The sequence below is a fragment of the Poecilia mexicana genome, unplaced genomic scaffold (assembly GCF_051168715.1).
Source record: "Poecilia mexicana isolate PSO_F unplaced genomic scaffold, ASM5116871v1 scaffold_10, whole genome shotgun sequence".
Taxonomy (NCBI): domain Eukaryota; kingdom Metazoa; phylum Chordata; class Actinopteri; order Cyprinodontiformes; family Poeciliidae; genus Poecilia; species Poecilia mexicana.
In genome coordinates, this window is record NW_028263379.1 from 24,630,866 (window position 1) to 24,701,396 (window position 70,531).

Here is a 70,531-nt window from a genome sequence, read left to right on the forward strand (position 1 = left end):
TTGCCACAGAAATGTTTGATTGATTCTTTATTCATCAGATTTGTTGCTGATTCATTTCTCAGCACTGTTTGCTAACTAATAATCATTGACATTTGTCAGAGGTTGATGGTTAACTGACACTAAGATCATCACTTATAATCTCGAAATCACTAATCTGTCTGAGGAACAGAAGCTTCACATATGAATCACTCAAGCAAAGTGCAAAGCAATCACTTGATAAATGATCTAAAGTACAAATGAAGTCTTCCTCTGTGCACTTTCAGAGCAACCTAATTGTCCCTTGACTTGAGAAAGAGACACAGTTTGAAAGGGTGTGATTGAAAACAGCTGAAGTGTACCAGTTGAGAGGAAAGCACCTGATTTGTCAAACCAGCCTGGTCTCTGCTTTCATTTTCGCTACTCTGTCCCAGGCAGACAGGCAGACACAGCCACATATTAAAAACGAGGAGGAGAAGGTAGTATGCTTCTCTTTTCCACCAGTGTTGAATAGCTTACAGGTACACTATAATAGTGATTAGATAAAGATCACATTTACTTTTAGCAGCAGCAGAATAAAACCAACTGATTCATGCTGATGCCATTTTGAGTCACCTCTTGTTTCACATCTTCTGTTCTGAGTGAAGTTAAAGTCTGCATGATGTAAGTTCAGGACACCCCCCCCCCCCCACACACACACACACACACACAAGAGGGATTCAACTAAATCACAAAAATATTACTAACACCTTATATAAAATGGTTTGGTGTGTTTTCGGCCTGTACGGAAGAACCAAATCTGGTTACATTTTGGACACCAGAGTGTCCGGACATTGTCTGTGGTTCTCTTTTGCCCAACCCCCCCCTTCAGCTCTGCTGGCGTTTCTCCCCCGCTTACTGGAATGGACTCCTGACGCGACAGAAATAGAGCAGGCCAGCTCTTACAGCTGCACCGTGTGATAACCAAACTACAAAGCTCCCACGCAAACTTCAAACCATCAAAGTCGCCGTGGAAACGTGTCAGTCTTGCGGGGGGTTTTTTTAAGCACTTGTCCGGCCTCTTTAAGTCATAAAAGAAACGGTGGACGAGACTCACTTTCCATTCATCTGGATGCGTGCGTAAAATCACAAAAAATAAAATAAAATAAAAATAATTAATTAATTTAAAAAAAAATGTGCACAACTAATCAGTTTGGTTTCTGTTTGGTTGTTGTCAAGTAATTTCATTGACAAACAAAGTTGCGCTATTATGCACAAAACTGCACGGTTTACTTGCAGCGCATGGAGTGCGCCGCAGTCGCTGCGTCAGAGGACACGTAACGGGGCATGCCCGAATCTGACAGGCCTGGCCGCAGAGGAGGGGCGGGAGACACAGCGGCTTTTTGCTATAGGAGGCAGCAGGACCACCGTACTCCAGCACCGACTACTCCTGCACAGCCAAGGTAAGCCCCTTGTGTCCTACTTGGAGCCTTTATATTGCGTCAGATCTCTGCCAGCTTGGTTTAACGCGAGGTTTGCTGCGTCAGAATTCACAGGAGAAGTTTGCTGATGCTTAATTTGTGCATATATGCGTGCGTGTGTACGTGAGAGAGAGGGAGAGAGAGAGAGAGAGAGAGAGAGAGAGAGAGAGAGGAAGAGAGACTTGAGGCAAAGATGAAGGCACTTCTAGAGAATTGGATATAAAGAAAACTAAATAAGTAAAATGGAAAAGTTTAAATTATTTCACCAAACCAGACAGCTGAAGGTTTTTTTTTTCTGCTGTGTGAGGTACAGAGAAGGGTGTGGCCCTTTATTTATAGAGCCCCGGTCCCCCTTCAGACACTGATTGTGATATTAAGTTAAACGCCTCCTGCTATTTTTGGGAAAGCGTCACAGCTGTCCTGCCGCAAACACTGAGCATTTAAAACCAGGAGAGTGTGTTTAATTTCTTTTATATACAAACAATTTTAGTTCATGTCAGGCATACTGTTTGCATTGTATTTCGCTTACATACAAACTCATTAGTTTCTGTCATTTGCATTAAGAACATTGAAACCTTAGTCTCCATGACATTTTTGAACGGATCCTTTTAAAAGTTGATGCATGGCAGAGTGCAGAGTATGGCAAGTCATTTTCCCTGCAGGTTTATTTAATGTAGTTCCCATGCAGTGAATCAGTTCAGCTGCAGGCACTTCTTTAGCTGTTCATCTTTTGATCCTGGACTCTTCTGGAATATTGATGTAATTACAGGAGGTGCAAAACAGGCCTGACACTAAAAGGGGACGTTTTGATATGTCTTTGCATCATAATGACTTGCACATTCAAGGGCTACTGTCCAATTCAAAATGACACTGATGGTGCTTTTAAGTCAGCATTATTTCTTCTCTCTCTTCCTCTCTCTCTCCCTCTCTCTAGAAAGACATTTTTGAGCAGCAGCGACACAGGAGACCAAATACAGACATGGTGAGTAGACAAAACTGTTCTCATCACACCTTGTACGAATTTATGTGGCGTTCACTGACAACTGTGATGTCAGTGATGTTGTAACTGTGATGTTGTAGGTCTCTGCCAGATTTGCACATCGAGACACTGATTTTTGTAGAGGACCAAATCACTACAACTTAGTCACACTGGAATCAGGGAGCCTGTGAACAACAATTTCAAAAATTATTTCACTTGGCTTCAAGTGTGGACGTTGACTGGGCCATTTTAATAGTTGAACGTACATTGATTTAATTGTTCGATTGTTGCTTTCGGTTGTATGTTCAGAGCCGTTTGGAGTCTCTGCGACAGCGTCAAGTCATTTGCTGCCTGAAAGACTTTCCTCTAGTAGTATACTCCTCTAGTAATTTTCTCCTTAGTTCTGACCTTCTTTGCTGCTCCAGTGATGAAACTCTCGTCTCCACAGCACTCACTACGGGGATGATGTGTTCAGGGTGATGTTGAGAGCTAGTTTTCCCCTCACATACAACGTCTGTCAAGTAAGCCAGAAAGTTTTGGTCTCGTCTGACTGGAGCACAGTTTTACCCTTCTTGCAAACTTCAGATAGGACATTTCATTGCCATTAGGGCTGATTGGGGTGCACGATTAAAAGCTCTACTGTTGACAGATTCTCTCACCTCAGCTGTGCATCTCCGCAACTCCTTCAGAGTTGGCTGCTTCTATCTAAGTAAAGGAGGCTGAATGCAAATGTTGCTAACATTTTCTTTACGGGTCACAGCTGTGTCCTGCTTTACGCTGATCTATCTCATAAAAATACCAATGAAACACTTCAAGTTTTGTGATTGATATTGCCGTTATCAATTCCACATGAAACTGTGGAGGAGATCTTTGTGTCTGCTTGACATGCTCGGTTTTTATGTACCACTGAATGAAGTGAGGACGGCCGCTGTCACCTGGCACCGTATGAGCCCTCCCCATCATAAAGCCGGCAGTGTAGGGTGTCACTGCCACCTCGTCCCGCATCTCAGACACAGCAGACGAGACGATTCCAAAGTCGGTGCTCTGACTTCTCTGATGGCGTGCAAACTTTCAAAATCTGCAGAATTTTGGTCATTTCAGAAGAAATAATAATTAAAAAAAACAAAACAAGCTACACTAGGAGCGAGAAGACAGCATTCAATCCACATTTGCTCTCGTTAATATAATTGTTTAGATAAAAGCTTGTTGCTAAGGCCAGATATTTGGGACCTTGTTGCTATGTGGTTGAAGCTGTTCAGCTGTCGCGCAGAGCGATGGTTGCACAGCATTTGAGCATGTGCAGGCGGCAGAGGGGAGTACATTCTCGCTGCGTGTCGTAATGCTGCAGCAATCTCCTCAACTGCAGCTGCAGTAAGAACTTGGAGTAAATCAACCTATTTTCTCACAGCCATCTGTGGACAATGTGAAGGGCTCCGGGTCAAGAGGGAGCAGAGTTAGATGTACAGTAGGTGTGTCCGTCGTTGTATTGTATTTCAGACCCTTGTAAAGACAGGTGGTCTGTGCGAAACCTGACACCTGCCGCATGTAGACACATACTTTAGCATTGCTTTGCACATGACTGGGTGGCTCCTGCTAAACACAGGATTTATTTCTCCTCAAGCTGAGGTCTGAGTGGCTAATTGTTGTAGTTTTGTACTGGTGTCTAGTCACTCTGTTTATCATTCTAAGATTCACATATTATATTTTTTGTGTTATTTAAGATTCTAAAAAAATGTAAAGGGGCATACTTTCTTGACATGACTGTATGTCAGTAGAGCCTTGAAAAGTTTTCATTTTCCTTGACCTTTTCCATAGTTTGTCAAGGTTAACCACAACTTCAGTAAATTGAATTTGGGATTTTATGAGGTCCACAAACAAGTGCACAGTTGTGAAGTCAGATGAAAAGGATTAAAGTTTTGACAATACTATTTAAAGAACATTTGTATCAGAAAATTGGGTTGTGCATTAATATAAAGACCCTTTACTCAGAAGTGCGTTGACTTGTTTCTAATTTAATTTAAATGTAAATGCAGCTGATCTGTGAAAGCTTCAGAGGTTTGTTAGATAAAAATAGAGAACAAACAGGAACACATCAGGCAGGTCAGAGACGAGGCTTAAAGCAAATTATCAAACAATATTTCATTTTGGTTCTAACAGAGCATTGCTCAGTTCATCCATGACTATACCAATTTAACCCTTACCGGGTTGCGGAGGGCTTCAGTATTCAATGGGAGAGAGATGGAGCATGAAAAACCAAGACGATCAAGAGGATCCCGCTGACTCCTGAGAGGCTCCACAGATCGACAGCTCAGGTGGAAGAATATGTCGGCATGACAACTATTTGTAATGCGCTCCACAAATTTGGCATCCAAGGAAGTGTGGAAGAAGTCCCATTTGCAGTTTGCTACAAGTCGTGTGGAAGATGTTGCAACCAGATGAGACCAAAATTAATCTTTCTGGCCAACATCCAAAGTGCTACATGTGGTGTAAAAATTAGAAAAGCATGCTACCGTGAAGGTACCAGGACCATAATGAAACATCATGCTGTGGTGGGAATGGCTTTTTTTCAGTGGAAGAAGGAAGAAGAACCAATTCTCAATGGTGTTGTTTTTCATACATCTTGTAGCTCTCACTGGGATTTAGCTCAATGATATGTATCGGTTAAAAACCGTTCAACTCAAAAATAATAAAAAAACTAACAAAGTATACAGAAATAGGGCGATCATACAATGACATAACATTATGCATCGTAGACGTTCAGCATCCTTAACATGACTCCTTTTTTCTCTTGCTTCAATAAAAATATCTCAGCTTCGTTTTATTTTTCAAACAGGTGTTCAGAGGTACAATATCTGATGCTCCGGACTTTGATCCCAGCGTTGATGCTGAGACTCTGTACAATGCCATGAAAGGCATTGGTGAGTTCCTCATTCCTCTGTAACTCATGATCAGGATGATATACGTTATCTTTACTCTGTCCTAGCTCGGTGAGTAAACTAAAAAAAGCTGCTTTGTGCTCTTCAGGCAGTGACAAGGAAACGATCTTGGACCTGATCACGTCTCGGAGTAACGCACAGAGGCAAGAAGTCATCTCAGCGTACAAATGCAGCTTTGGGCAGGTGCACAAAAGATTCACACGGGACTTTTATGATCCAGTCCCAAACGCTTTTCTCAACCTGCAACATCCGTTTTGTCTCCTCAGGATCTGATTGAAGATCTGAAATATGAGCTCACTGGAAAATTTGAGCGTCTCATCGTGAGTCTGATGAGAACCCCTCCGTACCATGACGCTAAGGAAATCCATGATGCAGTCAAAGTATGTCATTTACTCTCCTTCTGGTAATTATTCGAAGGAGCTCTTGCTCCACTTTCACCCTCGTGCTCTCCTTCAGGGAGCCGGAACAAACGAGAGATGCCTGATAGAAGTCCTGGCATCCAGAAATAACAAACAGATACAAGACATGGTGGCAGCCTACAAGGACGGTAAGACGTGAAGGACATTTGGATTTTAAGAGATTATTTTATTAATTTTTTTCATTTGCCAGTATTTCATTTTGTATTATCTCAAGCCTATGGGAGGGACATAGAGGAGGATGTTATTGCGGACACGTCGGGTCACTTTAAGAAGATGCTGGTTGTTCTGCTTCAGGTTTGTTGAGCGAAGAGACCCGACGCGGACGTTGCATTAATGTCTTTACAGCCCATATGATCAGCAGTGAGTTAATTTGATGTCATGTTTTCAGGGGACCAGAGATGAATCGGGAGTGGTGGACGCAGACCTGGTGCAGCAGGACGCACAAGTGAGAATAATTATGCAGACGATGCAGGTTTAGGTTATTCAGGCTTTCAGTTAATTCAAATACTTTTAATTTACTGTATTTTCCACACTATAAGGCGCACCGGATTATAAGGCGCACCTTCAATGAATGGCCTATTTTAAAACTTTTTTCATATACAAGGTGCACCGCATTATAAGGCGCATAGAATAGACGCTACAGTAGAGGCTGGAGTTACATTATGCATCCACTAGATGGAGCTGAACTAAAGTGAATATCAACAAAACAGTCTGACTCCGGTCAGCGCGGAAGGCTGGGCCGGGGCGTGGCCAGACGATGGTCACCCTTCTCCGTTTGCGCACAGCATGTTCGTGGAGAACGTGGTGCTAAATGACCTGCAGACGACCTGATTCTAGACCAATGGTTCTTAACCTGGGTTCGATCGAACCCCACGGGTTCGATGAGTCGGTCTCAGGCAGGGGCGGATCTAGAAAAATATCTATGGGGTGGCAAGAGGGGGGTAATGATTTTTTCAGGGGTGGCAGCATATATATATATATATATATATATATATATATATATATATATATATATATATATATATATATATAACATTGTTGCAAAAATATTTTAAACTTGCATTGTTTCAAAATGAGCTTCATGTCACACTGAGGATTAAATATCATTTATTAATGTAGTATAGTTAACTATGGCGCCTATTAGTCGCCATGTGATGCTCTGAGTTATGTCCAGAAAACCATTCTATTGCAATGCAGGACGAGCAGAAATCTGTCGCAAAAATATTAGTAGCGCCATCATTTATTATCAGATATCTATTAAAATAAAGCTGAGAAAATTGATGTTTGCGGCATAAATTCTCCCTGAAACAAACCTAGAAACAGTTTGGTTTCTGTTAGTCCTGTCAAGTTGCAAGAAATGGCAAATGTATCTTATATTGATAAATCGTTTTATTTTAAATATGCTGCAGGAGTCGTAGTTTGGTGACTGTTATAAATATCGCCACGTTTTACTAACAGAGGTTCAGTTTTTGTCGCTAGTTTAACTTTTAGGAATTGCAGCGGCTGCAGTAAAGCTGATAAACCGGTGAAGAACAAAGCTAGATAAAACCACTAATACTGTATTCTGCTTTTTCTTGCTCTGTGCTTTACCCAACACGCGGACCCGTTGCCATGGAAACGGACAGACAACAGATCAAATGGCAGATAGAGCGGAGATGACCGATCTGAGGAATCAACACCAAAATCAAACATTTCCCACACAAAAAAGTAGCAAAAGCACCAAAACAGAACATCCAGTCTGTTACATTATGTTGTCAGGCTTGATGTCTATATTGTGATTATTAATAAGTTTTCGCCTGAACACCGCGGTGGTTGATTAACTGATTTAAACAGCTGCTCTACTGATGACTGGGTGGGCGGCTTGTCCTGTTTTAGTGCTAACTGAACCAAAACACACCGGACTGCGCAGCACATGCTAATGTTATCAAAGGCAATAGCAGGCTAACAACAGTTAGGCTAGTATAACTGACTCACTGCTCACTTTCTCAGTGTTTTCTTTAAATTAAAACTTTTTCCTCACCTGTTAAATCTGAAACCCGTGAACATTGTTGTCCATGACTGTCGTAGGGTTGAATTAACCGCTAAATATTGCGTCGTTTTTTCAGATTCTATGGGTGAGTGTCAGTGACGTGCGGTCAGGGGAGGCAGGTGAGGTCATCATGGAAAAATAATATAAAATCATTTATAAAGATATTTTCACCCTGGGGTTTGTACTATAAAGTACCTATTTTTCATTTAATTTAACCAAAATCTCCAAAATCGCTGAATTTTCGCATTTTCTCATTCAAATGCTTGGAAGCGAAGCCGGTGAGGCAGCAGTGAGCTGAGCCTCACCTGGGATTGCGCAACCTCTCGCTAACTGCACCGGTTGCCCATTCTATGAGAGCATGTTCATCCTGCCTGTACGTCGCCAATAAAATGGTTAAAAACATTTAATGTATGAACTGATTTTCCATAATTTAGCTTATGTACTTAATGTACTGTGTTTTTATTGTCACTAACTGTGTGTGTAACGTGTTTCGTGTGCTGAGGAGCGATCAGAAACGGCAGAGAACAGATTCAAGGTGAGGCAGGCAGTTCTCGTGCCTCATTGCTGGGGGCGCTCATGAACCCAGATATTGTGACTCCACAACTGCAGAGTAAGAGACGATAACAGCGAGCTAGCCATACAGTAACTGCGCTGATACAGAGAGCGAGAAATACGTGATTTCGAGTTGTACTTTACCGGCTTCTCCCTTTGCTGTTAAGCACAGCACGAAATTAATAATATCTACATGTCTAAGTTTGATTGAGATAACGGAATTATTCTGCGGCGGCGCGGCTAAGCATCACATGTTAAAGAATAGTCTTTTTGCCCTCCAGCATTGTACGCATGCGCAAAATTTCCTTAAGTAAATAACATGCAGGGGGTCTAGATTTGCAAATCCGATTATAATTAAGTCGGTGCCTCACCAGCTATGAACCTCACCGCACGTCACTGGTGAGTGTGGTATTTTCCTGACCACCTATATTCCTGACTCAGTGGGCAGCAATTAAATGGCGCATGTGTGGCTTGCCGCTACTTAGCAGTGGGTGTCAGGTTACGATGTGTTGCATTCAATGTTATCGGAAAAAAGAGTTCCTTGCGCTTAATATCCGGTTTTCCATAACTATTTATTGAATTCATAGTCCCCAGCTGGGGTGGCAACAGGGGTGGCAAGGCTCTAAGTTGGGGTGGCAACTGCCACCCCAGTAGATCCGCCCCTTGTCTCAGGGGTTCGGCGGAGCCTCTGCCGCGGAGGTAAAGACACACTTGTGAGTCGTGATGACGCCCCGCTTTACCATCACTTGCTGCAGAGGATGACGTTACATTGCTTAGCCAATCAGTGCTGCGGAGGAGTACTGATTGAAGGAGTTCCACTCTTAGTATGGATTTGAACTTGTGTCTTTAATTACTTCAGCTAAACTCACCGTTTTTACCAAATTCTGTACCTTTCCGTGTACAGTGATCCCTCGCTATAACGCAGTTCACCTTTTCGGAACGCAACCCCCGCGAAAAACGAGGGATCACTGTACTTCTAAATCTGCTCCTTGGTCGCATCTTTTCGGGGTTGCTACTGCCTCTAGTGCCGTGGGGGTAGTAACACAACTAATATAATTACATTACTAAATCAGAATACCGCAAAGTCTTTATTTATTATTAATTTTTTTATTCTATTAAGAATGAAGAGCTAATTAAATGACCTAAACAAGACCTTAAAGTGGTTCCAGTTTCTCTCGATGGCCAACCTTGTTGAAACTGTGGCAAATTTTAAATACCGTGGGTCGTTCCTGGACAGTCAGCTCAACTTTGCTGAAAACACTAACTATATTTTGAAGAACTGTTCTCAGAGACTCTACCTTTTAAGAAGTCTTAGTGATCTTGGGGTTAGTGATTTTGTTGGTCTCTCTTTAAAAAAACAAACAAAAAAACAAGGTTGGATTCCACCAAACTAACTTTTTGGATTCCTTGGGTTTTGACTTAGTTTCATGTTGAGCATAGCTCAAATTCACTTTATGTTTTATCAAACATAAAGTGAATTTGAGCTCTAGAATCTTATCATGTTTGCATTAGTTTTAGAGCTCGACGGACGCTAGAGTAAATAATAGGCAGCTCAAAATCAGGCTTTCTATGATTCTGACGCTAATTCATAAAAGTTTTGGGTTTTTTGGAGTTGGTGCTATGAGGCTGTGTCTAATAGCAGCCTCTGCTATTAGACAAAATAAATGTTTCATTTATTTCCTTCTTCTTGGTGGAGCACACCAGCTGAATTATGAGCAATACAAATATACATTGTCAAAGAAATGTTTGTTTTTTAAGTTTCAAGATGCTACACTATAGTATGTTATTCTGAAATATTGTAATTATTTCTTTATAGATCTCTCGGAGATAATGTCATATAACATCTATAGCTAAGGTTCTTGTCTGGTTCTGTTATCTATAATAGACTTTACTGTTCTTGTTTTTCGGGTCGCTTCTTTCTGATGTCATCACGTTCTCTCACCTCTGTGTAGGACCTGTATGCTGCTGGAGAGGAGAAGTGGGGGACGGACGAAGCAACATTCATCATGATCCTAGGAAACCGCAGTGTGACCCACCTTCGCATGGGTGAGTCCAGTTCATGTGAAGATTAGCATGGCGGTGAGGCATCCAGTACATTCCCAGTGTGACCTCAAGCCTCTGTGGCAGTAAAAGCCTCAGGGGTTTGGTGTAGAACCTGGAAACTTATTCACAGGTCCTGCTGGATGTTTCTAAAAACCTAAACGAATGCATGTGTGGGACAAATGAGAGAGAAGTATTTACCGTATTTTCCGGACTATAGAGCGCACCTTTTTTTTAAAAAAAATTGGAAACATACATATATAAGCCGCTGGTATATCCGCCGCTCTCGGTTTTCCACAAGGACACTGCTGGATTTATTAAGGACGCAGCCCTGCTCTCCAACGCCGAACCATGGATTCGTTCATGCCGAGCTTACGTGCAGCGACTCCATTTCCCTCCTGTACTGCCAGAACGATATGAACTTCTATGTGTTGTTTCCATGATGAGGGGGTATGAGTTTGAAAACATTTCTCCATCGTGCCTGCTGCTAGTATGTGCTTGTTCTAAATGAAAATTAGCGCTTTCTTCTTTGATTTCCAATTTTGACTTCCAATGATTCACTTCCTGCTACAGAGCCCCCTGGTGGTGGAAGAAAAATCCACAGAAAAGCCGCACCGGGTTATAAGCCGCATGGTTCAAATCGTGGGACAAAAGTAGTGGCTTATAGTACGAAAAATACGGTAACTTTTAAGAAAGCTGCGTTAAAAGCAAACAACTGTTAAATATGAATTATTAGCAAGATCTCTGTAAATGAGTGGAAGTTCTGCTCGTTCGGTAATGTCATTCCTTTGATTTATGGTCTGACGATGCAGAGATTGAACTCTGTGGCCAAAAGGACAAATTAATTTGGATAAGTTGAAATGATTTTGCAAAGTGTCAGATAAGGTAGTGGTATCGTCATGCTGTGGGGAAATTCTGTTTGTATTAGACTGAATATAAAACTGGGACTTCTTGCTTTTTTCAACTTCACTTAAACTCAGCAGCTAGATATTTAAAAGTTTGACGTAGTTGGGTGTTTCCAACATGACAGTGGTCCCAAACCTACATCAAAACTGGTTTTCTGTTTCTTAACATTACAGCTGGTCTCAACCCAAAAGACAAATGAAGGATCATGCTTCAAATCTTGGTCCATACCAGTTTAACCAATTTAAATAAGCTCATCCTATTTCGAAAAGGAAAGTCAGATGTCCAGCCAGAATAATGCTACTGACTAATGGATGTTGTTGTGGAAAAAAGATTAATCGCCAAGCACTGTCAGGTGAAATTACTCGATCGGGTTTATTCAGATGCACAATACAGAGAACTTTTAAGACAATAAGTAATGAAGCAGTTCTGAGTGAAAAGCTCCCCCAGGGAGAGACAACACATGAATTTTATACCAAAGATCCAAAACAAGGGGAGAGACGGTCTGGTTCTCATGCAGCTGCAGGAAAACGACTCCCACCCTTGTACATGTAACCCAAATAGCTTCATTTGGTGATAGTTCACAAGCATTTAGAACAAAGACATAGCAATACAACCAACAGGTACTACCTTATAATAATTTATCCACCACAACATTTATTTAAATTTTACTGGATAGTATATGTACATATTTGAGAAAATGTGCACAGGTGTAAGCAAGAATGAGAGAAAATCCTGAGGAATTCAAACTGAAGCTACAGTATGTTGAATAAAAGTTGTTTGCTGCATCATCATTCCTCAGAATGTTTCAAAGAAATCACTAAAATCCCATCAGAAGCAAAAAAAACAACAAAAAAACAACAACAAAGAAACTAAATATTAAGTTTAAAATGATCTACCAACTCACATTAAAATGTTGTCTTGTGTTTTTTTTTTTTTTCTGTTCAGTTTTTGATGAATATGAGAAGATTGCTGAGATGTCCATCGAGGACAGCATTAAGAACGAGCTGTCTGGAGACTTTGAAAGGCTCATGCTGGCTGTTGGTAAGAAGCACACTTCAGAGTTACTGTAACAAATGAAGCTACGGCGATGTTTATGTAACCCAGCCCCTGATTCTTGTGTTTTTTTTCACAGTCCAGTGCATAAGGAGCGTTCCCATGTTCTTTGCCAAGCGTCTCTACAAATCAATGAAGGTATGAGCATGCAGCCATTTCGTTTGCCTATGCAGGTATAGCTACATTTTTTAAATGTTTTTCGAATTTAAGCGAATTTAAATTAGAAAAATGTTTAATATTTTATTTTAAACATTACCTTCTCCCCCAAATATTCCTTTTTCTTTCTCTTTTAGGGCCTCGGCACAGCTGATAATACTCTCATCCGCATCATGATTTCTCGCTCTGAAATTGACATGCTGGACATCCGGGAGTGTTTCCGTCTCAGATACGAGAAGTCGCTTTACAACATGATAAAGGTCAGGAAATTACAGGAAGTAAAACCTTTCAAATGCATTGTTTGTGGAATGTAGTTCATCTGAAACGTTAGCTTGTCTCTTATGTGTGTGAATCAGGACGACACGTCAGGCGATTACAAGAGGACTCTGCTTGACCTGTGTGGAGGGGATGATGAGTAAGTTTTGTCCTCGCTGCAGACACCAAAAATAACCAGTAGAGGGTGCTAGAGTACAAACTGATTTTTTTTTTCCCCAGAGTGCATAAAACTGAAGCAGCTGTACAAAATGGGTGCAACATGTCCTCATATTAACGCTGCAGGCACAAGTAAAAATCTTGTTAGTGAAGCTAATGCGTTGTGTGTAGGAGTGACTTTATTTGACGACATCCGAATCTTCCAAAAAGTGCAGCGAAGCAGGAGGTTTTGACTTTGCTGAGTGTACAATGTTGTGTCAAACTGATTGTTACAGCTTAGCTGGAGAGTTCTTCCCCGAAGCTGCTCAGATAGCCTACAAGATGTGGGAATTAAGTGCCATGACAAAAGTGCAGGTTTGGATCCCTTCTGCTCTTTAGATGTGTCGTTGCATGTTAACCTGGAATCTCAAATACCTGCTGGCTCCTCAGTAATCTGCTTCTAGCTGAGCTCGTGCTGTGGCCATGTGAGCACAGGGATGGCTTTGTTTGACTTTGGATATGATGAGAATGCTGTTCCCGCCCCCGACACACAGCTAGTTCTTGTTTGTAATCCGCTCTCCAGACCCTCCATGTGCAGATCAACGCAGCACAGAGGACAAACGTCAGGAAGGTCTCGGCATAAACAAAAGGCTGTCTCACTAACGCTTCGCGACTCCCGGCTGTTTCTCGAGTCCACCAACATTTTCGTTGTTGGCGTTGCTGTGAATTTTGACTTCGTGAGGTCACCGGCCCCCCCTCAAATGTCAGGGGTTGGTTATCATATGGCTCAGACTTCACCACAATAAGTTAAATAATCTCTGCACAGCAAACTATAATGTGAAAATTTTCCCTTTTGCATGTTCTGCTGACCTCTTTCTTTTTTCTTTTTTTTTTCAATTTTGCTCTAAGCATGTGAATACCAATCACAACCACTAGTGTGTGCATCAGATCTGTCCCAGTCTGATTATCTTCTTCTCTCTGTTGATTATCGTTCTTCTAATTTTGTCATTTCCACTTGCTCAGCTGAGGCCTACAGTCCGCCCTGCGCCTGATTTCGACCCTGCAGCCGATGCACAAGCTTTGAGGAAAGCTATGAAGGGTTTTGGTATGCATCTTTCATTTCTGCTCCGAAGCTTACGTACACTCATCAGCCATGTTGCTTCAAAGCTCACTTGTATCATTCTTTTTCCAGAGTCGAATATTGATACAACAAAACATCATCAGCCTTTAAAAGTAAATAAATAAATGGGAGCGCAGGTTGGAATTGAAATTTCTCTATTTCACACAGGGTCAAAATTATACACACTGTAAGTGATTAAATGACCCTTAGCCACTAACACTTAGCTTCAAGGTTTTTGTTGCTATTTTAATTTAAGTTAGTGAATTAAACTTTGAACTTTAAAAAAAAAAAAAAAGACCAAATGTAAAGCATGGTAAGTGCCGCAAGAAACTAACCACTTTAAATGTCCTCTGCCACTTCTGATGACTGGTGAAAAAGTCAGTCTAAAGTGTTGAAATGCGTCTTTATGATGGCAATTTAAGAAAACTTTACCAGGGAAGCCACAAAAAACCCCAAAACAACAACAACAAAAAAAACTTGTTCATGCAAATGTTTTGAAAATATGAAGGTGTTTTTGGTTCGAAAACATAACCAAAGATGTTCTTATTGTGCTTAGGTAGATATCCACGTGGTCCACGTGCACAATAATGTGAGTTTTGAAGTTTTCTTTGTATTTTGTGTAAAGCAAATGTTTTTTCCTCTTGCCTAAAAACAGGAACGGATGAGGACGCGATCATTGACATCGTTGCACAAAGAAGCAACGCCCAGAGGCAGGAAATCAGACAGGCCTTCAAATCCCTGCTGGGAAGGGTGAGAGAAACAAATGTTAAAAAAAAAAAAACAAAACCAAAAATAATCTAGAAAGGATACAATAGATGGATATAAAAGATATACAACCCCTCCTGGGGTGTAAAGCTTATTAGTTGTAACATATTCCGAGTTTGTATTCATTGTGTTCGATCCTCTTCTAGGACTTGATGAAGGACCTGAAGTCGGAGCTGTCAAAGAACTTGGAGCGGCTGATTATTGGGCTCATGCTGACCCCAGCAGAGTTTGATGCCAAAATGATGAAGAAGGCAATGGAGGTAATAATATGGGTGGACCCAAAGCATTTAATCATCTCTTGTACAGACAAGATGCTCATGGATAAACTACATCTCTCCATAGATCCATTTATCCATCTATATATAAATCATGGGAACCTCTCCTGCTGGCACTTTGTTTGATCTATGCAGTTTATTTTAATCACTTCAAATTAAACTCAAAAGGGAAATGAAATGACTTGTAAAAACATTTACACCGTCGGCCCTCCAGCAACTACTGTGGGACCCTTCGGATTTAGTGGTACCCGTGGTAAAGATGCATAAAAGCTTTAAAACGTGTCAGTGTGTTATTTCAGAATTATTCTATCACACTGAAAATTTTAGAAAAATCAACCCTTTAATTTGACTTTTTGATTTGCATTGTAGTGTAATGAACAATTCACAATTCCAAGCAGCTCTTTTACCTGTAAATTGTTTTTCTTTCTTTCAATATAAAAACTAAAATGCGCCCATTTTTTCTACTTTTCGAATTGGGAAACACAAGAGAACATGCTGTTCAAGTAAGGAGATGAGTGTTGATCACCACATGTAATTAGGAAATGGCTCCAAGAAAATAGTTGCTTTGCCTAAATTCATTATTGCATTTCACAGCAATAATTGTACGGTTCAATAAAACCTGAACTGAGATCATAAATCTTGCAACTGCTCACATTGAGGAGGACGGTAATGGAGTAAAAAAAAAAAAAAAAACGTCCAATTTTCCATTTTTAGCAGAAAAGAGTGGTAGGTTGCAGTCATCAGGTGAGGACAACCAGCTATTTTCACCTGGGATGACAGTATTTAAGGAGATGACATTCTTTCAAAATTGTAGTTTATACATCGTCTACCTTTGAATTTGACTCTATAATGAAAAACTTAACTTTACCAGAATAAGAAGACTTTATAGTTCTTTCATAAATTGGTGTGGGTGTAACAGAGGTTTAAAGCTGGTGTGAGAATATCGTGGCCAATTACTCAGGAAGTATTTGATAACCAAACTAGCTTATTAGTGTTCACACTCTTGAGTTCCTCCACTATTTTTTTTTCTCCATTCACTTTTCGCCACTTAACTCCTTCTGCATACTTTGTGTGATTTCAACAATTCAACTTTTACCATATTCTGCTCATGCAAGACGTTATGGCTATGTCATCGTGTGTTGACATTTTCTAGTTCCAACCCTTATTACAACTTTTATTCCAGCCCTCATCCCCTAATCTCATTCCAATCCTTCGTCCATCTCTGCCTCCAACGGTAAGGTCCTGTTGTGACCTTACTGTTTAGCTTGGTAAATAGTGTTTTTCTATATTTCTATTTCATATCCTTTTGCTTTATCCTTCTGCTTCTTCTTATTTCTTAACATTTCCGTAAGTCTTCTGCCATTGAATTCAAATTCATCTGCAATTTTCTCTAAAAATATTCAGCGTATAGCATTTTCGCAGGAAGTGCAATTTTCTGTATTTTTTGTTTGTTTGTTTGTTTTTCTAATTCATGACTAATCTGGTGATGCATTCATTTTCCTGGTGCTACATACAGCAGAGTAGATTCCTGCAGAGTAGAACAATAAAAGAAAAGTGGAAAATGTGGTTTGGCAACCAGGCATGGGCCAATAAAAGACTCTTAAAGTACATCAACCTTGAGTGAAAACACCACAATGTCATCGTATTGTGCTGTTAACGCAATCATTTGTTTTTTATTTAAAACAGAACGCAAAAATCATTGCAACTCCTGCACATAATTACAGTTGAAACAATGCTATCTCCACCATGTATGTTTTTAATTATAGGTGTGCTAATTGTGCAGGATATATGTTTTTGACATGCTGCTCTTTACGCTGGGAGTCCAACATATTAAAGTTAAGTGATTGAATAGTCTTGCTCTGGAAGTCAGCCTGCAGTCAGCGTGCAGCTTTCAACGAATCCAACTACAGACACATTTCTCTTTCTTGTGAGCGAGCGAGCAATATTGCAGTAAAATAAAACAAAAAACACTCTAAACTGCAGAAATAACATAATGGGGAATTTTTTTAAAACCACATACTGTTGAAAACGTTACTTTGATACCGATAACCACGTCATGCCTCCTGGCGTCTGTGTGTGACATTTTTTTTTAAAAGTGTTTATTGGAAGACACACAATCCATGTTTTAACAATCTTCGTCAACCAACATCCAGGCAAATATTAGCTTGTATAGAAACATGTTAGAGATGTTAGTGCTGCTAGAAGCCTGTCGGTTAATATCAACTCGAACAAGTAAACTTTATTACATGGACCTTATTCCTGCAAAAATATTTCAAATGCTTCTCCCGGTTAATTGGCTCTAACCTCAAAAACACAAGGTTTGTGCTACTTTTCTGTCATGTTTCGGTTTCGACAGTTCAATGGTTGTGGCCATGTTTCATTTATTTCCTTCTTCTTGGTAATTTCTGAGATTCCACAGATAACTGGACAGCTGAAGTTGTGATTTTGTGGCATCTGAAAAATTTTCCTCATTATGCCCAGTCAGTCAGCAAAACTGTAACACATTGTCCTCTGCTTGCACCACATATTCATAGTTTGTTTGACACCACCAGATGCAGTTCTTTTTAGAGGAGCGTTTCCTGCTGTCGTCTTTGTCATTTTGTAAAACATACCCAGCATGGTTTACTTTTGAAAAGCTCCACAGTCGCCATAAGCGGCAAGAATCATGTGTTTAGGAACTTGTTCACTTTACAATCAATCTAGGGACACGACGCAAACACTACGAGACTTCTTGTTTTTTTAAAGTCGAGGAAAACTAACTGGGGTTCGATCTGTGTGTCTTTTTACATTTAAAAAAGCAATAAGCTCTCTGATTCATCAGCCTAAAAGCGTGAAGGTTGCTCTTTAGCACAGCGGTGTTGAGTCCTCTCCTATATTGCACTTTTGTAATTTTGGTGATTGCAAACTAGATCCCCACGTGCTTTCCTTCTAGATGCAAGATCTTAGTGACAATTTTGTGAAAATGTTGCTTTTTTGTGTGTAATTTTAACAGGGAGCTGGGACAGATGAGCACGCTCTGATTGAGATCCTAGTTACCAGAAAAAACGAGGAAATACAAGCCATGAACGCTGCCTACCGAGAAGGTGAGTCTGGGATTTAAATCAAGATCTAATATCACTCTGGATCTGAAAAACTGTACTTCACAGGCTACAAGAAGTCTTTGGAGGACGCCATTCATTCAGACACATCGGGCCACTTCTGTCGCATCCTTGTTTCTCTGGTGCAGGTAACCATCATCATCATCATCATGAGAACTCAGTCTGTGTGTAATTTCCACGCCCACTCACTGGCTGAAAGTCTGGTTTGTCTTCTCAGCTCCGCCTGACTCTCGCAGACACAAAGATCTACTTATTCACCTCATTTATTTCCTTCAGAATGTCGTGACATGCTTTTTTTTTTTTTTTCTTGCACTGAGGATAACAACGTTTGTGGTTAACCGCTGACATTCAGTAGATCAAAGTTGGGCACATCAAAATTTACATCTGACCTTATTTGCTATGGTCAGGGTGCAAGAGAAGAAGGACCTGCAGATGTGGAAAGAGCCTGTGCAGACGCTCAGGTGAAGCAGTTTGTGACTTCATCTCATTTTGTTTTACTCTCTAGAATGCAGACAAATCCATTCATTGCCTTTGTCTCTCCGGCTCTGTTTTTTGTAACAAATCAGGAACTTGCAGATGCATGCAACGCAGAGTCTGATGACATGGAGATGAAGTTCATGAGCATCCTGTGCACCAGGAGCTTCCCACACCTCAGGAGAGGTAAAGATCAAATCTGAATCAATAGCAATGGCCTAGTTGCAAATCTAGCTCCAAGCCGGGCGGCGGCTCTGTCCCAGCACTCAGTGATTTTGCTCTTTGTACTCATCACAGTGTTCCAGGAGTTTGTCAAATGCACCAACAAGGACATTGAGCAGATTATCAAGAAGGAAATGTCTGGTGACGTCAAAAATGCCTTTTATGCAATAGGTAATGGCTGCATTGATTCTTAAGTTTCATATTTATTATTTATTAAGTTTCATATATATATATATATATAGTGGACTTTGCTGACGTCGTCTGTTCTGTGACGCCTCCCTGGACGTCCCTCATTCTCTGTCGTATTGTTCAGTTCGCAGCGTGAAGAACCAGCCGTCTTACTTTGCAGACCGTTTGTATAAAGCCATGAAGGTATTGGTCACACATACAGAATCACTAAGCTGTCAGTGTGTCACTGTTTTCTTTTTTTTTTCATTAAATCATATTTTTCAGCATGGGAAATAATTTGCAAGTGGGTGAGGTAGGGTAGGTCATTGGAAACCCAATTGGACCATTAAATGCCTGCTGTTGATTCAGTGTTTCTGAATCCTTATTTGAGAGGGGTGAGTTTAAAATAATGACTGTGTGACGTTCGATCATTGAGGTGATTCTTTCTTTGTATAGAGAAAGAACAGCTTCCTTTGATTAGACAAGGAATGGCGATATTCAGTCATTCACCCATTCAAGCACACATTCACACGCTGATAGCGTAAAGCTACAGGGTCATGGCTACAGCTTGTCCTGGGGCACACTGAGAAACGAGGCTGCCATACGCCGGCTACCACCACCAGTAGGCAAGGCGGGTAAAGGGTAGACGCCTATGTGGAGCCAAGCAACGGCCAAGAAGCCCCCCTCAATCTTGCTGGAGAGCACAGAGACTGGCCAAAACAGAGAGGGTGCAACTTTTTTTTTTTTTTTTTTTAGACTTATGAAAGCAAGATCGTTCTTCCTGATAAACTGCCTTGACCCAAGAAACCACTCATTTCAAACAGCAGTTTAAAGCATGGAGGCCCTGCCAACGTTATCATGGATCTGTTTAAATAAATCAAAATGCAAAATATTAGATCCCACTGCTTTAGACCACAGATAAAATGGCCCTTTAGTGGGTGCATTAGCAAGACAGTGGCGCCTGACACGCCCATATCAACAGAGTCTTATTTCCTGACCACACATGTTATTGCATTAAGAATTTTGAGTTTGACCCATTACCCATTTCGAAGAAAACTATCCACAAAGTTTGTCCTTTTATTATTAATATGTAGTGCAATCTATTGTGTTGGCAGTGTAAAACAATAAACGAGGGGCTAAAATCGGCAGTTCTCTCGGATTTTTCCCAAATAATGTGTATTTAAATCTTCTGCAAATTAGAATAAGCAAAGTGTGACTAGTAAGCACGACCTTCTTCTTCTTCAGGGACTTGGTACGGACGACAGAGCCCTGATCCGCATCATGGTGTCCCGTAGCGAGGTTGACCTTTTCAACATTCGCAAAGAGTTCAAAGAAACACACGACGTCTCCCTCCATGAATTCATCCAGGTAGAGACTATGATTGTAAGTCTAAGTCTTAGACCCACTAACACGCTTGCCAAGTTGATTGTGTTCTCATCCTACTTGTGTGTCTGTCATGTTATTCTGCTGGTTTTTTTGTTTTTGTTTTTTCTTTGTTGCCTTTTTGTTGCTCTGTGTGAGCATGCATCTGCAGATACTTCACAGCAGCAGCAGCAGCGTCCTTCAAACGCTGCTGCTGTGGTGAGGTGGTGGGGTACGGTAATCTATAGCTTCCTGCGGTGGACTGCAGGCATGTGGCTACCGCACAGCTGTTTAGGAATTTCCCTAACCCAACTTCCTCTTCGTATCTGCTGTGTGATTGGCTGGCGGCTGCAGAGATAGGAAGTTCCTTAAAGCCGTTCTATAATAACTTACAGATGAAATCACCCTGACACCAATAAAGACTAGCGAGCAGAATGCCCTGGATTTGCTTCAACAGAAATATTACCAAGCGCTGCAACAGAAATATAAATATGAGAGATCACTTTAATTTTCATTTCAATTTGCTTTAGACATTTCGAGGCTTTTATTTGCAGAGGAAATGCCAATTTGCACACTTTTTGTCAGAAAGTGGTCATGGTTTAAATGGATGGATAAAAGGAATAGCTTTGAGATATTTACACGCTCCAAATAACCTTTGACTTTCAAAACTACATGTTGATAAAAAAAAAAAAAAAATGTTTATCCGGTGAGATCAGAAGAGAGCCTTCATCTCAAGTCGGTGTAATGTGAAGTGGACGCAACAGGAATTTATCTAAGAATCGCATTAAATCGCACAGGGATTTTAAACTGAGATGTCGGCAGGATTGCAGGTTCGTAGAGGTGCCAGACAAAACAACCAAGCGACGGGAAATGTCTTTATATACATACATATATTTTGCTTTCAATCAGCAGAAACACAGTTGCAACACAAATGTATCTATAAGCAAGAGAAATTTCGTTTTGCAATGCTGTACTGTGATGTAGGCATGTGATGTTTTGTTTTAAGCAGAACTTTATAAATTTGTTAATACATTTGCTGTGCAATCAACCACATAATTACAATGTAATTATGCAAGTAACACATCGAAACAATTCTTTACACACACGTACGCACACACACACACACACACACACACACACTTTATATATATAAATATATATATATATTTTTCCCACATAGCAGTGTTAATATTCATGTTTCTTTGGTGGTAGAAAAAGAAGGAGTACTTGGAAGAAAGCCCATGCAGGTGCAGGAATATCATTGAAAGGTAGAATGGAAATGGCAATTTAAATTAGGCCCTGGTGTTACAACCATGAAGATGCATGTTTCATCTGTGTGTATCGTTTTATTTTTTTACAGTTTTTATTTGTTTTTATTTTTGCTTGATTTCTGTTATTGTTTTTGACTCGATTATATATACACTGCTTAAAGGGAACACTCAAATAACACATCCTAGATCTGAATGAATGAAATATTCTCACTGAATACTTTGTTCTGTACAAAGTTGAATGTGCTGACAACAAAATCACACAAAAATCATCAATGGAAATCAAATTTATTAACCAATGGAGGCCTGGATTTGGAGCCACACACAAAATTAAAGTGAAATGTTCCCTTTATTTTTTTGAGCAGTGTATATATATATATATATATATATTTTTTTTTTTAAATGAGGTGAAAAAATTATTTCCTTTATTTTTTTTTTGACGCTTGTTAAAGGTCTCTATATTCAAAGGTGTTTCTTCAAGTTTTATTTTCGCTGTGGTTGCTATAAATACCCAGGTGACACTGGTGTGTGACTTCATTTCAGTGGTGAGAACTGCAGCTCTTAGAAAATAGCAAAATAACAGTCTACCTCGCCTTTCTGATCCTGCAGCACACGTAATTTGACGTCTAGCTAGACTGTGCTGCCTCATATTTTTTGAACACGTCAAAAAAAAAATCTCAAAGTATTGATCATTGACATCAAAAACTACCTTATAAATAGCACACGAGCCCCACTTTTACTGATTTTACCCAATTCTACCGACATTTTGCAGCATTATCCCAAATAAATGTTACTTAATTTCACTCTTCATGCTTTGCCAATGCTTTGTCTATGCTAATGAAGATTGTTACTCATCCTAGCATGCTGAATGCTTGAAGCGGCTCTAATTGCATGCCAGTCCAACCCGTCTTCTGTCTAATGCTGGTATTATAATTTGACCACTTGGGGCATTTAAAAGGGGATTAAGACTTTCATCCCCTGATGGCCATACAGTGACTGAAAATGTAAAAGAAAAGAAGAAAAAAACACCTGACATGAAGTCAGTAACAGCCCTTTACTGCTATACACATTTTGCACAACATGAGAAAAATATATCGGCCTGATTTCTTCACACATAAGAAACACATAAACCGTTTTTTTTTTTTTGTGTGTATATGTCAAGCGCAGAGCAAACTCCCTAAAAGAGGAACTGTACCAATAAAAAGGCCCAAACCTTCACATTACATTATCAAAAGATAACTACGGTGAAGTTCCAAATTCATCATCTCAGGGTCAACTGAGTGGAAAGGGTAATTCCACGTTTGACTCCTTTGTTTTCGTAATTACAACTATTTTAAAGCCTTTGTTTTGCAGTTCTGCTATTGAGTAAGTCCAAGGTAAACCCTTTTTACTCTGTTCCAGCTCGACGATGGCCAAATGTCACCAGATATGCGGTGTGATTTCCTGTAATTGAAACTCCTCCTGTGACTGTGTTTCCCATTCGTTTCAGGGCGATACCTCGGGAGACTACCGTAAAACCCTGCTGATCCTCTGCGGAGGGGAAGATTAAACCCGTCATGTCTCTGCAGCTTTGTCTCACCGGCTCCACTGGCCGCGGGACAAGCCCGTTCACGCAGCCAAAACAAATGTCGTCAGCGTCGGTCTCCGTTCCCAACTGCTGCCACACCTCAGCCAAACCAAGTGTCCTACTAAATGGTGACCTTTCAGCGTTTCAAGCCAGTTTTTTTGTTTTTTGTTTTTTTGTTTCACACCATAGTTACTCCACTTTGGAGGGTGATGTTAGTCTTTTTTAAGTTGTTTACATCGGTGTGGAAATAAGCTTCACATGAAGAATAAAGACTAGTATGTGCTAATGCTGTGCCTTCAGGTTGTTGTCCGTCTAATTGGAGCTGTGATTTTAAATATACCCCAATAAAACAAGTACCACTAAAAAAACGTCTTTGACTTTGTGAAACCACTCTTATTTGTTTGTTTGTATTTCACATTAGGCGTATTAGTTTCTATTTTGGCAGGCCAATCCTGTGTTTAAAAATGTTCACATGGAAACATCAGAAAACACCCAGTCTAATTCAAGGCCTTGCTGCCAAAAATACCAGTACGCTTTAGCAGCTGATAGTATAAGTAAAAACCAAGGTATACATGTTAAAAAGTACAAATTAACAAGTTAAATTATATTTTCTGCATGGCCTTTAAAGCTCAGACAGCGTTTCCTTTGCACAGAGGTGACAGCCGTCTCTGCTTTTGTGAGTGTCTCAGTTGGTTGCATATGTGTGAGCGAGCGCAGCTGTTAAGCCATTTTCAGTTAAAAGAGGAAAGCAGAAAAAAAAAAAAAAAAAAGACGTATGTGGCGAGGAAATCCCCTGCAGTACGCCAAAATCCAAGGCAACAAATAGAGTCTGCAGCAAGTCAGTCACTTTGGGTTTTAATGGCACACCCAAAATAAAATTGTTCCATTTGATGATAATTACAAGAGATTATAAGATAACTTCAATAGCACTATCAATATATCAATATCTGCATTGTTGTTGAATTTCCCTTTTGATTGAAGGGGAAGTTTTTTTTTCGTTTTTTTTTTTCTCCTTTTGGCACCACATGTGTTGCATGAATTAGACAGATTGTAGTTTAATAATATAAAAGCCCCTATGTCCTCAGGGAAAGCTATTGGTGGTGCGTAGCTGTTTACTTTTCATCTGCAGCTTTGATAGCTGTGATGGCATCACGACACGATCACGAAAAGGGGGCCATACACTTTTACAGCGTGCTCGCATGCCATATCGTGCACATGAGCGTTTATTACTGAAAAACGAGCAGCTTAGGATGGCGAACCCTGTTCTCAGAAGAAAATGTGTCATACGTTCCAGGAGGTTCTGCATTTTTCAGGTTTTCTCCACGTGCATCCAAGATAGCAGTGGCAAAGGTGGGCGGCGGGGTGGGGTGGATGCAAGCTACTGTTCCAATAAAAGGGATTTAAATGTTCGTACTTGTGTTTTCTTGTGTGTTGCGTTACTCAGTCGAAAGGGAGGCCGAACAGTTGGACACACACCAGGTTCTGTTCAGGCTGAGCCTGCAGTGTCAGGCCATTTTACTGGGTTACGGGAATTCCCCAAGTCTCGCAGTGAAATTGCTTCCCCCTTATTCACCAGTTTCCTTAAAAAGTGCCTCTCCGACAGAAGCTGAATGTGTGGGTGAGTTGTTATTTGTTTTTAAATGTTTAAGATGGAGATGCAGAATGTTGCAGACTTGTTACTATTGTTTGCACTGCGTGAGTTCTTGCTTTTTCTTTTTTTTTTTTTTTTTTTCTTCTATGGCTGAGGTGGCTGCAGCCATTTTGTGCCGTCACTGAAGCAGATGTGGTTGTGAGGAGGGTTTTCAGCCCAGGCGATTTTATAATTCATTGTGATGTATAGTATTTCCTGCCTATATCACAAAATCAATATTTACTGTGAATTTATTTATGTTTTTGTCATAGGTATGTATATGTATAAAGTGATTAAAAAAGCAGTTCAGCTGTGTATTTAAAGTCACCATCATGTGATTTCATTACTCCCAGGGGGGCAGAGATGCTTAATAATCTGTCATATAGTTTTAAAATAAAATCAAGAATTCAGATTTTCTGTTTAGAAATATTACTTTTTTTTGACTGCTGGGGTCAAAGCAAACACATATTTTGTGACTGTTTTTTTTTTTTAATTTAGAAGAAATAATCTGCATGTTTAAAGCTAAGAGGAGACAGTAGATGCTGCTACTTTCTAAACCAAAAGGGGATTTTCTATTAACGCATTTTGCTGCAGTTTCTTTACCACCAGCCTGAACAATCCCTGTATCTTAGCAGGGTGGGGTGAATGCTGAGTGCTTGTGTCAACATGGGGCCTCAAACTGTGGGTTACTCTTTCACGTCTCCCCTCTGCTCAATCCCTGGACCTTGTTCAATTAGGGGGGGAAAATGGTTGTGAATGGTCTCTGCAGTTGGCACGATAAGAAAACAAAGTGTGTAGTTTGCTGCCCTGCAGGACGAAGTAAGGGGTGACATTTCCTGTATCCTCCGGCTTTTGTTTTTTGTTCTGCGTTGGAAGTCCCAGAGTCATCACCCTGTTTATTGTTTCAGCACATCACAGCAGCCTGAGGAGGAAATATCTTGCACCAGCAAATACTGACGAGGTGTTTGGTGGGAGACTGGGGACAAAGGAAAAAACAACTTTAGCACATGCTCCATGTGAATTGTCTGCTTGCTTTTCTTAATGGCCACTCAATAGCTCTTTTGGGAATTGACTTACTATTAGTTAGGATTTAGATGATTAAATGATTATTGTATAGATTTATGGAAGCAAAAGCATATATTGTACCCTTTGTATATGCTGTCTGCATCACTGTTATGTTTTTGTTAATGTAGCCTTTACTTGAAAGGTATAAAAACAGACACAGGAGAGAGTTGATCCCTTGTTACAGTGGATGGCTGTGACATGGAAGGAAAAAATGTCTCACCGATAAAAACTTGTGTTAACCGTTTTGTCTCATTTTGCTCTGATCACCACTATGGCAAGCAACCGGCCACAGAAGTCACCTAAAAAAGTAAAGAGAGTCCGCCTTTGTGTAATTTAATCTCGGTGTAAATCCAGCAGTTCTGAGGAAGCTTCAGACATTTTGTTAGAGGACAAAAACAAAACATCACAAAGACCAAGGAACACCGCAGTGAGGTCAGGGATGAGGTTCTGGAGAGGTTAAAAGCAAGGTCAGGTTATAAAGTGGTAACTCTGGAGGAGCAGCAGAGATCAATGGCTCAGGTGGACGAAGCTGTGAACATAACAATTGCAAGTTGTACAACCACAAAGCTGACCATTGTGAAAGAAAGGCAGCTGTGACAAGTCCTACTTGGAGTTGGCCACAAACCACATGGGCAACACATGAAACACTGTGGAAGGAGGTGGTCTGATCAGATGAGACCAAAATTAGTTTTTCTTCTTTCTCCCAGGCTTATGTGACTGAATTCGACTTATTTGGCAAATAAGAATAAAAAAGAAAAAGAAAACACAGTCTCTAGATTTGCAAAGTTGATAAAGGTATTGCGAAGCAGACTTGCATCTAGTTGGAGTGAAAAGTGAACATGTACATTTTTATAAGCCTCTTCATTTCTCCTGCAGTTCACAGTTATATGCTACTTTGTAGTGGTCTGTCACATTAAATCACAATGTACAACAAAGTTTTGAGTTGGAACTGTACAAAATGGTGTAATGTTCAAGGGGTTCGGAGACAGTAGATTATTAAGCATTACAGTTTCTAAAAATGAGGCAATTATTGACAGAATACATTTCTAAGCTACGATGGTTTTAAGTTCATGCATGAACTGAGTGCCTCAACATTGTGGTGCACAGGAAGTACTAATTGTGGTTGGCTAAAAATAATAAACAAAGGTTTGATTCTCTATCAGAAAAAAAAAATCATCTTTAAACGGTGCCACGGTGCTGACAGACCGGGTGTTTTCTCACCCAGTAAGACCACCAAGGCTGCAGTTCTAAGGCCACGCTGTCGTAAACGTCTTCGTCAGCAAGAACTCTGTTTACAGTGGGAGAAAAAAAAGGAAACCTTAGTGGGAGCGTTCCTCTTGTGTGGTTAGGTCTGACTGTGTGAAGTAATCGCCGTGTTATACTTTGAATTTCCAGCTAACTGAAGGCCTGTGCATCGGTTTGAGGAGGAAATGTGACCAAAGATAAGTGGCTTCTTAATTCCCACAAGATGTCACTATTGCTTAGAAGGATTTTAAACATTCTTCAACTTTGTGTGGACTTTTAAAAAAATAAATTCTTTATGTTTGACATAAACAATTGATATATACAGACAGAGGTCAAATAAGCGATTTCTACTTTAGAAAATAGTTCAATTCACTTTTTAAGACTCTGCAGAGGAGAAACACGCCACGTAAAAATGCTGCCTTAAACAGTAACAAAAGTATTTTTGCTTAATTTCTATGAACATTTGTAAAGGTCCACTTTAAAGTGCTTTTAGCCAGCTAATAGTCAGGTTACTTTTTCCTAAACTTAATTGTTTAGGGTTCAGTTTAGAGCTAGTCAGTTGAGCTTTATAGATGGTTTTTGTTGCGTTTTACTCTGATTATGAGCACCTGTACTGGATATAAAGATCTTCCTTCTGCACTTCTTACCAACAGAGCCATTTAACAAATTTGCATGTTATGGAAACGCAAATATATTTCAGTCACTGAAACACACAAAGTGATGTTTTCAAGGATTTTCTCAATGATAATCATGACGATGTTCTGCTTGGAGCGAATGAAAACATGCAGTTCAGTTTCTCAGAAGAGATTAGAATGTTACATTGATCATATCAATAAAAGTGTGGGACATTTTCTGTCAACTGATCGTTTAAAACATGAGCAGCGGCTGAAACGTGAATGGTTGAGGATGGTGTCAAAAATGTAAAGTGTTTCCTTCAAGTGTTCACATCCTTGAATGAAAGCTTCCACTCCAATACAGCGTTCGTCCTTCCTGGATTCATATCTGCCATCAGTTATGTTGAATCTGATTTAGCTAAAACAAAGTTCAAAAGTCACAATGCACAGAAAGATTGCAGCGGATCGGTGGGACTTCTTTGTAATCAGTTGGGTAAATGGTTCGTAATATTCCACTGCATTACTCACACACTGGCACAACAAAGCAATGTTGGAGGGCAAAAGAACCTCAGGAAGTCCCAAACAGGACTGGTCATGTTCAATGTGTGATATCAATCTTTTATATTCTTTCTTTAGTCACATGAAGAAAAAAAAAATCACAACCTTTAGCAACTTTTCCCAAGTTATTTTAACATACAGATATTGTCAGTGTAACACTGATTAATTCAGGTAATAACTAAAACTGAAGAGACAAACTATTTATTTTATCTTTGGGACTGGGACTTCTGGAAAATATTCTTTGGACAGGTGTGTCTCAAACTGAGTTACTTGAACACCAGAATAAAGAACTTATTGATTACTAATTAAGGTTTTATCAGCCGTGAAGCATGAATTACAGTATGTATTGGAGAGTGCTTGAGATTACAGCTTGCAAATGCACTCCGGGGCAATGGAAAACATTTTGGGGACATGTCCTGTGGTTTGATAAAACTGAAGTTAAAGTATTTGACCACAACAGTTATTATTAGTTTAAAGGAAAACAGGAAACTTGCAAGCCTGAGAAAACTGTGATATACAGGGGTGGAAGTATAAAGTTGTGTAGGTGTTTTCTTGCAGGAGGGCTGATGCACTTCCCAAAATAGATAGCACAATGAGGAAGAACTTTGTGCGCAAATGACGAAGCAACATCTCCAGATATTACACAAAAAAAAGAGAGAATGGAGCTCCAACTTAAAAGAATTGTTTTAATTGGTCACATGTAATGAAATTAACTTTGTTAAACTTACTTAATTTACATTTGTTTAATTTGGCAATGTAACGGCCTTAATAAATTAACTTAGATAAACTTAATTTGATTACTTTTGACCTATTAGTACAATATATTAAAGTTGGATCACCTGTTCTTTTTTTTCAGTGAGTTCAATCTTGGGCACAAATGAGATTTCCAAGTGGACAATTACTCAGAGACCCAAAGAAGTTGATAGTGGAAAGAGCAAACATAGTCAAAGTTTTGGAGTGGCCACCACACTGCCCCGATTACATTTCCATACATATTCTCTGAGCAGATCTGAGAAGGTGTGTGAGACAACGATGGCCTCCAAATACATATCAGTGAGACCCGTTTTATGAGGCAGATGAGCAAAAATGACAACAAACTACCGTTACCTGCAAGGATACCCAAAATTTGACCCAAGTCACACAAATTAAAGGGCAGTTATACCACATATTTTAAATTTGCTTCCATATTCCAGAAAAAATAAGTGAAAAATGAGTGTTCATTCAATTATTGTTAATTTTGGTAATGCTAACTGTCCTAAAACAGGAAAAGTCCTATATGATTTTATGTGAGTCAATGAGAAAAAGTTATTAGGTTAGATTTTGTGGTGTTTAGACATTATTTAACTATTGTTGCTTGATTTCTGTTGCATTTTCTTGCCTTGAAAACGTGCACGATTTATTCACACATACTCATTTTTGGCTTTGCAGTCATTAAATTGTCCTTAAGTTGATATTTTCTTTGTTAACCTAAATTATTAAAATATCTATTAAGTGAATAGAAAAAAAATACAATAAATAAAATATATATAGGCTCATAAGTTTGTTTTGAATGGAAAATTATGATAAGAGAACTTTTCAGTAGACTTAATAAGTCAAAGCATGTAAATTGAATAAACAAGCTTTGACAAACTATCGCATCGTAGGCAAAATTTTACTTCTGCTGACATTATTTTTTATTTTTAAGTCAGTCATCATGATTTATTAGTATGCTTATTATCTAAGACTAGGTCACACAGTGATGTGCATTCATACTCATCACATCTTTTCATGCCATAAACACAAACTTCAATGCTTTTTCCTTTGTTGTTATGTTACAAACTAACATAATGCAGCAAGTTATGATATTCCATTACAAAAATGAAAAATAATTGTTGTTTATTTGTACTCGGCTCATCTGAGTCAAGATGTATATATTTTGGCGTACATCTCTGCCAGCGCTGTACCTCTATAAAACTAAAATGTTGCCCTTTCCTCTTTGCAGAATAGATCAACGTCAGTAACTTTATTTTTGACCTGTCATGCTTGTTTGTCAGTTTTCATGATGGCGTTTGTGAACTTGTATACACCAACTAATCTCTGAGGTCTTCAACAGAACAGGAGGGCTCTAGGTGATTTCTGAAAGTTGTGCTGGGTTTTATTTATGGATATTACAGTGAAGTGGGCTGAATAGACTCTTATTTGAAAAAGAAAATCACTCATCATTCAACGTAATTTTGTGGTTAAACTATGACAAAATGTGGAAAAGGTATGTGAATACCTGTACTTTGAACATTTTTGACAGGTTATTCAACCATCCAACAAAGTAAACAAACAGTATATATTTATAGTTGTTTTCCAAAGTTTAAACTTAAACATTATAAGCAACTATTATTCGATTCTTAAAAGTTTTCCAAGCTGGCCGTGTTAACGTGCAGTGAAGACTCATTGCTATCTTGATCTAGGTCTTCTTACCCTCATGGTTCAGAGGAAATATGTGATGCAACAACAGAAACCCCCATCAGCCCCTCTGAATTTATCAATGGAGAATAGAGCAATTCAGCGAAAACGGTCGGGTTTGTCCCTGTTCTAAAATAAGTTACATTCTGAGGGTTAAAAAAAAAAGCATAGGAATTGTTTAAATTGCAATCATTTCCTTTCATGAGAAATGCTAATCATTTTTGGGGACCTGTTTTACTTCACTTTCTGTTATGTCAGCCATTTTTGAAACGAGTGGGCACTGGTTTTGTACGTATTTATCAACACATCGCGAGGACAGGGTAAGCGGTTCTCAATAATTAAAGATTACCTGATTAAATGTGGAATTGAGCAATGCTTTTTGCCTCTGTGTTTACATCACGGTCAACGACTCCGCTTAGAACGCGGATCTGCCCTCTGATTGGTCCGTTTGGCTGTCAATCACTGCTGTTTACATCAAACGTCGCTAGGTGGAATTTCCCAGGTTACGGCATAGACTAAGTAGACTACTTCCGCAGTAGATGTCTGTCTAGCCACAGAGACGAGAGGCCACAGCAAGCTGAAAGGTACCAAGCCAAAAAAAACCCCTCTTTGTTCGTTTTTTTCGGTTTGTCGTGTTGCTCCTCTTTCCGACTTACTTTCCGCGCCGACAGGAGCCCGTCTAGTGTAGAAATATCGGACTTTAAAGGGCTTCCTGTCCCGCATTGTAGCCAAAAGCTAACGAAGATGTCGTTAGCAATTTGCATGACAACAGCGAAAACTAATATTAGCCTTCTTCAGCCAATCAAGGTAGCTATCATCAACCGGATTGGGCTGTATTTTAGGCTCGAGTGTTAAATAAGTGTTTAATATTAGAATTATCGTTATTTTTTACGTATTTCCTCCCTCTGCTTTTGTCTTTCTTCCTTGCTTATGAGCGTTGTGGTTGTATTATTTAGCCCTCTGGAACGCCAGCACTCTCTCCCTAAATGTGTCACCCCTGTTAGTGAAGCATTAAGGTGGGTACGTTGCTGCTTTTGTTGTCACTCAGGCGGTCGTTTCTGTATCAGGCATCAGCGATGGGTTTTTCACACTTACTGCTAGAAACTAGAAGTTAAAAACGTGGGCTTCGGTGGGCTTTTGAGTGGGTGTCTTGAACCATCTGCAAATTACTTTCTGAGATTTTTGAGAGGCTGTTATATGTGGATACCCAGCTTTTTGGAAAATGATCAATAACCGATATAATCAGTGTTTCAGCAGCTGTTCTGGAGAAATACATAAGAATCAGTCCTAGCTGTATTGTTTTATGTAAACAGTGGACGTCAGTGTAGATATGTGTAATCAGAACTCTACTATGTATAGATCTTTTTTCTTCTGTTGAGCTTTTTTGTGAGCTTTATTTTTTTTTTCACATAAAATTAAAACAGTTCTCCCTTTTCCCACAGTTCAGAAGATCATGTTTAGTAAGTGAACGACGGCGATGGAAGGGAAAGGTCCGTATCGCATCTACGATCCCGGTGGGAGTGAGGTCAAGGCCAGGGATGAGGTCGTGGGGGGCAGCAGCTATCGCCAGCTGCTGGAGGAGAACAGCATGCTGAGGGAACGGATGAAGGGACTTAAGAGCTTAGGTAGGTTCCACATCCGAGCATGTTTCTGATGTCTGGGAAATGAGGATGACACATCTCTGCTGAGTGCTAGGGATTATCATTTTCTTCGTGTTATCTATGGAACAGAAAACAGAAAATGATTTGAAGAATACCTCTCCCGTAGCAGTCTGCGTGCCTTCACTTTCACAAAAATGAAACGGTTGTGAAACAAGGGTTATTACATATTGTAAAACTTGAAAAACTTCCTAGGTTATCTTTGGACATGGTTGCATACCAGCAGTGTGATTGGACTTTGACTCACCAAGGATGTGTCTTTATTTCCCTCGGAACATCTGTCATGTCCTATTTACTGACTGCTCCTGCTTGTGAAAAATACTCATCTGAAGCGTCGTCTTAGACTGTGACGACGGGATTTCTAACGATGTTGCAGGTGATCTTTTGGAAGAATCCCAGTCGGAGGCTTCAAAGCTTCGGCAGCGGGTGGAGGAGCTGGTGAGGGACAACGAAGCTTTAAAGTCGGCCAGCTACGCCGCCAGTCTGTGTGCGGGAGCGCCGGTTCACACCGAGGCTCAAAGTAAGTCCCGCAGATTTCATCCAAATGAGGAATTTAACTTGCTATCCAACTCGGGCGTGATGACCAGTTAAATGGATATTGCGATTTAGTTTGTTGCCTTGGTTGATTTCAGGCAAACCCTGTTTACACCCCACTGCAGAGAAGGAGGAGCAATCAAGCTGTTTAGGGAGAACACTTCAGCCAGAGAAGCCCCATGTACGTACTGAGTTTTATCTAATGTGACGTGTGTGTGTGTGTGTGTATGTGTGACGTTTTTGAATTGGTGACGGATATCAGCCCTTTTTGGTCTTTACAGGAGGCCTTATTGGAATCCGAGAGGGTGAACATGGAAGGAAGGAACTCTGATGCCTTGGCTGTATGTACCAAAAATAAAAACTACCCCTGAAGTTTTTCCTTTTCTTTTTTTTTTTTCCAAGCAGTTTTTCAGATCAGATGATCCTCTTGCTTTGACTTCAGCATAAATTATTTTCTGTGGCTTTTGAGGCTAAATTCAGGATTTCCTCTGTATAGCAATTTCCTCAAAATTAGGAATACATCAGCGGTGCATTGACTCACCTACGAACACAATACTGGCAGCTCCATCTGAGTCAGTGAAGGGGAAATTCCAGGATTATTACGGACTAGAATTACTCAGATTCATTCACGCTTTACATCCTTGGACATGGGACTGCTTTTATATTTTTAGGCTAAAGTAGTATTTTAGTTCACCTTTCTTAAATTTTAACACATAAAAATAAAATTTTTATGCGCTAAAAGCTGAAAGTACTCTCTTGAGTACTAAATTTAAATCCACCAGGCCAAACTGGTTTGACTTCTCAGAGTATTTAGCATCTGCTTTCCATAGAAATAAAGCAGAGTGTTGATGTTGTACAGCAGGCTTTGTGCGGTCTCGAATAAATATGTAAAAGATGGCCTCGCCTACTCATCTCTGACTTTCCACCTGTGTGGCTCTCTCCAGGCGGGGTTGGTGGCTGGAGCGCTTCCCCAGCTTCCTCAGGAGAACAACGAGCTGGCGAGCCAGCTGAAGCGGCTGGAGAGCTCTTTCAGCATATTTGCAGAGGAGTCGAACCCAAACCAGCTGCTGGCTCACCTCGGCCGCATGGCGGTGGAGTTTCACCATCTCTCCTCGAAGGTCCAGAAGAACGAACAGAGGACCTCTCTTCTACAGGTATGAAGCCTGGAAAGTTAATTGGCACATTTAGGATGTCATTGTGAACCTTTTCTGGTAATTTTTTTTTTCTTTTTAAATCTTGAACGTTACCTTAAGAGTTGTGAAACAGCAGTATTTTAACGAGTTAGTAACTTGTGAGGTCTGTTTTAGAAGCAAATGTACACTTTGTCAGCGAATTTTAGCAAATTGGTTCACTTGCAGTTTTAGTTTAGTGTACATTGTTCATTAGAAACTTTCACTCTGACATTTGTAACAATAGAGTGTTACAGGTGAGCAACTTTTTGCACATGACTAATCTGTTTTGCCTAATCCTCTTATTTGGCATAAAATAATAAAGACTTTCCAGTAACGATTAAATAACTTAATTTCTAAACTTATCGCTATGAATAGGAGGTGTGTCGCATATTATTCATTTGAAAGCTTTGAATTCTGTGTTTGCTACTGATGCGTCCTTAAGAAGAATGGTATTTATTGAAAGAAAATGAGAACAAGGTTTTTGGTAGGTTTTTAAAGTATTATATTTAATTTTTTGTATTTTAGGGCTGTAAGAAGGCTGAAATATATTTTCTATAATGGTTCTTAAATTTTATTACCTTTAGTTACATCTTACATTTTTATGGTTGCTCATTTATTGCTTGCCACTTCAAATCACTTCTTTTTTTAAATTTTTTCCAGTAAGTTAGTTTCTGCTGAAACTGGTTTACTGAAACTCTGCCGTTGCATTGCTTAGTGCTAGCTCATCAAACTGGATGCATTTCACAAGGTTTAGCTTCAAAATAAGGATTTCAATGGTAAACATTTTATTAAGCTTAATATTTACTACAACAATGCATCAAGGTAAAGAAAGCTAGGTGTAAAAGCAGTAGCCTCAGGTCAAAAAACTAAATTAAGTCTATGCAGTCATATTTAATTTAACCAATTTACCGAGTTAAATGTGCTTTATAACACACTTATGTTATTTTCTTATGTTATTCTGAGGTGTAAATTATCTGCTCTTAAATGTACCTGGTTGAAGCTGGCAGCAACCCCAAAGAAGTTTTAACCTAAAAAATTATATATATATATATATATATATATATATATATATATATATATATATATATATATTTCTGCATTGTTTTTAAAAAGCAGGAACTTTTGGGTTAAAAAAAAAAATCCAGTACCAGTGTACAGACTGGTGGTTAATATTGCAATAAATGTGGGTCTTCTGGTCTCTTTGGTTTTCTAGACGCTGTGTGAGCAGCTCAGACAGGAAAACAATGAGCTTCGAAAGAAAATGGAAGAAGATCATCATATCAGGAATCGAGACTTGGAGCAGCTGAGGTAATGTTTCTCCGTCTCTTTCAGCTTCGCTGGACTTTTGTATTTCCTCAGTTGAGCAGAAAGCCCTTTGTCTGGCTGGTTGAATGAATACCATGTGAGGTCGCGTCGCACGTTACGTCACCTACTGTCATTTTTGTGCATTAAACCTCCCTGCAAGTTGTGAAAACGGCTTCCTGTCTGTTTTGATTTTGTGACTCCACACGTTCTGCAGTTACGCTTTGGTTGCTGCAGGACCACGCTTTCACTTCTGATGGGGAATTATTTGTGTGCTTTCTGTTTGTGTGCCCCTCTGGGTCTTGTAGGTTCTTCCCAAAGGACATGACTGAGAAGGGTCACAGTCTAGGAAAAAACTGGACTCTGTTCAGAAACATTATCATTTTCACTTTGTTGCTTACTTAGACTGGAGAATCAGAAACTGAAGGAGCTGGTCACGGGAGGAACAGCAGTGGTGTCGACTGCTTCACCGTCAGAAACAGAGACTCCAGAGGCCAAAGACGAGCCGGTTAAGGAGGAATCTCCGGCTGTTCGACCTAAAATGGAGGCCACCACACCACAGAAGGTACATTTAAATCAAGGACATAAATTGCGCTTATTTATTACAATTTTTTTTTTCTACTTTTTTCCTCATATTTCCTTTTGGAAATACGGTTAGCAAACAAATTCAGTGAGTCTATAACATAGCTTCCTCTTATAGGTGCTCATGTAATCATGGATTTTTGTGGAATGAGGAAAATGTTTGTGTATGTGTCCCCAGAGTGGAAAATCAGCAGAGAAAACCCCAGCTAAAGCATGTGACATAGAGGTGTACGAAAAGAAGATCAAGCTTTTGGAGAAGCAGAGAAAGGATGTGAGTCTTCGCTTACTTTTTTTTTTTTTTTTTTTTAGAGAAAATAGCTGCCCATCCTCTTTTGCCATTGGGGAAAGTCTCTGTGCTCTTTGTTTCCTACATGTTCATTGTTTGTTTGTTTCGCTTTCTGGCGCTGCTCACAGGTTCTGGAGGTGAACAAGCAGTGGGACATTCAGTGGAACGCCATGAAGTCACAGTTTGAGCAGAAGGTACAGTAATGACTTTACGGCTGCCATGAACGGTGTGGGAAGACGTCTGATCGACTTTTAGACCGCTCGAATGCAAATTACCGTGAAAAATATGTTTACATTTTTATTACGAACACAAAAAAAGAAGAAAAAAAAACAATCTGACACATTTGATGACATAATACACTTTTCGTTTTGTGTAAAGATTTTTTTTTTTTTGGGCTCTTTATAAAAGTTTAGAGGAAAACTCATAAAAGACTAATAAAAAAATTTAGAAATGCAACAGAACTGACAACAAAATATATCTGAGTTTATAATAAGCTTTTTTAAGCGTGTTAAATTCAGTTTCCCACTGTATTCTGAGTTAGAGGTGGCTTCACGTGTTGTCTGATGGTTTGTGTCTGTCTCATTTGTTTCCAAACTGCTGGTTCTGCTACCAAAGAAGGAAGGAGACCATTTTTGCATTTTCCCCAGAAAACAGTTGAAGCCCTCTTTCAGTTTTACCATTGAAATCATTTGTTTGTTTTTCTTTTTAAATCGGTGACAGTTTTTAGGCCAACTGCAGGGAAACTTACGACTCTGATGTGTGTGCGCAAACAGTTGGCAGTGAAGTGAAGCAATTACATGCTTGTCCTTTTTTCTTTTTTCTTTTTTTTTCTCCGTTTCAATGTGCTTGTCCAGTGGAAAAGGTGCAATCTTGCAATAGCTTGCTATTTGAGCATACTTACCACAAGGCCTGTCACACTTCAGCAAGAATTCCCCTCACCTCTCCGGTACCCGCTGACTTCCTGCTGTGGTGCAGTCAGAGGGCAGCAGCGACACACGGATGTACACACACTGTCTCACAACGGCGCTCACACACCTGCGTTTGTGCACGCCCGCAGCCTTGAACATACCGACATTCACACTCTGCAGAGACGGGGACACCATGCAGGCTTAGGTTTAAACCGCAGAACCCCAGATATATCCATTTGCGTCACTACGGTTCGTTCATATTTTATACAGAGATAGAACTGCGTGTTCGCAAATGTGTCCTTTTTGCGGCTTGGTTTGTAATTTGATAACGTACATTTCCTAAATGCTCTGTTTCAACACAGGCACCAGCAGATGTTTATCTTTACCAAAGTTCTTATCTTCCAAGTTTTTCTTTTTTTTTTTTTTTTTCCATTTTATGCATTTTTCTTTTTTTTTTTTTTTTCTTTTATGTTGCGTATGCAGTTTTTGTACACGAGTTGTGTGTGACGAGTGTTCTTGAGACGCATGTTTTAAACTCTTCCTTAGATCACAGACCTCAGGCAACGTCTGGCCGAGTCCCAGAAAACCGTGCTGGAGCTGGAGGCCGAGCGAGAGCAGAGGCAGCGCGACTACGACAAGAAACTGCTGCTGGCCAAGTCCAAGATCGAGAACGTACAGGTGAGGATGGAGAGACACAAAACCCACTCGTGTTATAAAAAAATATCTGAATAATCAAGAATATAAGAGACTGAACAAAGTGCCACTGGCTTTGTTTGTGTCAGGGCGAGAAGGAGTGTTTAAACTCTGAAACAACTGAGCTGAAGCAGAAGGTTCGCTACCTGCAGGATCAGCTGCTGCCCCTCAGTAAGCAGAGGGAATACCAGGAGAAAGAGATCCAACGCCTTAACAGGGTGAGCAAAAGGAGAAACAAATTCAACTCAAACTCAGTTTCACTTGTTTTTTTTGTTTTTTTTTTAAACGGTCACTGTCTTTTTTTTTTTTTTTTTTCCAGGCCTTGGAGGAAGCCTTGAACTTGCATTCCCCCTCAGCCTCTCAGCAACCTCCTGGACCGGGGAACTTTGCAGATGCAGCCAATAACCTGAAAAAACAGGAGCTGCTCACACAAATTGCTGTCCTAAAAGAACAGGCAAGAAGCCCATCACAAAATATGAACAGTCATGCTTTAAAGCTGAATCGTTCCCACTCCGTATGTCTCAATCTTGGCCCCAAACCATGTTTTCTAAGGCCCAGAGCGTCCCTGTTCGTTTTAGTGGAAAAGAGAAAAATTAAACAATTATTTTTAACACAAAGGGTTAGGAGCTGCTTTTGGAAAAATGTCATACAACTTAACTGCTTTTTTTCTCCCCGTCATATTTTTAATAGCACACTGAGCTCTTTAATTTGTCCCCCATATTGATCAACATCAAAAAGCAAAGATAAAATATTTCGGAACAATTTTAAGTAGTGTCTTGTTTTTACTTTTAATCCTAAGTAAAATAATAAATTTTCTGTGTCTGCTCGACAACTGCCACTAAAACAAAATGAACGGATATCCTTGGGTTGTGATATTTTGATGTATTAACTTCCAGTCAGACTAATCATCAACACTCCTACAGTGTGCAACTTAAAGTTTGATAGTTTGGAACAAAGTTACCATTATAACATTGAGCTAAAATCTAAATACATGTTTTTTTTCTTCCTTATCAAGGAAGATGTTTGGTTAAATTTCATATTGTTTTTTTAAACCTCACTCAACCATCATACCAACTTTAAAAAAAAATAAATGCATAAAAATAGGGTGTCCCAGTTGTTTCTGTGGGGTAATTTTTATTGGGTTTTTTTTTTGTTTGTTTTGGATTAACTTTACACTGTATGTAAAGTTTATACTTTATTTCTTGTTAATAATATTGGATGCTAAATAATTTTTAAAAACAATACAGTGGATTTTTTTTTAAGAGTATGTTTGATATTATGGTTTTGTTCTATCCTCTGTGCAATAAGCCTAGGAAACAGGATTCAACATAAAGATGCCTCTCTTTCAGAGAATTGTGTGTATTTTATTTTATTTTTTAACTTCAGGTGAAAATCTTCGAGGAAGACTTTAGGAAAGAAAGAAGTGACAGGGAGCGAATGAATGAGGAGAAAGAGGATCTGAGGCGGCAAGTTGAGAGGCTCCAGGGTCAGATTACCAATTTGACCAATCAAGTGAGAATCATTTTGTTTGGCGTTTTTATATATATATATAAACACCTTAGAAAGATTTTGCATTTAAATGATGCAGTACAATACCATTTCATCTTAATGAGAGCTAATTTCTACACGTTTTCCTGTTTTGTGTTTGTGTGATCCAGCTTCATCAGGCTCAGAACGAGTGTCAGAGAGAGCGCACAGAGAGATGTAAGCTGGAGAGACTGCAGATGCAGCATCACAAACAGGTACTGGCTGCTGAGCTTCATAGTATTACAGCTTCATTAAAATGCTTCATACAGTAACAGGTTATGTTAGGCTAATTGCTAAATCAAGGTGGTCATTGGTCATGTCTTTCAGTAATAAATAAGTAAAGTAATAATAATAAAAAACTTGTAGACCAGTGCCCCCTTGTGGCTGGAAAGAGTCAGATGCAAGAACTTCAATAAGTTGATTTAAAAACAACAACCACCTGCTTTTTGTTAGTTGTCCAGTGCATTTGGGATCAGCAGGTGCAGCAGGGTTGAGGGTCTGCAGCGGGGCCATGCATGACGTTTACATGGACCGCTGCAGGCGTTGCACGGATTGGAGATCACATTTGTACTTATGACACCTCATAGGGGCAGCAGCAGGAAAGACGTACCTCAGACCCCACGTCGGGGTCAGTGAACGGCCCGCTGAGCCCTCCCTACTGTGGTCCCTTTGTGCAGGTGGGAACGCAGGGCCTGGAGGGCTGGCCCATTCACTTCCCTCCCCGGATGCCCAACGCAGCGGGCGCCACGGCAGCAGCCACCGCCGCCGCCGCAGCAGCAGCAGCAGCAGCAGCACCGCCCCCAGCTCGAGACTTCCAACCTGTTACCCCGGTAAGGGAGCGCTAAACCCCCCTGTCTCTCTCCCTCTTACCCTAAGTTTCTTGTGAGGATCAACTTAAGGATTGCTGCTTCAGGTGTGGAATATTTTTGTTTTTAACCTTAAATTGTGTTTGGTCAGGGTTTTCCTTGGCAGATGTCATTCCCTCAACCACGAGGGGCCAGAGCAGTAGGAGAGAGCTCAAGACCGCCACCAGAGAATGCAGGTGAAGGGCATGCTCACATTTTCTTTGGCTCAAAATGCTTTATATGTGAAGTATTTTAAGTCAATTCTCCATCTACTATGCAAAACATCTGTTGCGCCTTGCAAAAAACTTTCGATGTTAAAATCACAAAGTTTTCTAATTCTTTTTATTTTATGTGATGCACCAGCAAAAACTAGCGTATAATATTCTATCTATCTATCTATCTATCTATCTATCTATATATATATCTATATATATATATATATATATATCTATCTATATATCTATCTATCTATCTATATATCTATATATATATATATATATATATATATATATATATATATATATTATATATATATATATATATATATATATACATACACACACACACACTTTTATAAATAAAAATCTGAAAAGTGTGGCATGCATTTGTATTTAGCCCAATTTAATCAGACGTACGGTGGAATGGTTTTGATCAAATTAAATGTGTGCGCGTGTGCGTTAGAATGGCTTAGTCAAAGTTCAGAACTCTAAGTTGAACTTAGAGTTCTGAACTTTCAGAATTTCTGCCAACACTTTAATGTTGATCAGAGGTTCTCCATTTAAACTGAATGAGTCTGAGCTGTTTTGTAAAGGTAAAATTTACAAGTATTTTATGCAAGTATTTTGGTGTTTGAATGTGCAAAACTGGTACAAAAAAAAAAAAAAACTCCAAAAAATCTTGCAGTTTTAATTTAATATTAAAATACCTCATTTTTATAATTACCTACTAAGCCACAGTGACACATTGCAGTTTGGTTGTAATGTCATGAACTACAAGGGGTATGAACGCTATATGAATTTAACCTGTTGCAAAAAAAAAAAATGTTTTAAACACTAAAAGAACTGCAGAAGTGAACTTTAAGTCAGACCTGGTTTTGTGGGTCGACGGTAATGAATCTTTTTGTTTCTGTTCCCTTGCAGATCAGTCAACAGCAGCCACAGCGACAGGGTTTGGCAAAAGGGAGAGACAGAACATCGACCCCGGAAAGCACTAAAGCATCACCGTACCCATCTGATGGAGTCTGGGTAGTAGCATGAAACTGTCTTTGAGTTGACAAGGTGTGATTGAGATATAATTTTCCTACTGAACTGTAGATATCCTATTGTAATGTTGTTTATACTTGCGTTTTATAAGGCTATTTGTGAAACACTTCGCTATTCTGAATATATATAAATATATATACATATTATTTAGATTTTTTTATCTGGAACTGAAGTCCTTTTGTTAAATGAGTTTGAATAATTATCATTGCTTTCTTTTTTCCCTTCTGCAAAATATACCTATGTAATTGTCTCTCTCCAAGTATGTAACACCTTAACACTTTGATTAACTTGTAGGGTTACTGGAAGCCATTCCCCAAAAGCAAATAGGACAACACGTGCTCATTTCCAGCGCTGAATGATTATATAGGTACAATAAATCATAGAAGTAAAAACAATGTGAATGTTAATTGATTTTATGAGGATTTCTACAGTGCCATCGATGTTCTAGAAATGTCTAATATGTGTAACTGTTCAAAAGTGGTTGTTGAAATACAAAAATTTGAGGAAATGAATTTTGATACCAAAAAACCAAAAAACATGATTGTGATTACTAATAATTTATTTATAACCTGCTGTTTTGATAGTTGCATTTACTGAGTGTAAATCATTGTCTTTAGTAATGCTGTTCTTTCTATGTTGTTAGTGTAATCCCAATATATTGTAGCTATTGACATTGTATGTTTGTATCAGACACAATACACAATGCACATTACTTAAACATCTTTTTTTTCCATGATGATGGACCTAATCTCATTAAACGACACTTCTACTTGGTTTTACCACGCATTCTGATATCTATGCTCATTTTTACTGCATCCTGTACCATTTTTACTGTAGCCCCAACACACAGTTGCAAACAGAGCTTCAAAATCTTAAGGCAGCAGGTGTGATTAGAGTCCTATTCGTACAACAACTTGCATATTGCAGCTCTGCTCCTCGGAGGAAAAAAACAAAAAAAAACCTTGTCCAGGATGTCTTGACGACGCTTTCAGTCCCAATTGACAACCAGCAATTGAGGCCAAGGGGATTCGCCTGCAAGGTCAGAAGACCTCATGAGGATCAACATGTTGGAAATATGTTTTACATTTTTTTTAGATGTGGTCAAGCCAATCTCAAAGTGGTTTTACCTCAGCACCAGTTATTTCCTTAGTATAAAGTATTTCAAGTAGTTAGACGAAGGGCTTCAAATTGTGCGGGACGGGACTTTGGCTCAGTTTTTTTGTGAAATGAGTTTGTAAGTTTGCGGGGAACAAAAATTTTTGATGGGTGAGAACTGAGACATCAGCAGAATTGCACTTTGAAAGGTATGCTGTAATTTCTGGCAGGTGTATTTTTCTGGTTTATAGCGTTCTTTTTTTTTTTTTTTTCTTTTTGCTGTTGGCAAAAAGCACATGTGAGACTTTTTGTATTTGACTGGCTTAATAAATCTATTCTAAATGTCTTATTCACATTTTGTCTTTGTACTGCCGCAGGCCAGAGTATTTAAAACTGTTGTGCTGTTGAAGAAAAGTCTGCACATCATGGTGGCTTTCTTAATGATTTATTGAAGCTTAAAAAGAAAGGAAAAAAAACAACAGATTTTGCTGTAATGGCAAACAGTTTCTGGGGATGAGAAGATGCCATGGTGCTGTGGGATTGCAGGGCAGCTCGAATGCACTGAAAAGCTTTCCTGCACCCCCAGACTCGGAGAAGGCACCACAGAGTTCCTGTTTTCAAGCCTCCTCTTCATTCTACATGCCATCTTCACGTATCAGAAACTGTCACATCACCATCCAATCTGCTACCTTACATCTCCTATGCGTGGACTACTGCTACATCACTTAAAGCGACAAACTTAAGCACCTATCACTCTTAATTCTGCGTGTAGAGTCGAATAAGGTAATTGCGGATGTCCGTTCGGACCGTAGACATGTTGACACGCGGGTGCCATCTCATCACCGCTTTTCCGTTGGGCCCCACCAGAAACTTCTCAAAGTTCCACTTGATGTCGTTGATTCTAAGAGGCTCCCAGAAGAGCCTGCCGTAAGGGGCGCCAAAGTCGTCCCCGACCGGAGGGCAGGAGCGCTGGAACGGCAGAACGTTGAGTGAATCAATCGTGAACGCAAGAGAGAAAAATTAGAGGTTTCATGTAGCGCGTTTGCTGTGCTGCACAGCAGGAAGTGGGACTTCTTGTGGTGTTCTTTTAACAATGGCTTTCTTTTTGCCACTTCTCCATAAAGGCCAAATTTGCATTTCAGATGATGGAATCAACAGTCCTCAGTGACCCAAGCTTGGGTTTTTGTTTTAAAAGCCAATGCTGCTTTGATTAAATCCCTGACCTGCTGTGTGTTGTGTTTCTTGATCTTTAAGTTGTTCCTTCAAGAATGTTCTTTTACCAAACGTCTGAAGCCTTCATATATTTACTTATACCAAGATTGAATTTCACATTGGCTACTTTATGTACCTAAATACCTTTAAATGGATGACTTCCAAAGACAGCTGGGTTGTACTGGGATTTATTTAGGGCTTTTATGGTAAATGAGTTTAATACAAATCATCTTTAGTTGCAAAACAGTAAAATAAAGTTCTGTACAGTGAAGCATGTGGTAATTTAGCCATTGTAGTAAGCAAGAATAGCTAGTTGTATAACAATATCTCTGAATGTTAAGTAGTGAGCTATTCAAGGAGCCTAGAGATTGGAATGCAGGATTCACAACTCAAAGTTTTATTTTCCCCTTTAATTTTAAAACCTGGGACTTACCTTGAGGAACGTGAAAACCCGCTGCTCGCTCTTGCCGTTCACATCGCCCTTCTCCATCAGAAGGAAGTTTGGAACGAAACCTTTGCCTGGTCTGACATACCTGGCATCCAGAAAGAAAGAGTCTTATCAGTGGTCGCGGCTCGCAGCTCTTTGCAGTTTGGCAGCTGCTCAAAAAAAATCCCTCAGGCTGTTAAGCTCCGAGATGTTATTCCAAAAACCAGTAATGATTTGTGGAACTGCAGACATAGTTTCAACGTGTGCAACAAAAATAAAAAAAAGGGTCAAAAATAGGAAAGTTATTGAATTACTCTCTTGATTACGTAAAGTTTGATTGATAGAGGTTTTGCCAAACTTCAGGAATTTCTCTGCACATCCAGCTAGTGTTAAGATCGCTTACGTAAATGTCTGTACTAAGCTATAATTTAAGGGATTCTCACATTTTTACACTGTTATTTTCCTGGATTCAAAGTTCCTTTTACACAGCAGTTTGAGGAAACAAAACTTTCACCTGATGGCATTTACTTCAAACTTCTCTATCAGCTTTACACAATGTTCCTCTTTGTGACTGCCTCAAGTTAGACCTGCACAAAAAAAAAGAAAACAAAAAAAAAGAAAGTGGAAGAGTTTTCTTACTTTAAGCCTGAGAGGATTTCGCTTCTCGTCCCCGGCTCCTGTTTGCCAAACTGGTTGCAGGGAAAGCCCAGAATAGTGAAACCGAGGGGTTTCAGCTCCTCGTGCAGTGCATTCAATTCTGAAAGGAAACGCCAGGAACAAAAAAAAAAAAAAAAGATTTCAGACGGCGAATGGAGTAATGCTCCAATAACAAAGTCGACAGTGTGCAGCTGCTTACCTACATACTGGAAAGTCAATCCTCAGTATGTAGCGACATTGACAAAAAGGACACTCTTGCCAGCGAAGTCGCTGAAGTTCACGATGCGACTTCCATTCAGAGTCCTTGCGTTGTATTGGTAGATGGTGCCAGCAGTGGACGAGTCACACCTCTGTGGGTACAGACACGAGGTTAAAAAGTGTTTTGGAACATCAAGTACTTCTAACAAAGGTACATCTGCGTCACCCGCTGCTGCTAGTATTGATTTGTTTTCGTTACGTGTTACGCAAATATATATATTTGTGTGTGTGTGTGTATATATATATATATATATATATATATATATATATATATATATATATATATATATATATATATATATATATATATATGTATATATATATATATATATAAAAAGAAGAAGTCAGATTCCTTGGAGCCAAACTGCAAGCAGACTGAGAGACCTCATGACACAGCACAGGATCAAAGTGTTGGAAATATGTTGGAAGAAACAGATAAAAGGCCACAGAAGCAGGAGCAGCGCTTAAGGCCTTACGAGAAGACGGGCGGGTTTCATTGTATTGTGAAGATTCATGACCAAAAACTCGGCTCGTTTGCTAGCTGAGTTTTTGTTTGTCCCCTCTTCCTCTTAGCAGTTTGCAAACTCTGTTAGTAGAAAACACCCAATTTTTGTAATAAAAGAGGTGTAGCGGTGGATGAGAGCTTCAGCGCGAGGTGGACACTAACTCACGTTCCTCTCTTCATCGCTCTCATGAGAAATGGTTAATCACTTGTCTCTCTCTTCTTTTTATTTGTGTCAAAGTGTTTTTTTTTTTTTTAGATTACTTGAACCTGACGTTTACCCTAACCGGGTTCGTTTTAAAAGGATCATAAATGAATCACAATGTCTTGCGACAGTATTCATGACACCCTTTTATTTATCCCTCTTCTTTAAAAACGTCCTCAGGATCAGTCAGGTCAGACTGGGAGCATTTATGAACAATATTTTCAAACTAATTAGACTTTGACTGGGTCCTTTGAGCACAAGAACACGCATTGATCCAAACCGTTCCATTGTAGCTCTGGCTGTTTGGTTTGGAAACAGCCAGAGCTGGAAGGTGAACCTTTGGCCAGTCTTTTGCAGTCTCTTAACTGGTTTTCTTCCAGTATTGCTCTGTATTTAGCTCCATCCATTTTTCCCCATCAACTATGACCTACTTCCCTGTCCCTGTTGGGGAAGAGAAATCATTCCTAGAGTATGATGCTGTCACCATGTGTCACTGTGTTACTACTGACCCTCAAGGAGCACTGGATTTTATTGAAGGGTTAATACATGCCACACTTTTGAATTTTATTCTCCAAACCGTTAAGCATGTAAAGCATTCATGACTTAAAATGTTGATTATGCTCGGGGTGTGTTACCTTAACAACACAGGAGATCTAAAGGCCCGAATTATTACATGAATTGTGATGCTTATTGATCTAATGAGCTCTGCTTTAACAAGACCACCAGCAAGAAGAGCAAAAACCTTCATCTTGATGGATCTCTTGACATCGTAATGTCTTAAGTTTCATCAGGACAGATGGTTCCTTTCTGGTCTGACTTACCATTACATACTGACTAATTCCTTATTTATCCGTTCACCTGGCTGCCAGGCAAATTTCCCTGTGGCGACAACCACGAAATAAAAAGCGAAGTGAAATGTGTTTCCCCTTTCATATGTCTATTGTTTTGTGGACTGGAGTTTCCCCCTACTGCCAGCTGTCCCAGGGCAAAATAAGTCCAGAGTCAACAGGAACTTTGCTCCATTACAAAAAAGAGGCACAGCCTTTAACCAAAACATCTTAAATAATCCACTTGAAAACAATCTTTTCAAGGTCTTGCAGCTCGCTGTTGATGATATCTTTCTTCGAAGCTAATTCATATGAGAGAGACATGAAAAATAGAGATTTTTGTGGTCAGAATGTTTTATGTTCTTTTGATGATTAGAAAAACATAATTATGCAAAATGTACTAATATAGTTTAACAATCGCAAACACGCTATACCTACCGATAAAATAAACTGGTATTTTGATAGGTGCTGGCATTTATGCCATCAATTATAGGCGATATTTATCAAATATCTGATAAGACGCCTGCTTTTATTCTTTGATAAAGAATAAATGCTCACTAAAACTCAAAAAGCAACAGGGCGCAGGTGTAAGCGCTGTCAGACAATAGCAAAAATAAAAAATAAAATAAATAAATGTCGTGATCCTTCAGGCTATTGAACTTGTCTGCACACACATTTCCTATCAACGGGTACCTGCACTAAGTCGGTTCCGCAGGCGGCGAAGGGTCTCAGCAGAGCGAGCAGCAGGAGCAGCAGCGGCGGTGAGAAGGGCCTCATGACGCCGTCTATCCACGACACTGTGACCGCTCTCTGTGGATGTCTCCCAGCTTCTCCCTCCGGGGAAATAAACATATGTGGCAGGGGGCGGAGGGCTGACATGACGCCATCTGCTGACGGACACGGATAGTAGCCAAACATGAATGAATGAATGAATGAATGAATGAAGTTTTGGTTGAGATGATTTGGATAAAATAAATAAAAAAAAACTATTAATAGTAGTCATTTAAAAAACAGTGAAATTTAACTGTTAGTTTCTATGAGAGTTTGACCCAGTTTCTCTGATTGCAACATGCTGAGGTTTTTTCCCCCTAAACACAGCGGGTTTTTATTTATTTATTTATTTTTCTTATTCATGGATCATTTCTCTTGTCTGGGATCAGCGGTTGTCATAGTGAGTTGCCACTCGACCATGTGCCCCGTGGGAAGTTGACAAGCCTCTTTGCATGCCTGTCAGAGCACCTCAGTGGCTTTATCTGACAACACAGTAATGGGAGAGATATCTCAACTGCCACTTTAAAAGGACAATGGAGAAGAACAGAGATGTCCCAGGCCAAGAAACTGTCTTAATGCTTTGTAGGGATAATGCTAAGTAAGATCATGTTGCCAAAAAATAGATGAGGGGCTGTGTAAATGTATAATTAATCATAAAAATTAAAATGTGTTACTTTTGAAAAATGTTATTTTAGTACCAGTTTTCAAAAACCTTTAAACAGTAACTTATATTACTATACTCCAGAGTACCCAGAAAATCCACACCTGTCCAAATTGTGTGGAACTAGATATTATACTTTAATAATAATATCAATAAATTCAAATGAATTAAATTAAGATTTGGTGGGAAAATTATGTTCGAAGCCGATCTTACAGTAGAAGAAGTGATTATTAAATATTTGCATTTCTGGGTTACCTGGCCTTCAGTGTGTTTATCCTCAACAAACTGTCGGTGTAGTTTTAATGTCCACCACTGGTGGGCAATGCTGAGCCGTTAGCCCTAACAGTGACAAATAGAACGCAGTGGAACGGTCGGTGAGCCCAGCGACGCCGGTGAAAGATGGCGTCTCTTCTGCACCCAGATAGAGTCCTCTATCTGGTCCGTGGACAGAAAAGGATTAGAGCCCCCTTATCTCAACTTTATTTTTGTCGCTACTGTAGCGAGTTAAGGTCGCTAGAATGTGTGTCTCATGAGGTACGTTATTTTTTTTCCTTCGATAGCGGGTAACTGCTTTGTTGTTAGCCGATCTGCTTGTCGCTGTGACAGAGGGGCGGGACTTGTTGACTCATCGCGCAGATTGTATGGCTAAGCGCCTTGTTATTCAACTGCTTTTCCTGCTTTTCCGTAATTTTATTGGCTGGACGGATTCACTTCCGTTAGAGTTAGCGTCATGTAGCCTAAATGGGCTAGGTAGTTTAAGCTATACTTTAATCTTGATGTAAGACAATTTATATAACTGAAAAATATATATCTGTACCATAAAGAAGTGAACCCATTTATAATAAACGTTGGGCTGGCTTTGTTATCAGTTATGCCATCTTATTTAGGAAACGTAGCTTCGTAGGCCAATAGTTGGTAACACCACACCCAGAGACGCTACACTGCTTCACTCTTCCAACGCATCTTGGGGGTTTCTATACAACTATCTCATAACGTTTAATTTAAAAAAAACCCTGTCATTCCTAATAGCTAAATAAATATGCAACCTTTAACTATAGTTGATTTATTTTGTGGGGAAATAAATCCTAAGTTAGGAAGTAATTGTCTAACAATATCATTGGTGGCACAACTATTGGTACCCCTACCGATTCCTTTATAATAATTGTAACTACATAATTTTTATTTAAACTTTTGTAAGAACTTCTGATTAGTTTTCTTTGACCAGTCATTTACCAGGGATGTAGATATTACCTGACACTGCTTTTTTTTTAAATTGTTGCCTCCAAGTTGGACATAGACCAGTGTATATCTTGCGAACACACAGTGAGAAGAATTTTAAGGCATAGAAAACATATCTGAAGATGGTTCTTAAAGAACTGCTTCAGTCCAGTTAAACCCAAAGGTATTCATAATTCTGGGAGATTTAAACATTTACTCTTTATCCAATCGTGAAGTTTGAAATTTAATTTCAGATTAGATGGATATCTCTCAAAATATAATAAAACAAATGCCATTAAAACATAAACATGTCCAACTTGTTAAACTAGGCTGAGGCTTAGTTTAGACTAAGATCAAGTGGTAACAAACTCCAAGTGGGTTTGGTATGAAGCAAAGGATGAACATGTGGGAAAGCACCTCATGACCACTGTTGGATGCTAGAAATTTTGGTTAAGTTGTAAGAAATGTTCAAATAAGCGAATATACATGGATTTAAACAGTCAAGATGTTTATTTAAAGGTTGGAAGTTTTCTTCAAGGTTCATAAATATGGCAGGTACTGTACACAAAGTTCAAAAACAAATTACAACAATTGAGAATGATATTCTTGCTGAAGCTATTCACAGATAAACTGACCCCCCTGTTCTTTCTCTGACTCTGTTAATTAGGTGGACTCCCATTACTGTCCTAGTTGTCTGGAGAACATGCCGTCTGCTGAAGCCAAGCTGAAAAAGAACAGGTTACTGATCATCCAATACTTGTTCTACTACTACCAGTTATTTCTCTCTGGAAATGTATTTTGTTTCAGTCGTTGATCCACTTTTATCCCTTTGCTCTCATACAGGTGTGCAAATTGCTTTGACTGCCCATGTTGCATGCACACTCTGTCAACTCGGGCCACTAACATTCCAGCTCCTCTGCCTGACGATCCTACCAAGACAACGATGAAGAAAGCCTACTACCTGGCCTGCGGCTTCTGTCGCTGGACCTCCAGAGATGTAGGAATGGCTGACAAATCAGTTGGTAGGCGTTTTGTCCAATTTGCACATTAATGGGGTCACCATTTTGTTAGCTTTGGGGACACGAAACCTAAGCCAGCTGTAAATTTGCGTTATGACCACTTAAGTCTGATGTTTTGGAGCATTTTGTCTGTTGCAGCCAGTGGTGGATGGCAGGAGCCAGAAAACCCCCACGGTCAGCGGGTAAGTTGTACCCTGTGGTCACTTGAGTACTCTTGAGTTACTCACATGGTTCCTTGGTCACACACTGCATTCTTTTGAATACTTCTCTGAGAAAGTTGCATCCACACATTTCATAGCCTGAGGCAAACGCAAACTCTGTTGCTGGGTTCTTAGGGTTCAGATTCAGCACAAATAACAAATTATTATAACTTTTCTATTTATTTACAGTGAACTTCCAGTCAGAGTGGGCAGTCACATGTTTTGTTCAGCTACAGAGACAGCTGTTACCAATAAGCTGTTGAAATCATATTAAAAGTTGTCAACTTATTTTTTTTATTTTATTTTTTTGCCCAGTAAAGGAGTTTAGCAAATGATCACAATCATTATTTGTCATGTGGATTTTTTTGGAAAAGTATATTTCCATCCAAGTTAGTTGTTTAAATATAGAAGGAAGCTGGGCTTGCAATACAGCAGATTTAAAATGGATGGTTCTCAAGCTGGAATCATCATTACAGGGTTTCTGTATACCCTTAAAAAGTTTTACATTAATGCGTCTAAAATGAAGTCCTTAAAATGTCTTAAATTGTAGCTTTTTTGGCATCTGTCGTTGGTAAGTGTAAATGTGTCACCTGTTGGCTGCCTGGTCGTTTGTCTTTGCCACTGGCTCAGTGGATGCATTTTGTATATATAAAAAAAAACTGGCACTAATACAAAATAAAATATGCAATCTTCTTCTTCTTCTGTACATCTAAAGTCCCAAATTAATCTTCTTTTGTAGATCTCTGTTGTGACGCATGTTTAATGGTCTTAAAGAGTCTTAAATCTGCGTTGGTGAAAGCTGCAGAAACGCCGTGTTATGATCTTGAAAGCTTGTGTTTTGTTCAAAAATTCACAAGGAATATGGTGACCTGTCTGTGGATGACTTTTCGTTTGCCACAGATCTCCAAGCTGATTGAGTATTACCAGCAGCTCGCCCACCGAGAGAAGCAGGAGAGAGACAGGAAGAAGCTGGCAAGGAGACGACAGTGCATGCCCCTGGCATTCTCGGTACTCTGCTCCCCCTGAGAGAGCCGCTTTCACGCAACTCTCTCCAAAAATGTCACATCTTTTTCTTTAACCTTTTAAAATGTCAAGCGGCAGTGGTGTCATTTGTTTTGTACTCGCCGAGATCAGCAGCCATCTGCAAAGTTAAAGATCTGATCCACCGCGGCTCGGTCTCGGGTTTAGGCAGAGCAGGTGTCGCTGAGTGCCAGCGTAGTTTTTATTTTAAAAAAAAAAAAATTAGTTATGGTTGACCAGTGACTTTGTTTCTGTCTCTGATTGAAATACTGACGCTGTGTCCATCCATTTCTGTTGCTTTTCGTGACCGAGTACCAAAACAGCCTCCGGCTTGTCTGTGGTGATCAAATGGAAAATGTTTATGTTTGTGTACTCCTGCTTTCTGCTTTTAAAGCTAGCTACATTAGCGCCCATTAACTCAAACCTGTGCTTCCTGTCGTATTTTGTAACCTCTCAAGATGTCCCGCGTTTCCACTTTGCCATCTGAAATGATCGTTTCTGTTGCAGTCGCATGTCACCAAATGCCATTAATGTTTTTTGCTTGATTGCTTCGGTTTCACCTTCTCTCCTTTTTTTTTTTTTTTGTTTTTGTTTTTCCTTTGCTTATGCACTCTGATATTTTGGTTTTTACCCCCTCAAGCAACACACTATTCATGTGGTGGTGAGTTATACTTTCACAATTTGGGTAGTCTTGTCTATTACAGTTGCACTTTTATCTCTTTACTTGTTAACACTGTCACAGAGAGACCTCACAGATCACATGAATGTCTCCTTGGGTAAATTAAGCTTAGATTCACACAAGGGGAGCTTTATGTTTGCATCTTAACATCTGTTTATTTGGAAGGGGGGGTGGAAAAAACATTTAAGCCTAATTAAGTCAAGAAATCCCCCCTCGTCTTTCTCCAGCTGCTCCTTTGTTCTGTGTTCCTTGTCTTTCACAACAAGATATAAAAACTCTCTCTGGCTTATTTATTGTCTTTAATGTTAAAAAAATACTCCTTTCTGTTTTTGTTAAGAGCTGACATGGATTTATCTCTTAGAGGATTTGTCCTGTAGAAAAATAGCTGTATATTAATTTCATAAATCATTGTGACTTCCCCGTAGTTGTCTTTTGGCAGTCTGCCTGATCATGTTTTTTTTTTTTTTTTTTTCTGTCCGAATTCACCCAGGAAAAATACGGCCTTGGAACCAGACTGCACAGGCAGAGACCTGGAGCTCCAATAGCCACTCTGGCTGGACTTAGGTGAGTTATCTCTTATCAAATAGGATGAACGCTGCTACTGTACCATCCTGTAGTTAAACGTTTTCATAATTGTGTGACCTCAGGGGGATCGTTACGATTCTGCTCAGTAACTACACTCGTATGTCCCCCCACATCATGACGACTGAGACAAATGTTTTACCTTTCAGCAGCGTTGGTTTTAGGGCTGAAACAATTAATCGTGATGAACCAATTATTCAAATAATTGTCAATTAATTTAGCAATTGATTAATTGTAAATGAAGTATACAGACGTATAACAAGATAGATCTGCCTGGTTCAAATTCGCTAAAGGAATGCTATCTTATTGCGTTTTAAGTACTAAAATGTTTATCGTCTTATTTAAAAAAGGAATTGAATCATTTCTGTATTTGCATCTTTTAAATGAAAACATGCAGAATATGCCAATTATTATTTTTTTTATCCAATTACTCTATTAATCGTCAGAATAATCGAATAGAATAATCGATTACTTAATCTTTAGTTACAGTCCTAGTTGGTTTGATTATTTTATCAGCCCTTTCAACATAGTCAGCAGTTTATCACCCTTATATCCATTGTTGCAGCATCACCTCAGGAAACTCAGTTACAACTTAACTTCATAATTAATTACTAACTGGTTGGGTAAAAGCTAGTAAACCAGCTTTTACTGGTCATACTTTCATTCTATGGTCTACACGTGATTTTTACATTTACCAATTGGCTGAAACGTCCCAACACATAATTGGGAGCAGAAGTGGCTCCATCATTATGACTAACCTGAGCCTTCGACAAACCCTTCACCGCTTTGAACTGAAAAGGTTATTATGGGGCTGCAGGATGAGTTTAGTGTTGTCAAATGGTACAAAGTGGGAAAAAAAAACAGGAGCTACAGCTGTTACCCAACAATCTTCTAATATAAGTCTTGTCAATATGTCCTGTTATTTGCACTCGACAACTTTAAGTGTATTTAATGCACTAAATGTGGCCTGCATAAGCAACATGGTGCAGAGCCCAGCCAGATATTGGCAAAATCCCAAACACAAAGTATTAGCTTGGTGCCTATTTTGTCAATTCATTGCATCAGCTTCAGTTCTTCATAAAGGATGGGATCAACTCTAGTGGACCGTGTGCAGAAAACTAAAGGTCTTCGCACCAACTTCGCTCATCCATTGCATTACTTTGTTCAGAGTTGCGCAGTGTTGTTGGAACAGGAAGTGGCCACCCTCCAAAAGTGTCCAAAAAGTGTGGGTATGTTGAGGCATTGATTTCACTGGAGCCTAATGGGCCAGAAAACGGCCCATGATCCCTTCTGCACCAGACCTTTCCTTTCTGTCACCACAGCTAGCAAACTGCAGGGCGTTGAGTGCCGTTTTCCTGGCAACTGCTAAAGCCAGACTCATTCATTGGATTACCAGATGGAGAGGCGCAGTCTGTCTTTTCACAGAGCACATCTCTATTGCTCCAGTGTCCAGTAGCTGTGGGACTGACATCACTGCGTTCAAATGGTTTGCGTCGTACTTGGCGGCGTACAGCCCATAATCCGGCCGGATCGGGTTGCACGATGTGAAAGGACAAAGTGTTCTGTAATGAGGGGTTTATTGGTTGTGTGTTTAATTCAGAGCTTTGATATGAAAGGGGATGAAGCAGGCGTGTCCAAAATGCAGCTCAGGGTCTAGTTTTGACGCTTGGAATTATTTTGTACAGCCTCCCTGCATAATTGTATAATGATACAAGTTTCAAAAAAGAGCGAGCAAAGTCCGGTTGTTGTAGCTACACCACAAGACCAAAGTTTTCTACTTTGGTTTATTTGCCAAAGTAGAAAACAATCAATCAAAATTAGGAAACTGTGTGTATTTTTAAGTATACAAAGTAGGACCCATTGTCCCTGCTGCCACCCTTCTGCCGTAAATGAATTAATGATTATTAGGCATCTGCAGGACCTGTCGACCTACTGAGGAGGCACTGCAAGCATTTAAATCGTCTCTGTTGGAGGAGAGATGCATCCAAAACCTGAAGGACCAAGACTGAAAACCACTCACCAAGAACCTTTTGATCTTTTCATTTGTTTAACCAGCATTGAGCAGCAACAAGTGGGCGAGGGGCAATGGCAGATTTATAAAATTTTTGCCCCTTGAAGCCACTCCAGTGATTCCTCTGGCATCGCAGCAACTCAGGACTATTAATTTGAAACTGCACTAAAAATATTTTAGTTGTTTTAAAACGTAACGATTGAAAAGTTCGACCCCTATCTTGCTTAAAGGCTTGTCGGTCTAAAACGTTTGTGTCCCTACAGTCAAAAACCGGTTTGTTTCTTATCGGTGTTTGAAATAGTTTTTGTACTTTTATGTCTCGTGTCTTGATATGCAGTAAAGTGCTCCCTTGGAAGAGAATCAACAAATCACCTGTTTGTGTTTCTTAATCAGCCTTAAAGAAGGTGAGGACCAGAAGGAAATCACAATCGAACCCGCTCAGGCCCTCGATGAAGTGGAGCCCCTGCCTGAGGACTGCTACACCAGACCCATCAGTTTACCCGAAGGTAGGATTTTTGTCGAGAAGCGTCTCTTGATTACCTCGCGACGGTTGCTGAGGAGAATCTGTGTCTGCGTGTGTGTGTGTGTGTGTGTGTGTGTGTGTGTGTGTGTGCGTGTGCGTGTGCGTGTGTGCAGTGACCACGCTGCGCCAGCGGCTGCTGCAGCCGGACTTCCAGCCTGCAGGAGCTTCTCAGCTCCACCCCAGACACAAACACCTCCTGATGAAGCGCTCGCTGCGCTGCAGGGTCAGTACAGCTCCGCTATTTTTTACGGCTCTCCTAAGGCCTTGTTTATTTTTCTTTAGGGGCGGAGGGATGGCTGATCTAATTTGTAAAACGTTGTTTTTCTTAATTACTTTCCTCAGAAATGCGAGCACAACCTGAGCAAGCCAGAGTTTAATCCAACTTCAATCAAGTTCAAAATTCAGCTGGTGGCTGTGTGAGTAGTTGTCGGTGTGTGTGTATGTGTGTGTGTGTGTGTAGTAAATCAGCCTCAGGCCCGATTAGGCTAATCTGGTTGAAAATTGATTGTGCAGCCGTAAATACATGTTCCAGCGCGTGGGTTTAAAGAAATATTGTTCTGGAAATTAAACAAATTTCAGCTCTAAATACTGGATTAAAGTCAGGCAGAAACGATTTGGTTACAGTTGAGAAAATTGAATTAATAATTTAACAGCTTAGCGACCTGCGAATTGTTAACAGAGTTTGGCTGTTTGGCTGTCGGTGAAGTTGTTGCTCTGCTTTCCTCCGTCAGGAGCTACATCCCTGAAGTAAGAATAATGTCCATTCCAAATCTCCGATACATGAAGGTCAGTTTCTGCCCCTTGGTTTGGTCCATCTGCATCACATTCTTAAGAAAACAAACAAACAAACAAACAACAACAAAAAAACATTAGTTTCTCAGCTAATGCTGTCAGGGTCCAGAAACTGTAAACCAGCCTGGATCACCTCCATCATTACATGTGAAATAATGAAAAGTTTCACCTGTTTTTTTTTTTTTTTTCAGTTGTGTTGCGTGTTAATGATCGATGTTGATAGAATTGTAATCTTTTTATTATTTTGTTTCTCATTTAACATGAGAGATGCAGGGAAACTGAAACACAGCCTTATTTAAAACCTGCACACTTGATAATGTTATGTTACACAACAAATAAGTTTAAAATCGGTATAAGATGTGAAGCATGTTGTCATCTTCAGCACAAATTCACATGTTTGTCTGGAAAAATGTGGAACATTTCCTTTAGCAAACTGCTTGAAATCAACTTTGATGATGAGAGACATCGTGTTAGAGCCGGTCAGCGACATTCACCTTTCTTTTCTCTTTGCTGTTGGCGTAGGAGAGTCAGGTGCTGCTAACCCTGACCAACCCGGTGGAGAACGTTACTCATGTCACACTGGCTGTTTGTGAAGACGACGATCCTGATGATGTCAACAGCACTTCCAAGGTACGTTTTGATTCTGCTGTCGCCAAGTTGTTTTAACGGGTCTGAAACTGCTGGATGTGCCGAAGTTACGTAAAATGTTCTTTGTTGCTGTGTTGAAATATGTTCAGCAAGAATTTATACAGTTACTATAATTATTAAGAGGACAAATACCCGGCCTTTTAAAATGTCCTTCATTGTTAGAAGCTCAGATTTTTTTATTTATTTTTTGTCATTTATTATGAAGTGTACATTTAAAGAACACCCCCTTTTTTATTTCACTGGGAACATTTATGGAAAGTTTTATTATGTTTGAAACTTGTTTCCTGTGCAGGTTCTTGTTCCCAGTAAGGAACTGGTCTTGGCAGGGAAGGATGCTGCAGCTGAGTACGACGAACTGGCAGAGCCTCAGGACTTCCAGGATGATCCAGAGTGAGTAAACGACACTGATCTCTCACACACACACACACACACACATACACTCACTGAATCAATGCAGAACCCTCAAACTTATCTCTGTCCCTTTTTTCTCCAGCATCGTCGCCTTCAGGAAGTCCAACAAGATTGGTTTCTTCATCAAAGTGGTCCCTCTGAAAGAAGAGGACACGGATGTCACCGTTTCATTTCGGATGCGCCACGACTTCCGTAACCTCGCAGCTCCCATCCGGCCGAGCGAGGAGGGGGGCGACGCTGCTCACGAGGCCGTTTGGCTCACTCATCATGTAGAGCTGAGGCTGGGGCCGCTCGCTCCCTGAGTGCAAATAAAATCCTTTAGCGTTCGCCAACTAGTCTCTTTAAACTCGCGTTCGTTTAGGGGAAGCCGACGGAAAGTTGCTTTTGTTTTAATCTTACCCGACGTCACCAGTGGCGGCACAATAACCGTCGTCCGCGTCTTCGCTCGGGCGTTAAATTATAGGAAACTGTTGTTGACTGCTGCATCGGTTCCATCTCTTTTTAAATGATTGTTGTGCTGCTCCACGGCAGGTTACATTTCACTACATCATCCTTTCTCTGCCGAAACACTATACAGTCTATTAGTACGAAGCAGCTTCTGTGTGGGAGGTTAGGATGTATTGATGTTGTGCTTACAGTGTTTTCTTTATTTCCTCTGTCTGTCCGGTTATAATTCACCGTAGCGCCGAGGTGGTGCGAACTATTCGGACCGGAACCCCAGCGAGCAGAATCACGAGAGACGAGAACAATCCGAAAGAGTCGCCGCCTCCGCTCCGTTCGTTTATGCGTCTTTGTCAGGATCATTTTCCGCAGACCGTCGTTTTCCATTTGCTTGCATGCTTTATCTATATGAAATACAGCAAACGTTGACGTCTTCACGCTCCGCACTCTCTCAACATACCTGCCTATATTTTTGCTGCTGTACAGGAATCTATTTAAATCACTCCGCACCGAATAACCACTTGCATTTAAGGTTTACTGACTAAAACGTCTCGGCGCATTTAGCAGCTCATTGAACGCGCACACGGGCTATTAATCTGAGATCGCCTCCAAGTTTATGCGCCCAGATTTATCCGCCATTTTACAGGACTGATTAAAGGTAGCCTCGTCTCTGCCGCCCACCGTCAAATGTAACTGCCTCCATTAAACTAAGGGAAGGTCGGGGGAAAATAGTTTTAGGTACAAAAAGCTCATCATGTATTTGTACTTGAAAACTTTTCCTCCTCTTGGTTGGCAAGCGTTACCGACAACCCTGTAAGTGGATGTTGTGCAAAACTGTCCCATGTGTTATCCTTTGGGGAAAAAAATAAAATAGAGTTGTACATCAATTAATCTGCACTACTGGCTAATAAATTAATAACATGCTGTAATGGATCTGTTTGCTTTTTATGGCATCAGTTAAATGCGACTTACATTATTTAATCAGGTGCTCTTTTATTTTATTTTTTTTTCTACGGATTATCTCCACACACGGTGCGCACAATAAAATCATTCGACCGGAATTATGAAGGATGGAGCTTCATTCATTACTGCTCACTTTGTTTTTGCTTTCAATTAATTTCAGAGAGCGAGAGAGTGGTGCACCTTGAGCTGCCTGGCTCCTAAATTGGAAAAGTCTCACTTCTTTTCATTGCCAAATATTAATCGAAAGTTCCCCCAATTTTCATTTGTACATAGATTTCTTATGCAAGAAAAAAGCAAAAGTATGACACTTTAAGTATTTAAAGTATCATAAATATGGAAAAAAAAAAGTTTTATTTCTAGACTTTTTCCTTCCTGGCCAGTACTCCTTGAATCCTTTCAAATATTTTCCCTTTCTTCCCAGACAACATTTTACAAGTGAGTCCCAGGGATCGTCTTTGGCCTCCTGTTAATTTCCTGTTGTAGATGTGATACATGCCTTTGGTTTAAAAAAAAAAAAAAAAAAAAGTAGCTGCACGGGTTCAAAATGTGTTGCTCAGTCTGAGCCGACGTCTCTGACTGAGAATCAGCTCATCTTGCAAGTATGGATTGCATTTGGTCAAACCACACAGTCCTCCCTATTGTGAGATCAGACCCACTTAGGACCCATTTAGCCTGAGTTAAAGCCTTATTGAGCCCAAATACAGATGTTGGGGGCGGTGGGGAGGTCGAGCCATCCAGAATCTACTGCACACCTTGAGATCAGTGTGGCTTTAAATGTGGAATCCAGAATACGAGGAAGGACAAATTAACGGATGCAACTTTTGCACTAATGATAACGTTTTTCCGTGTTCCAGTCTCTTTGGTGAAGCCCATCCATTCTTTGTCTAACCTGAGTGAAGTTGCCGCCCCGTCTGTGCTGTTGTAATTAAGATTTTGCAAAAAAAAAAAGTCTAGAGATCAGCCTGCTGCCCGCTCCTCTAGCCCATTAACAAAATGAAACAAAAGTGATATAAATTAATTGTGCAGCTAAATTTTTAGTTGCTCAGCTGATTGAGCACAAGTTAGATTTTTTTATTTTTAATTTGTGGTGGTTGATCTTTGATGGCCTCTAGAAACATTTCTCAATCATATTACAAGATTTTGCAAAATGTATAGGAACTCTGACTCTACACTTTTAAACAGTGAGTCAAAAGAGTTTTCAGACTTAAGTTTATTTTTTCTGTTCAAGTTAATCTGAGAAGCTGAGTTCTCTCATATGGCTTTTAATAGGAAGAAACTTCAGTGGGGATGTTGATGATTTTCCCCACAGGATGGCGCCACAGGCAAGCAGATTTTTACACTGCAGACGTCAACGCAATGAAGCTTAGAGAGGATAGAAGCATCTAAATCCAGCCTTGAGTTTTATTTTGGGTTGTCCATGGAAAACAGAACAATGAGTTCTGACAAACACTTAAAATCCGACCTTTTCTCTTCAAGGTTTGAGTCAGGAGAGCGAAATCTCTGCATCAGAAGCAGAGGCTAATGATTTTTTTTCCAGCAGGTATCGTTTTCTTGCTCTACACTTATCAGCCCCGTTCAGGGGGATGATCTGCACACCCGCTGTGGTGTTTTTTTTTTGTTTTTTTTTTTGAAAAGGCAGATCAGATATTGTGAGTTGCAGGTGTGTTGGCGCTCCCCACCGAGGCCCTCTGCTTAGTAAACACACCCAGTGGGTCTAGGTAATAAAGATTTTCTTTTATCTTTAGCACATATAAACTACCCCCCAAAAAACCGGGGGTGGAGGTGGGAGAGGGACATCACAGGAGCTACAAATCACCACAGAAGATGAGGTAATGAAGAACACATGGGGCGAGTCCACAGCAAAACAACCCGGACTCCCTCATCAAACCGAGCCGATGATGGCAGTAGCTTAGCGCACAGCAGTCGTGCTAAACACGACCTTCTGGGCTGCTGCGGCGCAGCTGACAATATTTTTTACTTTACAAGAAGAAGATGCAGCGTTTTGCTTGGTGGGCCTGTACGCACCATAATTTCATTTAGCTCAACAGAGAGAGGCAATGAGAAATAACTGGACTGCGTGTGGCACGTTGCGATTTGTGCATATAACTGTGTCATGAGCAGGCCTCGAAAAATCTCCCCCCCCAAAACCCATCTGCAAGACAAATTCCTGGCTTTCCCCCAGTCGGATTAAATATTTTCCTGGATGGAGACGGGAATAATTTCCCATACGCCACGGCATGCTAAAAACCGTTAGCAGAAAAAAAAAAAAAAACATATCTTTTCCTACAATATTAAGACAATTCTGTAGATAAACTTGATCTTTTTGTGCTGAATCACACAAAAGAAGTCAAACCTCTTAATCTTTTTCTAATTTTTACTTCACTATGTTTTGTCAGGATTTTTTGGGGGATAGATCCAACATACAGTAGGAAAAGCCCGTCTCAAAAGTAACTGTGTTACCAACTGAGTCCATATATCTCCTAATTGGTAACGAGTCCAAACAGCATCTGGAAGATGAAGGAACACAGCCGGCAGATCAGAGGTAAAGTTTAAATCGGGGTCTAAAAAAACAAACTTTTCACCGTCTTCCAACTGAAGATGGAAGGAGTAGGGAACGACTGCAAACCTACCAAGGCTTGGATGTCCACTTAGACAGGCTTGGGAAATGAGAACATTAATCGCAGAAGCAGCCAAGAGGCTTATGGTAGCTCTGGAGGAGCTGCAGAGATCCACACTTCAGGTAGGGGGATGCAGAGAGAACCGCGTACGGACCGCAAACATTTGGATTCTCAAACATGCTCTCCATTGAGAAATTCCGCTCGAGTGATATTGAATAGAAGTGAAGAAATGGTAGAAAAATGCTTCAATAGACTCGCAGATGCGATTGCACTAAAAGTTGATTCTCCAAATTAGTGACTAATTACAAATCCTTTCGACACGCAGCATTTGTTGTAACGTGAGAAAAATGGAACATTTCACAGCACGTGAATACTTTTTGCACTCTGAGTTATCCAAAGGTGTCTTCACTTCACACCACTTTCTGTTTTCCCAAGACTAACTTGTTTATTTCTGAAGACATCCGGCTTTGGCCGGATGAAAGCTTTCCCACCGGATTACTAGTCTGACTGCACCCAGGATCTTTCCGCGATTACATCATCACGCAAACCACCAGTAAAACTCACCCAAAGCGAAATGAGAGGAAAGCACCACCTCAGCAGAGACAGGAAATCCCCTCCTTTTAATGAAAAAAAAAGAAAAGAAAAAGATCATATGTTGATTCCTATCAGACACAGACAGTATGCAGAAAGGTTTGTTTTCCCCATCAGGTCTGTCGGGTGGATTATTACCACTAATGTAATCCTCAGAAGGATCTCCCGTTTTTGCCTTCTACAATGGTTTGGACACATCCCTGTTTCTGGGCATGTCATCAAGGCAAAAAAAAAAAAAAAAAGGAAACCTAGTAGCTCTTCAAATTCACATCTCCCGGTTTTTTTTTTTTTTTTTTTTTTTAGGTTGAGTTGCAGGCCTGGAGGTGCTCGGAGTGATTAATCACCTCCTTCATTTTCTGCTCACCAGACCATCATCTGGTTAATTAGTGGTAATTGATGGTGTCTGCCCAGATGAATAACTGCAGGCATGTGGGTTTCCAGAGCTGCGAGAGCCAAACTTGTGAAACCTTAGCTTTTCAAGAGGAAGGGTGATAAAAAAAAAAAAGTCCACTTTTCATCCAGATTTTCCCTCTGTTTCCTCTCGCTGCATTGCGATGGCTGCTGGTTGGTTGGTTGGAATGTTGATTTTGGATGCTGCGATCATAAAATTTCGCTCTGAGAAAAACGGCTGACCCTGGACGCTCCCTCTGAAACCCCGCCTGACTCAACTGACAGAGACGCCGCTCTCGTCTGCGCTTTCATTTATAATTTTTTTTTTTAATTTTTTTTCTTTGCTCGTGTGTGCACAACTTTGTATGTAAGGGGCGCAAAAGTGTGTCAGGAACCCAAACCCGAGGCCTTGTGGGACTCTGTCGGGAAGACGCTGGCGGTGGGAAAAACAATCTCCTGTTTGCTTGTAATGTTGTTACTCAGTGGAAAATGTGAAGTGTCAGTGAAAGCCAGATAACTGGGAGTGCGCAACTTCAGCGAAGGAAGCAATAATTTAACAGAAGCCTGATGGTTTGTCAGTATTTGTTAGAGCTTTCTGTTATTTGCTCACCAAAACTGCATATCTGAAACGGTGTCGAAATAAAGTATGTGGGTGACTCAGAAAAAAAAAAAAAAAAGATAGGCCTCAGTCTATTTGAATCATCCCCACAGTGCTTTGAGTGGTAGGAATAAATAATTATTAAAGCATCTTGAGGTATAAATATGTCTGCACGTTCCATTTATTATCCTATGAAGTTTTTCCTCATTTTTCTCATATTGCAACCATAATCATCTTTACGTCTGATTGGAATCTTATGTTATGAACGACTGGAAGTAAAGAAAAAAAAAAAGCAAATAATGTGGCATTGTTGTTTTGACTGAGTCAATACTTCACTACAGCCAAATCCATTAATCTTCAGACATTTTTGCCTTTGACAAAAAAAAAGAAAAAAGAGGGAAAAAAACCCAAATTTTGTCAGATTCTCACCTGTATCCACATCTGGCCTTTGACTAAACCGTTGTATCACCTGAATATTACGCTTTTAGTTCTGGTTTTTACGTCATCTAAATGGTTGAAACAACGCAACAGATTAGAGTTTGATTTTATTGCCTCTGCCTTTGCTTTTAGCTCGATAAAGGCGAGTACAAGATAATCCCCAGCAGTAAGTACAGTTTCATTAATTAAATGAAGTGCATGCCTCAGAGAGAGCCAGCCACACACGCCAGCGATAATGCACTGCAAAGTGAATAGATGATCCCAATTAGGACAACATTTGTAGTGGAAGTCGTATTATTGTATCAGTCTGGCTGCTTGTTTCTTGCAGCCTTCTCGCGCAGCTATAAGCCCCATTAGGCCCTGATGAAAAGGTGTTAGCGGCGGAGTGTGGGGCAGATGGATGTCTGGGACCGAGGTGGAGGGTCTCTAGCCCGCGCAGAGGCCGCAAGGCGTGCAGACGGCCGTCACTGTAAATCCACGTCCGGCGGATGCGGGTGCACGAACACACTCGCACGTCCCAGCGCCAGGCTGTGCAGTAATTCAAACACGGGAGGGAGACTTGATCAATACACGTAATCAATGGGGGCATCTTTAGATTTACAGCTCAGGAATATAGATTGGGAAAGTGGAAATGTGAATTTTGATTCCTGTCCCCAGGCATTAATGTCCCAGCAGACAAAAACTGACTGTTGCTGAGGATTTGTTTTTTTATCAGGTGCACAAGACGAAACGACACGATGCGTTTTACATAGAAACTGAACGTGGTGGATCTTTGACCTGATGATGAGTCATTATGTTGGGAGTCCAGGTTGGGAACTTGGCCAACCTTAGTGCAATCCAGGAAATGCTTTGACTCAGTACCTAATTTGAATGAGAGATCATGATTTATGAGCAGGACAAAGCAAAAAAAAAAAAAAAATCATGACCCATAAACATCTGCATATTTTGTCCTACATAGAAAACATACAGTCAGAGCTAAAGTGGAATGATTAAAGCTTAGACTTGGATGGCCCAGTCAAAGTTCACAACTAAATCCAAAAGACAAGAGTTCCCAGACATTCTTAAATGTGCTAAATATACATGTGTGCCACACATTGACGATGCCTTTCAAAAAACAAATGTAAAATCCACAGATTATTTTGCTTTGTGCAGATTTTCACAATTGTGCACAAGCTTTTTGGTCAAATAAAACCCCAATGAAACACAGAATATAGTTGAAGCATGATGACTGAGAATGTCTAAGAGCTAGAAGAAGCGCTCCAGTTCTCTGCACTGAGCCGGGATGACGACTTCAGACTGTGATGATATTCCTGCCCGTAATTGTTATTTGTTGATGTTTCAGTCGTCGGGATCTGCGCGGAGTCGGTGGAAGTTTGTTTGCCTTTGTCTAAACCTTGTTGTCCTCTTTTAATTTCCTGTTGATCCGACTCCGGGATCCGATTTCCCGCCTGCGTGGGACAGATAATCTTGTCAATCTGCTGACTTTGCGAGGGAGAATTTAACGCGATTCAGCTACCGAGGCTTTTATCTTGGAGTCTCCCCCCACCAGCAGCAGCAGCCAGCAGCACCATGCTGTTCGCTGCTGGAGTCCCGGCCTCATCGGGGTGGGGGGCTCCTCGCATCTGTTGTCTGTAAGTTTGAAAAGTAGTGGTTGAGAGGACCCGATTGCAGTTCACGAGGCGGTACAGCGTCACAAAGAGCTGGTTTTAATTCAGCGTGGCAGGCAGACGGCTGAAGGGACGGCGTTGCCCCGGAAGTAGTCCGACGCGACCTCAGGACGAAGGAGGTCAAAGAAGAGTAATGAAGATAAAGACAGGGAGGGATTCAGAGGCCGTGGGGGAAAGAAATATGTCTTCAGAGGACGGGGAACATGGACTCCTCTAACGAGGAGACATTCCACTCCTTGTGGAAATCGGAAAACACACATTCCACGTGTGTTTTCTTCGGATGTAAATACTGCAGGGATTAAAAAAAAAGTATTTGCCTTTGCAGATTTCTTCTGTTTTTGTCTATTTTTTGTTACCTAGAAAAACGTTTAAATAACACTAAAATGGTCAACCCAACCGAAAGCGCAGTGTAGAAATATAAATACTCTCTCAATAAATCGGAAATTAACCAATTAAACACTTTTCTGCTTGATTTCATTATGCGTGATTTTTTTTTTCTTTTTTTGACGGGTTAATAAATAAAATTGTAATTTGAAAATGTTATTTTCCGCCACTGGATGCGCACGCAGCAGCTCAGTGGGTGACACCTCACAAGCGGCCTTGACCCAAAAGAACCTGACCTTGCTCTCTAAATCAACACGTCTCCCCCCGGATCCGTCCAGAGCTGGAGAGACTTTCCCGAGGCTGAACGTCGACACCAGGACCACCACTGAGGTTTAGCCTTCGAGCAGATTAAAGTCACATGGAGATTTCTCTGCTGTCATAGAGACGGTGTGTTTTTTCAAATTCAGAGGGAAAGTAGAACAACGTGTGGGTGTCGCAGCTCCCAGGGCTGCGGTGACTTCATGCTCTGCCGATGTGGTTCCGCTTCATATTGTTCGCTCACAGCGGGCAAACTTCCAACACGGCCTTTTATTGAGGTCCTTTTTTTTTTTGTCTTCGCTTCGCTGACCTCATAAATATTTTCATGCTGACGGTTATCACAACATAACACTACGAAAAGCTCAACCAAACATTCTTTGTTCTTCTCTGGAAAAAAAAAAAGTCATCCACGTTTCTGTCTTTCTTAAAAACCAATTTCTCCTGTTTGATGCTTCTTTGCCTGCTTCAGTTCATTAGTTTTTTTTCCCACCAGACTACAGCTTCAGTTTAGAAAAAGAAAATGCAAGTTTTAAAGGTCATTTAAGAAAAACCTTCTTCTTTGGTACTTTAGCGACGGGAGTGACTTGAACAGAGCTCTAATCACAGCTTTTACTCGCGTGCAGTCTTTTCTTTTTGAAAAATTGAAAAATCTTTTAAAGAATCAGTCCAACTTAGCGACATTTGTTGTGGCAAGTTTGTATCTAATCTCAAACTTTTTGTTACCTTCATTTCTGTCTCTCTTGAAACCCAGTTCTTCCTCTGGGTGAGAATTTTCCCCGTTTTTGCACGATTTCGTCATTGTTTTTTCACCAGACCGAGGCTTCATTTTAGACAAGGACATGCAAGTTTTCAAAGATCATTAGAGAAAAACCGTCTCTAGCCAGCAACCAGCCTTTTAGCTGTGTCATGGAGCTAAAGCCCATTGTGTCCTCTAAGCCCCTGCAACAGCCCCTCTGGAGGCAAACAGCTTCAGGCTCGGACCAAGAACTTTACTAGAAGGTCAAACCCGCCCTTAATTAGGATCATCAAATCCAAGACACCACCTCAGTGTTTGAATCTATTAGCGAGTCTTTTTGCTCAGTCTTGGTTCACCTACGGGCAGGGACAGGAGGCGACGGTTTCCTTGAGCTCCAGCCCGAACAGGAACTCGGTACCACCAGCTATTTATTTTCTCATTTTCTTATTCAGCTCGGTAACTGGATAGGCCCAGATGGCTGGCCGCTGGCGAGATTGACAGGCGCATATTTCAAGCTGTTTATATTTGACGGGGTCTCCGGGGGCGGTTTCATAACTTACATAGCTGTTATATCAATACCTGATGAGTTTACACATAGCGGTGTGCTGCCAAAAACATTAACAAGAGCAAGTTTGTTTATTATAATTTTTTTTTTCAGTTGTTTGGTCTCCACAGGAATACTCGAGGAAAATAATAAAAAATAAAAAATAAAAAAATGGACGCTGCAGTTTGTGTTCTGAGTGCCACCTATCTGACAGAGCAGATGCTTTCTCTGGATGCTCTGTTAAATATTGGCCCCGTCTCCCCCAATACGGAGCCCAAAAGGAAACACACACATTTTTTTTTTCTTTTTTGGTGCAGATTGTTAATATGCAAAATCATCTGAACTTTCTTGCTTTGGAATGCATTCTCTCCACTTTTAAATGTATCTCTTCTCCAAAGAACCCCTCCCCCCCAAAAAACAAAAAAACAACAAAAAAAAAAAAAAAACAGGAAAATGTGACTTTAATTCTCCCCCAGGCTGTCCTAATTTCTTCAGAACGGAGATACGGTGGAACCAGAGCCGCCCGTTTGCCCTGGCTGCAGACGGTGATTTGATTTGCCAACGGAAAGCTCACGTTGCTGATGTTACAGCTGTTTAAATGTTTCTCTTTGCTTGTCCAGCATGCTGAAACACATTTAATGAAATACACTGGTAGGATTTCACTTGTCAGTCAGAGGGATCTTTTGCTGTCTGTCAAAACACACATTCAACACATTAACTAAAGTTCTCTCTTGGACTCGTCCCACCGAGCGAGCAGACGCCGACTCTGAGCGTGAGCGACACGTCTCGCTCCTTCTCCAAGCTTCTGTTTGTTTACTTAATGACACGATTATGCAAGGAATTTGCTTAATGTCTGCCAAGGGCCCAGGTCCGCACACCTCGGATAATGAAGTTGCCGCTGTACGACAATTTTAGCATTTGAATCACTTTTTGTCTTCTAGCGAGAAAAGTGAGAGCAGATGATTCTGCAGTGACATTAGAGTTTGACCACCTGTCGCTGCTTCAAAATAGAAATCAGAAGCTGTAAATAAGTCTGCAGTGAGCTATTTAAATGAGTAGCTTGGCAAAAACCGCTCTCTTTTAATGTGCTTTTTGTTTCTACGCCAGGCTTTTGCATCTGTGCTATTCTCATATGGTTCATAAACATGAGCCTGTGATATCAGCGTGCTTTCATAGCTGCACTCCTGACTGAAGCGAAAATTAGTAATTATCACTTCATATGTTTGGTTTCTCCTAACTCGTTGCATTTCTGTTTTCTATTTTATTTCTGTAAAGCAGTGAATTATGCCGAAACTCTTCTCTCCTCTCGATGAGAACTCCAACAGCCTTTTAATTCCTCATTTTTTGAATGAAAAATTAAAGGAGTGATTGTGTTTTTTTTCATCAGGATTGTAGTCTAATCTTTCTCCTGTCATAACGAAAAAAAATAGATTAATGGTGTAGAAATTCAGTCAGAATCGACTGAATTCATCTAATTTGATGCTTTTGCACCCAAACTACACGATCTTGAGGACGATTCAGGGACATGGACCTGTTTTTTTATGACTTGTCATTTTCTTTTAACGGTGAATTTTGTATTTGTGGCTGCCTCTCGGCCAGGACTCCCTTGAAAAAGAAGTTTTTAATCTCTAAGGTTTTCTATCCTGGTAAAATAAAGGTCTAAATAAAAACAACATTTTAAAAAGTAAAAAAAATAATAATAAAAAAACAGTCTGCAGAGATGGTTCTCTTTGCTTGTTTTGATTTCCGTGTTAAATACCTCACTGATATGATAATATGTTAATATAATATAATTTTGAGTACTTTTTCTTTAACTTTGCAAACAGGTGTTGCTGTTAGAGTGACATCAGTGCTTTATACCACAAGTATAGGTGTGTTTATCGATCAAAAAAAAATATATATATATATATGTATATATATATATATATATATATATATGTAAGTTCAAAAGTGTAGAAACAAACACAACACAATATCATTCAAGAGCATCTACGTCTATTAAAATTTCTTTGAAAGATTTCATTCTCTACCAAAGTCAGACAAGTTATAAACCTGTCAAGAATAGGAAAAGATGTTAGGAGAGCATCTCTCAGAGCAGCTTCCAGGCTTTGCTAGCCAGGAAATGGCACGGGAAAAGGTGCTGCCATCAAACCCAAAGACACGCCCATTTCATCCTGCTTCTTTCCCCCCTACACCCACATAGGCTCTGTCACACGCACACACACACACCTACTGTCTGTCATCTGCCCATCCTGTCCAAGTCAAGCTTGTGCCAAGCGTTCATGCCTCACCTCAGCTCACCCCTGCACGCTGCCACACACACACACATAACCCCCACATTAAACTCGAGTGCGTGCCTTGGCACGTCAATTTTCTTTGGCACAAACAGAAAATAAATCTAAACAAAAAAGATATTTTTTGCTCTTCAACAGCTGAAGTGTCGAAGGGGGTGGGGGGGATAATCACACAGTAGGTAAGAGCGCCGCTTTTGTACGTCCCCCTGTAATAGATCCGTCATGTGTCGTGTCTTTCTGGGCTTGCCAAAGGCCTCGATCGGGGCAAAGGAACATGAGGGGAAGCAGCATGTTGGGGGTGGAGACGGGTGGATTCACCACGACAGCTCAGCAACGTTTTCTCCTGACATTAATGATATAAAGGGGGCATTCTCATGGCGGCGCACGCACTGCCGACATCTGTTTCGGAGTCACGTTGAATAAGTCTTTAAGTATTTGTCTGCCGTAACGTAATTTAGATGTACTGTCCATCATCAAAGTCAGCTCAGCCTGTCTGCTTTGATCTTCTCCGTGTCGGTTTTGGCGTGCTAGATGCTCAGGCTTGTCCGATCTGAGCCAGTTTCCAGAATTTCCCTGTGGTTTTTTTTGTGTGATGGCAGGAGCGTGACATCTGCAACTGTGTGCTCATAAGATGAAATTTGAGTCACAAGAAATTACATTCTTCACCAGACTCCTAAAAGGCTCCTGGACAGAAACTAAAGACAGCGTTGGGGCTGATAAGACTCTTGGCCGTCTGCCCTTAAACACAACAACAACTACAACAAAACCCATCTGGCTTGTGTATCATTGCATGCAAATGTTGCCATGTCACTCTGGAAAAAGCTTTTATTTTTTATTTTTTTAAATCCCATCGGAGGGGGGGATGGTTATTTGCATCCTGGGAGGATCTGAGACAGGAAGCTGACACGCAGGATTCATCAAGCTGTTGCTGAAAAGCAGATTTAGCACTCTGGGTCCAGCTAGTCAGCCGTCCCAGACTGGCCCGAGCTGCATGCCCACTTTCTCCTCCTCACATCTGTAAGAGCTTAAAACTCAGTGGGCTGGATCGCAGGGACAGAGCTGGGCTTTGTCAGACCTCAGATTCTGTGCCAAGACGCAGCCTAAATGGATTAAAGCCTCGGTTAGAGGGCACCCGAAATGGACTGCACACTGTTCCCCACCAGTGGTTCCAGTCCATTCGGCTCATCGGAATTGCTCTTTATCCCAGTCGATATTTCTTTTCAAAGTACTGGAGGTTAGAGTCATGCTTTTATTAAAAAAAAAAAGACTAAACAAAGATAGAAAGACTTGCTCAGGCTGCCTTCATCCCACCCGCTTTCCCTTTTTATTCCTTTCTGC

At 40.2% G+C, this 70,531-nt stretch overlaps 4 protein-coding genes and 1 long non-coding RNA gene across 9 annotated transcripts; 3 read left to right on the plus strand and 2 right to left on the minus strand.

Moving 5' to 3' along the window:
- The first annotated feature begins 701 nt into the window (after positions 1–701).
- On the plus strand, positions 702–23,604 carry anxa6 (annexin A6). 2 transcript variants are annotated; one of them, XM_015012583.2, is made up of 25 exons: positions 702–1,418; positions 2,371–2,418; positions 5,249–5,333; positions 5,440–5,534; positions 5,618–5,731; positions 5,808–5,898; positions 5,985–6,064; positions 6,159–6,215; positions 10,304–10,397; positions 12,243–12,338; positions 12,430–12,488; positions 12,644–12,766; positions 12,863–12,921; positions 13,214–13,292; positions 13,941–14,022; positions 14,693–14,787; positions 14,949–15,062; positions 18,070–18,160; positions 18,224–18,303; positions 18,583–18,636; positions 18,742–18,835; positions 18,947–19,042; positions 19,185–19,243; positions 20,285–20,422; positions 23,159–23,604. In XM_015012583.2, exons 2-25 carry the CDS (start codon positions 2,416–2,418, stop codon positions 23,216–23,218), a joined length of 1,998 nt encoding a protein of 665 aa, XP_014868069.2. In that variant the 5' UTR covers positions 702–1,418; positions 2,371–2,415; the 3' UTR covers positions 23,219–23,604. The 2 variants fall into 2 exon arrangements, with proteins under 2 accessions (XP_014868069.2, XP_014868070.2); XM_015012584.2 differs by having other exon boundaries at positions 703–1,418; positions 20,285–20,407.
- Positions 23,605–24,832: 1,228 nt separating this feature from the next.
- Positions 24,833–42,997, plus strand: tnip1 (TNFAIP3 interacting protein 1). 4 transcript variants are annotated; one of them, XM_015012573.2, is made up of 18 exons: positions 24,833–24,854; positions 32,227–32,409; positions 32,819–32,962; positions 33,075–33,157; positions 33,258–33,317; positions 33,921–34,130; positions 35,362–35,456; positions 35,856–36,015; positions 36,211–36,303; positions 36,447–36,512; positions 37,773–37,904; positions 38,009–38,137; positions 38,239–38,373; positions 39,306–39,431; positions 39,578–39,661; positions 40,034–40,276; positions 40,404–40,488; positions 41,431–42,997. In XM_015012573.2, exons 2-18 carry the CDS (start codon positions 32,262–32,264, stop codon positions 41,502–41,504), a joined length of 2,067 nt encoding a protein of 688 aa, XP_014868059.2. In that variant the 5' UTR covers positions 24,833–24,854; positions 32,227–32,261; the 3' UTR covers positions 41,505–42,997. The 4 variants fall into 4 exon arrangements, with proteins under 4 accessions (XP_014868059.2, XP_014868058.2, XP_014868060.2 ...); XM_015012572.2 differs by lacking the exon at positions 24,833–24,854 and adding an exon at positions 31,268–31,368; XM_015012574.2 differs by lacking the exon at positions 24,833–24,854 and adding an exon at positions 31,268–31,368 and having other exon boundaries at positions 40,124–40,276; positions 41,431–42,339.
- LOC148157124 (uncharacterized) lies at positions 32,147–32,820 on the minus strand. Its single transcript, XR_015764492.1, has 2 exons — positions 32,690–32,820; positions 32,147–32,503 (listed from the first exon to the last, which is right to left on the minus strand). It is a non-coding gene; the product is annotated as an uncharacterized LOC148157124 (long non-coding RNA).
- Positions 42,998–43,077: 80 nt separating the features above from the next.
- On the minus strand, positions 43,078–47,603 carry gpx3 (glutathione peroxidase 3). Its single transcript, XM_015012577.2, has 5 exons — positions 47,430–47,603; positions 45,144–45,294; positions 44,927–45,044; positions 44,294–44,393; positions 43,078–43,617 (listed from the first exon to the last, which is right to left on the minus strand). Exons 1-5 carry the CDS (start codon positions 47,586–47,588, stop codon positions 43,405–43,407), a joined length of 741 nt encoding a protein of 246 aa, XP_014868063.2. The 5' UTR covers positions 47,589–47,603; the 3' UTR covers positions 43,078–43,404.
- An 898-nt stretch (positions 47,604–48,501) lies between these two features.
- Positions 48,502–58,641, plus strand: dctn4 (dynactin 4). Its single transcript, XM_015012576.2, has 13 exons — positions 48,502–48,702; positions 50,054–50,124; positions 50,230–50,408; positions 50,544–50,587; positions 51,506–51,613; positions 52,795–52,868; positions 55,291–55,403; positions 55,534–55,643; positions 55,763–55,836; positions 56,152–56,206; positions 56,735–56,842; positions 57,153–57,250; positions 57,354–58,641. The coding sequence occupies exons 1-13, from the start codon at positions 48,568–48,570 to the stop codon at positions 57,571–57,573; spliced, it is 1,389 nt and encodes a 462-aa protein (XP_014868062.1). The 5' UTR covers positions 48,502–48,567; the 3' UTR covers positions 57,574–58,641.
- The last annotated feature ends 11,890 nt before the right edge of the window (positions 58,642–70,531 follow it).

Bases quoted from the DNA above. Each gene is read 5' to 3' on its own strand.
- dctn4 (XM_015012576.2), top strand. From the start codon at position 48,568: ATGGCGTCTCTTCTGCACCCAGATAGAGTCCTCTATCTGGTCCGTGGA. The intron at 56,207-56,734 runs GTCAGTTTCTGC...CTGTTGGCGTAG, and splicing joins CAAATCTCCGATACATGAAG to GAGAGTCAGGTGCTGCTAAC. The intron at 56,843-57,152 runs GTACGTTTTGAT...TTTCCTGTGCAG, and splicing joins ATGTCAACAGCACTTCCAAG to GTTCTTGTTCCCAGTAAGGA.
- tnip1 (XM_015012573.2), top strand. From the start codon at position 32,262: ATGGAAGGGAAAGGTCCGTATCGCATCTACGATCCCGGTGGGAGTGAG. The intron at 33,158-33,257 runs GTACGTACTGAG...TGGTCTTTACAG, and splicing joins TTCAGCCAGAGAAGCCCCAT to GAGGCCTTATTGGAATCCGA. The intron at 38,374-39,305 runs GCAAGAAGCCCA...TTTTAACTTCAG, and splicing joins TTGCTGTCCTAAAAGAACAG to GTGAAAATCTTCGAGGAAGA.
- anxa6 (XM_015012583.2), top strand. The intron at 14,023-14,692 runs GTATGCATCTTT...GCCTAAAAACAG, and splicing joins GAAAGCTATGAAGGGTTTTG to GAACGGATGAGGACGCGATC. The intron at 20,423-23,158 runs GTAAGTCTAAGT...CATTCGTTTCAG, and splicing joins TCCAGGTAGAGACTATGATT to GGCGATACCTCGGGAGACTA.